The 72,089-nt window shown below is 48.3% G+C and overlaps 2 protein-coding genes across 2 annotated transcripts; one reads left to right on the top strand and one right to left on the bottom strand.

Moving 5' to 3' along the window:
• Window positions 1–21,350: 21,350 nt before the first annotated feature.
• Window positions 21,351–23,693, top strand: LOC123409920 (histone-lysine N-methyltransferase ASHR2). The gene is made up of 2 exons (XM_045102792.1): window positions 21,351–22,613; window positions 23,365–23,693. The coding sequence occupies exon 1, from the start codon at window positions 21,421–21,423 to the stop codon at window positions 22,588–22,590; it is 1,170 nt and encodes a 389-aa protein (XP_044958727.1). The 5' UTR covers window positions 21,351–21,420; the 3' UTR covers window positions 22,591–22,613; window positions 23,365–23,693.
• Window positions 23,694–24,279: 586 nt separating this feature from the next.
• On the bottom strand, window positions 24,280–25,297 carry LOC123409921 (cysteine-rich and transmembrane domain-containing protein WIH2-like). Its single transcript, XM_045102793.1, has 3 exons — window positions 25,027–25,297; window positions 24,717–24,897; window positions 24,280–24,589 (listed from the first exon to the last, which is right to left on the bottom strand). The coding sequence occupies exons 1-3, from the start codon at window positions 25,040–25,042 to the stop codon at window positions 24,544–24,546; spliced, it is 243 nt and encodes an 80-aa protein (XP_044958728.1). The 5' UTR covers window positions 25,043–25,297; the 3' UTR covers window positions 24,280–24,543.
• Between the last annotated feature and the right edge of the window lie 46,792 nt (window positions 25,298–72,089).

The raw sequence follows: 72,089 nt of genomic DNA, 5'->3' as shown, positions 1-72,089 counted from the left end.
AGATTAAAGCTGGTCCGGCAAGGCCCAACATTGGTTCTACATTTGCCCAACATAATAATTTTGTTAATATTGAAATGCATAGGGCGTCATGAACCCGAGGAGTAATTTTTCATAAACAGGGGGGCCAGTGCTGATGGTGTTGGTCCCAAAAGGACAGACTGCGGGGCCACCACGAGGAAACTCGAGGTTTGGTACCTGTAGGCTTTTCCATCGTTCGTGTCCTGAGAACGAGACACGCGGCTCCTATCGGGATCGTCGACACGCCGGGCGGCCTTGCTGGATTAGTTTTACCTTTGACGAGATATCTTGTGCATCGGGATTCCGGTGATGCTTTGGGTAATCTCAGAGTTGAGGTTTTCCACTGGGGAATCCGACGAGATCGCGAGCTTCGTGATTGAGGCTTTCTATGCGGCTTGTGGTAATTTGTGATGGACTAGTTGGAGCACCCCTGCAGGGTTAAATCTTTCGGAAAGCCATGCCGGCGGTTATGTGGCAACGTGGAAACTTTGTTTAACACTGGTTCTAGATAACTTGAAGTAATTTAATTAAAATATGCCAACTGTGTGCGTAACCGTGACTGTCTCTTTCGTGAGTTCTTTCTCCGATCGAGGACACGGTGGGGTTATGTCTGACGTAGGTAGGTGTTCAGGATCATTCATTTGATCATCAGTAGTCCACGTCCGCTATGCGTAGATCTTCCCCCTCTTATTTCTAGTACTCGTAAGTTAGCCACCAAATAATGCTTAGCCGCTGCTGCAACCTCACCACTTAACCATACCTCACCCATTAAGCTTTTCTAGTCTTGATACCTTTGGGAATGAGATTGCTGAGTCCCCTGTGGCTCATAGATTACTACAACACCAGTTGCAGGTACAGGTAAAGGTTACTTGACGCGAGCGCGTTGATTGCACATTTGGAGTTGCTTCTTCTTCTTCTTCTTCTTCATCGATCTAGGATGGGTTCCAGGGCGGCAGCCTGGGATAGCAAGGATGGACGTTGTTCTTCTTTTGTCGTTTGTTTTCGTCCGTAGTCGGACCCTGCTCTTCTTCATGATGTTTATGTAATGTACTGATGTGACTCTGATGTAGCTTGTGGCGAGTGTAAGCCAATTCTATTATATATCTCTTCTTTTCAGTACATGTACTTGTGACCATATCCATTCTTGCGACACGACGAGATGCGCTTCTATCCCTGACGAAGCCTTCGTGCCTAATTGAGGATAGGGTCGCATCTTGGGCGTGACACTAACCCAGACTAACACTGTTTTCAGCAGAATTGCCATGGTGTTGTTTTTGTGCAGAAATGAAAGTTCTCGGAACGTCCTGAAAATTTACGGAGAATTTTTCTGGAAAATATGAAAAAATACCTGCGCAAAGATCCACCAGAGAGGGTGGGCGAGTGGGCCACAAGCCCTGTTGCCGCGGCCACCCCCCTGGCCGCGGCAACCAAGCTTGTGGGGCCCACGTGGCTCTGCCGCCCCCAATCTCAGCTCTATAAATTCACTTTTGCCCAGAAAAAAATCAGAAGAGAAGATTTCGTCGCGTTTGCAATACGGAGGCGGCGCCACATCATGTTCTTCATCTGGAGGACAGATCTGGGGTCCGTTTTGGGCTCCGGAGAGGGGAAATCGTCGCCATTTTTGCGAAGACTTTCTTGGCGGTGTAGTGCTTTTGCACTACCACGGGCCCAACGGTAGTACCGCTGGGGCTAGCGGTAGTACCGCTGCATCCAGCGGTAGTACCGCTAGGTGGCGGTAGTACCGCCCCTGGTCAGCGGTAGTACCGCTGGAGTGCCAGCGGTAGTACCGCTGCAGACAGTGGTAGTACCGCTGGAGCTCGGGGCAGAGAGTGGGAAAACGGTCTGATTTTTTCCCCCACTATATAAAGGGTTCTTCTAGCTGTGGAACCTCATCTCTTACCCTCTCAAGCTCCATTGTTGCTCCCTAAGCTCAAAAGTTCCCGATCTCTCTCCCTAGCCAATCAAACTTGTTGATTCTTTAGGGATTGGTTGAGAAGGCCTAGATCCACACTTCCACCAAGAGAAAAGTTGATTCCCCCACCAATCCCTTGCGGATCTTGTTACTCTTGGGTGTTTGAGCATCCTAGACGGTTGAGGTCACCTCGAAGCCATATTCCATTGTGGTGAAGCTTCGTGGTCTAGTTGGGAGCCTCCAAGCTTTGTGTGGAGTTGCCCCAACCTTGTTTGTAAAGGTTCGGTCGCCGCCTTCAAGGGAACCTATAGTGGAATCACGGTACCTTGCATCGTGCGAGGGCGTGAGGAGAATATGGTGGCCTTAGTGGATTTTTGGGGAGCATTGTAACTCCACACCGCTCCAACGGAGATGTACTTCCTGTCAAAGGGAAGGAACTTCGGTAACACATCCTCGTCTCCATCGGTTCCACTTGTGGTTATCTCTATCCTTTACTTTGTATTTGCTTATGCTTGTGACTATATCTTACTTGTCTTAATAGCTCTCGTTGTTAGCTTCTTTAGGGTTCACCTCATTGTCGTATTATTTGTGAACCCGTATGTTGTTTACCTTAACTTGCTAAGATTAATTAAAAAGTGGTCGTTGTCTATTCACCCCCCCCCCCCCCCCCGCTCTAGCCAACCATATCGATCCTTTCAATTGGTATCGGAGCCACGTCTCTTTATTAAGGGTTTAACCACCCGAAGAGTATGGAAGGCAAAGAGGGAATTGACCATGGGCAACCCGAGGCCATGGACTTGACTTCGGTCACAAGGGACGACTTGAATACGGCTATGGCCGCTCTCAAGACGTCCTTGACGAACGAGTTCAAGACCATGCTTAAAGAGTTAATTGAGGGATTTAAAAGTTCACCCGAACCAGCTATAGTGGTTAAACCCACCGTTTCCGATTCGGAGGCCAACTCCTCTAAGGAAGCGGCTAAAGGTATGCAACCTCCCTCATCTCACGAAAAGGATGGGACTGGAACATATGCCTCAGTTCCACCCCCATGGTCTATGGAGGATCCGTTCCCGCACCACGTCTTAATCCTGTTGGTCCTCCTCCTAAGCTTGTGAAAGGTGACTTTGCTAACTGGGTATTTTCTATTAAGTCTCATTTGAATCACAGCTCAACAAACTTGTGGAGAATCATTGAGCAAGGATATTATCCCCATGATCCAAGCAACCTCACTCCAAGAGAAGATGCGGACAATCAATACAATCACTCTGCTTTGTTTATTCTCCAGTCTGCAGTGCCACCTGAAGATCTTCCTCACTTGCGTCCCTTCACTTTGGCCAAGGATTGTTGGGAGCATATTATGGTGTTGTACAAGGGAAGCTCAAGCATTCAACGATGCAACTATGAAGTGATACTTGATAAGGCCGATGAGTTTGTGATGAAGGAAGACGAGGACCCTCGTGATCTCTATCGGAGGGTGACTGCTATTGCTGTGGCACTCAAGGATCATGGGAGCAAGGATGTGGATGACACATGGGTAAAACGCAAGTTCCTTAAAGCCATCATGCCTTTCAACAAAGCTATGCCATCAGTCATTCGTCAGCGACCAGACTTTCACTCCTTGTCTTCCAGTGACGTGTTGGATGAATTCATTGCAATGTCAATCATGAACGAAACAGCCGACAATGCACTTGCTCGTGTTCGATCAAAGACAACTTCACCCAACCTTGCGTTGAAAGCAAAAGCAATGCTTGAAGAAGAAGAAGATGATGAGGAAGAGGAGGGCTGCCCTGAGGACACAAAGTATGCCTATCATGAGCACATGGCTCTTGCATCAAGGCAATTCTGGGGCAACAAGAGGAACTCAAGACCCACCTTCACCAAGAACAACTCGAGTGGATTCAAACCCAAACAACGGGTAAGGACATGCTATAACTGTGGTAACGTGAGTCACTTCGTGGCCGAATGTCCCTATGAGAAAAGGGAAGGCAACGGAGGCAAGCTCATTCGCAAAGACAAAACCAAATCATTTCCAATCAAGAACAACTTTATGAAGAAACCTCACCCAAAAGGGATGGTGGCCCTTGAAGAGTATCCTTCAGATGATGATGATGATGATGATACAGTGGCAACGGCAACTGTTGCTATTGCCACTACCTCTCCCCAGAAGGTGTCTCTCTTCAACGCCCCCAACGAGAACCACATCACCAAGTGCCTCATGGCAAAAGGTATCAATCCGGTAACTCCCATCATTAAGACCAACATTGCTTCTGCTCCTTCATTGTTAAATTGTGTTGAAGATAGTGATGTTGGGGAACTTAATAAGCATGATCTTGACAAGTTTCTGTGCACTATTAAGGGAGAATCCAAGAAGCACTTTGTTGCTCTCTTGGAACAACTGGGTGAGGCCACTGACCTCATTGAGTCTCATGAGGAGACCATCTCCGAGCTTCAGGGACACAGTCGTGACTATGCCAATGAAATTGCCGAATTATCTAATGCTCTAGAAGAGGAGCGCACTCTTCGTTTGGCTCTTGAGGAGTCATATAACAATGACTGCGCTAAAATGCAAAAGAAACTAGATCATGATGTTGTTCTTATTCGTATGCTTAAGTCTGAACAGTATGCTCTTGGGGTTGGCCATGACAGACTCAAAGAGGAGTTTGACACACTTGACAAGGCCCACAAGGTCTTGAAAGGTGCTCATTTCTCTCTGAAAGAGTCTCATGATCAACTCCAAGCAAAACTTACCAAGGAGATCTCTACGTGCCCTCCCTTTGTGTTAATTGATAATGCTTGTGCAACTAACCCCTGTTGTGAGCATGTACATCTTGTGGAGGAAAATGCCAAGTTAAAGGAGAAACTTGAGAAGGGCCTTGTGGCATGCATACAAGGTGAGAAGAGTCTGAACGACCTCTTGAGCACTCAAAAGGGTGTTGTAGGAAAGGAGGGACTTGGACTTACCTCCAAGTCAAAAGGTAAAAGAAGGAACAGGAACAAACGATCTCCCACCCTCATGGACATCTTTGTCAAAGAGGGTGAGGGGACTCAGAAGGTGAACAGGAACAAGGTGGACTATGGAAACCTCAAGAAGGGCAAAACCATTCCTACTAACACAACCGGCAAATTCAATTCTTCTTATGACTTATGTTGTGCTAGTGATGGGCATGTTTATGCCAGATTTGTCGGTTCCTACGATGAGGATATTGAATGGGCTATCTGGGTTCCTAAGACCCTTGTCTCTAACATGAAAGGACCCATTAAAAAATGGGTACCTAAAACCAAGCCTTGATCTATTGCAGGAGTTTGCTTCCGATGGGGTGTCATGGTTGCTCGATAGTGGAGCAACAAATCATATGACCGGAAGCAAGGACTTAGTGGTGGATGTGCATCCTTCTCCATCTATGCCCACCCATGTCCAATTCGCCGATGCATCCTCTTCAAAGGTATTGGGATTTGGTAAGGTGGTCGTCTCTCAAGATTTATCTATTGAGAAGGTCATGCTTGTTGAGTCACTTGCCTACAATTTACTTTCGGTTCGTCAACTCGCAATTATGGGTTTTTCCACATTCTTTAATATTGACACTGTGGTCCTCCTGAGAAACAAGACTCTTAAAGTAGCCTATGTTGGACATGTCGAAAATGGTCTTTACGTGGTGAACTTCTCAAAGCGACCCACTAAGACTGCGACATGTTTAATGGCTAAAGTTGACGTGGGCTGGCTTTGGCATCGCCGTTTAGCTCATGTCAATATGAGATCTTTGCAAAGCCTTCTGACAGGGGACCATGTTCGTGGACTAACAAATGTGAGCTTTGCTAAAGATCGTGTTTGCAGTGCCTGCATTGAAGGAAAGATTCATGAAACTGCTCATCGTCCAACGACTATTATCTACACTAAGAGGCCATTGGAACTTCTCCATATGGATCTGTTTGGTCCTCCATCATTTGATAGTCTTGGAGGCAGAAAGTATTGCTTAGTGATTGTTGACGACTACTCAAGATATACCTGGGTATATTTCTTTAAAAATAAGAGTGAAACTCAACAAACGGTCATCAACTTTGCTAATGAAGCGCAACATCAACATGAAGCAAAGATCTTGATGATTAGGAGTGACAACGGCACCGAGTTCAAGAACTACACCTTAGATGAGTTTCTAGGTGATGAGGGAATAAACCACCAATATTCTGCACCATATACCCCTCAGCAAAACGGCGTGGCAGAAAGGAAGAACCAGACCTTGATAGACGCTGCAAGGACAATGATGGCAGAATTCAAATCTCGATATAACTTCTGGGCAGAGGCCATCAACACAGCATGTCATGCATCCAATCGGCTCTACATCCGCAAAGGCTTGAACAAGACTCCGTATGAGATTCTAACTAGAAACAAACCCAATCTCAAGTACTTTCGGGTATTCGGTTGTAAGTGTTTCATTCTCAAGAAAGGAGCACGGTTAGCTAAATTTGATTCTAGAGCACATGAGGGTATCTTTGTTGGTTATGCTACAAACTCTCATGCTTACCGTGTCCTCAACAAGTCCACCGGACTAATTGAGTAGACGTGTAACGTAGAGTTTGATGAAAACAATGGCTCCCAAGTGGAGCAAAGTGGTCTTTGTGATGTAGGTGATGAAATTCCTCCCCAAGCCATAAGAAGAATGGGGATTGGTCAAATACTCCCCATTGAGGAACCCCTTGTGGCCGAAGGAGAAGGACAATGCTCTACTCAAGTGGAGCCATCACCTTCACAAGCCCCACATGCTTCCGATGAACAAAGAGAAGACTCTCAACAAAAAAACAAGCTCAAGGTCAAGAAAAATTGCCCAACAACGATGATGTGTCTCAGGATATTCAAGCACTACCCCAAGACACCGAACCGGCTCATGATCAAGATCAAGTGCAACCCCGAGATCCAGACCAAGAAGAAGCACAAGATCAAGATCAAGAGCAACCACAAATACAAGAACAACCTAGTGAACCTGCTCAAGTCGAAGGACAAGATGATCAGGAGACTGTCTCACAATTCCCTTCTGGAGCACCAACAGCCGGCTCAAGACGCAAGGGCAAGCAAAGGAAACAAGTTGATGCTCCCCCGTTATCTAATGAAGAACTCTTGGAGCGTCGAGCAGCCAAGATTGCGAACAAGCTGAGAGTCAAGTCACATCTTATGAAGAATGTACTTGGCAGTATAAACAGGGGAGTATCCACCTGACAACAAATTTGGAATTATTGTGAGCATCACGCGTTTGTTTCGTATTGTGAACCTCAACAGGTACAGGAAGCGCTCGATGATGAGGATTGGCTTATGGCCATGCACGAAGAACTTAACAACTTCGAGCGCAACCAAGTCTGGGATTTAGTGCCTAGGCCAACGGAGGAACATAATGTCATCGGGACCAAATGGATATTCAAGAACAAGCAAGATGCCAATGGAATTGTGATTCGAAACAAGGCAAGATTGGTGGCTCAAGTCTACTCCCAAGTCGAGGGTATCGACTACGGTGAAACCTTTGCCCCTGTTGCTCGTCTAGAATCTATTCGCATGTTGCTTGCATTTGCTTATCATCATAACTTCAAGTTACAACAAATGGATGTGAAAAGTGCCTTTCTTAATGGTCCTTTGAATGAGTTGGTCTATGTCAAACAATCCCCGGGATTCGAACATCCCAAGCTCCCCAATCATGTGTACAAACTCAATAAGGCACTCTATGGCCTTAAACAAGCCCCACGCATGTGGTATGAGTATCTTACTGAGTTGTTACAAGATCGTGGGTTTGAAATTGGGAAGATAGAACCCACTCTTTTTACTAAGAGGGTTAAAGGGGATTTGTTCATATGCCAACTATATGTTGATGATATTATCTTTGGATCTCCTAACATTTCCTTCAATGAAGAATTTGCTGCACTATTGACTGAGAAGTTCGAGATGTCCATGATGGGAGAGTTGAAGTTCTTCCTCGGGTTCGAGATTGCACAAGGTCTAGAAGGGACATTCATAAAACAAGCCAAGTACACTCAAGACATGCTCAAACGGTTCGAGCTCGAAGATGTCAAACCGGTCAAGTTCCCCATGCCAACAAGATGCAAGCTTGACAGTGATCCCAATGGTAAAGCAGTGGATCAAAAGGTATATCGCTCCATGATTGGATCCCTCCTTTACCTTTGTGCATCTAGACCGGATATTATGTTGAGTGTAGGGATATGTGCACGGTTTCAATCCGCACCAAAAGAAAGCCATTAGATGGTTGTTAAGAGAATCTTTCGATATTTGGCTCATACCCCAAACTTTGGCCTCTGGTATCCCAAAGGAGAAAACTTCAATCTAGTTGGCTATTCTGACTCAGATTGGGCAGGAGATTGTGTGGAGAGGAAGTCAACGTCTGGAGGATGCCAATTCCTTGGTCGCTCATTGGTAAGTTGGTCGTCTAAGAAGCAGAATTGCGTCTCCTTATCATCCACCGAAGCTGAGTATGTGGCAGCTGCAAATTGTTGTGCACAATTGCTATGGATGAGGCAAACTTTAAAGGATTCCGGTGTCACTTGTGACAAAGTGCCTCTTCTATGTGACAATCAAAGTGCTATCAAGATTTCCCTCAACCCAATGCAACATAGAAAAACCAAACATATTGATATTCGTCATCACTTCATTCGTGAACATATCAAGCTAGGTGATATTGAGGTTCACTTCATCCACACTGAAGAGCAACTTGCAGATATTTTCACTAAGCCTCTAGATGAAGCAAGGTTCCGGGAGTTAAGGCATGAGCTAAATATCATTGATTCAAGTAATGTGGATTGAAACTAGGCATGTTGCACCTCACTTCGCATTCCATTTTGGTCTAGATGTAGGCATGGACATAGGGGGAGTGTTGTTCTCTCAATGAACTGTCCCTCCCCCCATTATGCATAAATCAATCTAGTCTTTCACTTTAGCCATTGTCAAATGGCACTTGTGCTTCAAAGACGAGCATTGGTCATGAACCCAAGGATAATTCTTCGCGGTGTCATACCATTGTCTCAAACATAGGTGGCCTCGGCCACCGCCCCTCTCACCTTTCTTTTGTATAGAAGAAAGGATATACAATGACAAGTCAGTACATTTTTCTAGGTGTTATCTCGTTTTTACTTACTTGTCATTTGCCCAAGTTCTTCTCTTATCCTAGGCCGCGTTGTGACATTTGCAGCGGTACTACCGCCAGGGGTAGCGGTACTACCGCCAGGACCCCAGTGGTACTACCGCCAGGGGTAGCGGTACTACCGCCAGGACCCCAGTGGTACTACCGCCAGGGGTAGCGGTACTACCGCCAGGACCCCAGCGGTACTACCGCTAGGTATGGCGGTACTACCGCCATGATTCCCATCTAACACGACCGGCTAGGAAATTTTTAGGGCTGTCTCAAGGGGGAGCGGTACTACCACCAGGACCCCAGCGGTACTACCGCTGCATCCAGCGGTACTACCACCAGTCAGTGGTACTACCGCTAGGTCCTCAGCGGTACTACCGCTGGCCCGTACCTCTTGGGTTATATAAAGGAGGGGGAACCCGTTTTTTCTGAGGCTCTTTCTTCTTTCTCGCGGCTCCTCCCTCCCCTAGCCCGAAATCCCCCTGTTTTGATCTCGTTTCGTGGAGCTCCTTCTCTCCGTTGGATTGGAAGGGTTGCTCCACCTCTCCTTCCTCCTCCAAGGGCCATGAATCCCGGTAAAGCTCCTCCCCTTCTTCTATTTGGTTGATGTTCTTGTTCTAGGGTTAGGAGCATTGGGGGATTGGATCCATGTATTTGATCTTGTGCCTTGTTCTTGGATGGCATGAAGGAGATATTTGAGGGGAGTGTAGGTCCTACGAATCATTGTTGATTATTTTGCCATGCCCTAGGATTTACTTGTTTTAGAGCTAGCACTTGAACTTTGTTTGGATTAGATCTAAAACTTGCTCTCTCTTGCCTAGGCATGTACTTATTTCGGTGATTCCTGTGATCCTCATGTGAGTAGGGCTGGGGTGGAGTTCTTAGTGTTCATATATAGCCCATGCCCCTCGTAAAAATCGTGTAGCCCTATGCATGAGGTCTATTTTTATCTGTCAGATCTGAAAGTCAAACCCCAGCGGTACTACCGGCAGGGGTAGCGGTACTATCGCCAGGACCCCCAGCGGTACTACCGCCGGGGGTAGCGGTACTACCGCTAGGCCCCAGCGGTACTACCGCCAGGGGTAGCGGTACTACCGTCAGGAGGACTCTCTGTGCATTCTTTTCATGTGCTTGGCAATGAGTGTTTTTTTTTTCTGCTTTTTCTAGTTCATTGCCTTGACTCTTTTTGTCGCTTCTTTTCGCTGTGTGTTTTGTGTCACAGGTAGTTCTCGCCGTTCGAACCCCCCACGGGACACGCAGTCAAAGCAGTTTCGCAACCAAGAAGCTCCCGAGGGGTCTGCCACCTCAGGTCTGCAACCCAAAAAGCAGTCCTTCAAGAAGTTCGCGCACAAGGATAAGGGGATCAATGTCCGAACAATGCCCCCCAAGGACTTTCTGCAGTTTCGCACTCAGAACCATTATCTCAAAGAGAAGGCTGTGATCAAGAATGTTGACCATGTTTGGGCAAAGGATCAGTGCAGGATGTACCGTGATATTGTCGCGCAGTTCAAGAAGAACTGTGTCCCCATTCAGTGGATTGACCTAGCTCATCTTTAGCGGAACCTGGACTATTTTGGTGATGCCCTCTCTCTGATTGACAAACTGGGCATCAAGGACATCATCACTTTCAAGACAGATTTTGACCCCACTGCTGTTGCTCAGTTCTATGTCACGGTCCACTTCTCTCCTGATGAAGAGCGCTCTATGGTGTGGATGACAGGGTCTCAGAAGATGACCGGTTCCTGGCATGAATTCATGCAACTCCTCAAGGTTGACTTCCAGGGAGCTGACACTCCACTTGGGTTGCGTCCTCATGCTGCAGCCCCCACCGATAGGCCCCCCGCAAAGGACAGATTGCAGAGACTCTATGTGAGGAAGGGTGTGCTCCCCAAACATCTGGACATCATGCATCGGATCCTTCGCAACACCCTCTTCCCTCGCATTGGTAACTTTGACGAGGTTCATGGCTCTTTGGCTGAGATGTTGCTGCTTTGTGAGGAGGCTATGACTAAGGAGTCTGCCCCTCTTGATATTTCTGATGTGATGTTCACGGAGCTCTGGAACTGCATCATCATGCGTAAGGTTCCCATCTACGGGCCCTATCTGTTCGCTTATATTTGTCAGAAGTGGCAAGAAACTTTTCCAGAGGAGGTGCTCTACGCTCAGTCTGACTACATTGTGCACGACCCGATCAAGCTTCGCGTCAAGGAGAAATGGGCCAACCCATCAACTTCCTCTCAGCACATGGATACTGACACAGAGACTGCTGTTGACAGAGGAACCGCCTCTCAGTACCGCCCTTCTGCCATGCCATCTTGGGCCATCAAACTGCAGGATAAGATGAAGACTCTATTCTGTATGCAGGCTAAGGGTCAGTACCAGATGCACGTGGCTCAGAAGGAGAGCCGCCAGAGGCACAAGCGCGTTCTCAGGACTCTTGATGTGGACATCTCCAGCGGATCAGAGGACGATATCACTCCAACGGCTACTTGGATGCAGGCTCAAGGTTACCAGTGGTCTGGCGATGAGGAGGAAGAGGAGGAGCAGGATGATCAGGAGGGTACCGACGAGTCTGGCGATGCTGAGGATGAGGAGTAACTACCTGTGGCGTCAGGTGTGCCCCTTTTTGGTGTCTTATGCCAAAGGGGGAGAGAGTCTAGGAGCTGGATTTGCTTTCATAGTCAAACTTTGCTTTGCTTTCCTTTCTTTCGTGGTTTGCTTCGAACTTGGTTTGCTTGTAGTTTGCTATCGTTTGTGAGACATGAACTTATGTGAGATTTATTTCCATCATATGTTGTGAGTCATATGCCCCGTATTGTCATATATCTCTATCTTTTTGTTCTCATATTATTCTCTGTGCAAATCCGGTATTGTCATCAATCCACCAAAAAGGGGGAGATTGTTGGGGCATAGTTTATGCCTAAGTAATTTTGGTGATTGATGACAGTACCGTAAAGAACTAACCGTGTGTGTTAAGGTTTCAGATAACACACGTCAACGGCACAAGACGACTCGTCTCCTCATTCATGGAACGGAAGCACGACGCTCTCTACGATTCTCTTTATTTGAGTCATAGGAAAGCCGTACTATTAAGAGGGGATCCGTAGTGGAAAGGTTTGGGTGGAATCTATCTTTGCACGCGCACACTTCACATATTCTCCCTTACCTTCATCTTTGGAGCGGCCCCCGCCACTGTGTTTCTTTCCTCCTTGCAAATTGGTCCCCAACAATCGACCCTAGCGGTAGTACCGCTGGAAGGCTAGCGGTAGTACCGCTGCAGCCAGCGGTAGTACCGCTGGCTGGCGGTAGTACCGCCCCTGGTCGGCGGTAGTACCGCTCCAGGAGCTTAGTGTTAGAGCATATATCTCCATATGTGGTTTTGGTAATTGATGACAATTCCTATGGACTAATGGTTGCCTTAAGTTATATTTATAGGATTTGTCCATAGGCACTTCTTGAAGTCCATCTGTTGGGTTCAAGGAGTTTATATGATGACCAAGGTGGTATTCAAGGTATTATCCAAAGAATGGTCATAGATACACAAGGTTGATCAAGATCTCAAACAAAGAGTAAATCAAGATGATCAACATACAAAGCGTACAAGATGTACCGAGAGGGATCAAGTGATCCCATGGTATGGTAAGCATTGTCCATTACGTATTTGTGTACTAACCCATGGTCTTCGTGAGAGTTCTATGTGGGGGTTAGGTGTGTTTCCATGGGCTTGAGTATTATCCAAAGAATGGTCATAGAGACACAAGGTTGATCAAGATCTCAGACAAAGAGTAAATCAAGATGATCAACACACAAAGCATACAAGATGTACCGAGAGGGATCAAGTGATCCCATGGTATGGTAAGCATTGTCCATTACGTATTTGTGTACTAACCCATGGTCTTCGTGAGAGTTCTATGTGGGGGTTAGGTGTGTTTCCATGGGCTTGAGTATTATCCAAAGAATGGTCATAGAGACACAAGGTTGATCAAGATCTCAGACAAAGAGTAAATCAAGATGATCAACACACAAAGCGTACAAGATGTACCGAGAGGGATCAAGTGATCCCATGGTATGGTAAGCATTGTCCATTACGTGTTTGTGTACTAACCCATGGTCTTCGTGAGAGTTCTATGTGGGGGTTAGGTGTGTTTCCATGGGCTTGCGTCAAAGAGAAGATCTCATACAACCCATGAAGTATGACGTCAAGTTGTGATTGTCATCAAGATTGCGATGTGCAAGTTCAAGTGGATCAGCACGAAGATATCATGCTTGAAGCTTGCCGTCCATTGTGGTGGCAATGGACTTGTGAAGATATGCTGAAGAGTGGCTCACCCATAGTGAGTATGGGGGAGCAATCAACTAGTCTTCATCAAGCCAACGCAATCAAGAAAGGTGGTCCATCTTGAGGAAGTCAAGATCATCATCATCTAGCTCAAGAGGACGAGGTGCAAGGTATAGGTTTGCCCTTGATAGGTTTTCTGGTTAGGATATATTGCTGTACTATCAAGGGGGGCTCTCAAGTGAGTAGCTTGATCGTATCGTTCGTTGAGAGCTCAAACCATTTGCATCCTTGCATCATACTTCTTGGTTCTTGTTTGGTGTTTCTCTTTGTGAGTTTTAGAGCTTATGGTCATCTTCGTGACAAGCTCGAGTTCATCGAAAACGGAGTCCACATGCATCTACTATGATGTTTTCAATGTTGGAGTTTTTGCCGGTTCTTCATTCATAGAGGACTCACATCTCTATATCATTGGCATTTTCATATCTGCATGGTCTTAAGATTCTCTGTTTGGATAGCTCTTGTCGTCCTGAATCCAACAAGCTTGGGTTTGCTCGATTCGGAGCTCGTATGCGAAAGTTATGGTTGTTTCCGTGGCGAGCGGTAGTACCGCTGGACCTAGCGGTAGTACCGCTAGAGTTGGCGGTAGTACCGCTGGCCCTAGCGGTAGTACCGCTGGCTGGCGGTAGTACCGCCCCTCGTCAGCGGTAGTACCGCTCCAGGAGCTTAGTACCGCATGCCTAGCGGTTGTTCGTGGACGGACCTTTTTGCGAAGACTTTCTTGGCGGTGGTAGTGCCTTTGCACTACCAGGGGCCCAGCGGTAGTACCGCTGGGGTACCAGCGGTAGTACCGCTGCAGCTGGCGGTAGTACCGCTAGCTGGCGGTAGTACCGCCCCTGGTCAGCGGTAGTACCGCTGGAGCTCGGGCAGAGAGTGGGGGTAACGGTCTGATTCCTTCCCCCACTATATAAAGGGGGTATTCTTCCCCCTTGGCTTTATCCATCTGTTGAGCTCTTTTTCTACCTCCATTGTTGACATTCTTAGAGCTTGCTTACTCTCAATCCCTCCAATGATTCTTGCTTGTTCTTGAGGGAGAAGAGAGAGGAGATCTAGATCCACATCTCCACCAATCACTTTCTCCTCTATGTGAGGGGAACCCCTTGGATCTTGATCTTGGAGTTCTTTGTGAGCTCCTTGTTCTTCCTCTCATATTTCTCCATAGCTTTTGTTGTTGTGGAGGGATTTGAGTGTGAGGGACTTGACCACTTCGTGTGTTCTTGCCATTGCATTAGTTGCATCGGTTTGAGTTCTCCACGGTGATACGTGGAAGTGAGAAGTTGAGAAGCTTACTACCTTTGGTACTTAGTACCCTAGATATTGTTCTTCGTGGATGCTTTGGCATCCTAGAAGCTTGGTGGTGTCTCGGAGCTCAATCATTGTGGTGTGAAGCTCCGGGCAAGCGTCGGGGCCTCCAATTAGGTTGTGGAGATAGCCCCGAGCAATTTGTACGGGTACCGGTAACCGCCCCCAAGGGTTGCCACGTGTACGGGTTCGGTGACCGCCCCCAAGGTTTGCCATTTGTACGGGTTCGGTGACCGCCCTCAAGGGTCCCTTAGTGGAATCACGGCATCTTGCATTGTGCGAGGGCGTGAGGAGATTATGGTGGCCTTAGTGGCATCTTGGGGAGCATTGTGCCTCCACACCGCTCTAACGGAGATTAGCATCCGCAAGGGTGTGAACTTCGGGATACATCATCGTCTCCCCGTGCCTCGGTTATCTCTTACCCGAACCCTTTACTTATGCACTTTACTTTGTGATAGACATATTGTTTCTGGTAATATATCTTGCTATCACTTAGTTGTTTATCTTGCTTAGCATAAGTTGTTGGTGCACATAGGTGAGCCTAGTTGTTTGTAGGTTTTGTGCTTGACATATTAAACGTTAGTTTTATTCCGCATTTGTTCAAGCCTAAACCTTAATTATTTTAAAGCGCCTATTCACCCCCCCTCTAGGCGACATCCACGTCCTTTCACTTAGTACCGCCTGCCTAGCGGTAGTTCATGGACGGACCTTTTTGCGAAGACTTTCTTGGTGGTGGTAGTGCTTTTGCACTACCAGGGCCCCAGCGGTAGTACCGCTGGGGCCAGCGGTAGCGGTAGTACCGCTAGGCGGCGGTAGTACCGCCCCTGGTCAGCGGTAGTACCGCTGGAGTGCGAGCGGTAGTACCGCTGCAGACAGCGGTAGTACCGCTGGAGCTCGGGCAGAGAGTGGGAAAACGGTCTGATTTTTTCCCCCACTATATAAAGGGTTCTTCTAGCTGTGGAACCTCATCTCTTACCCTCTCAAGCTCCATTGTTGCTCCCTAAGCTCAAAAGTGCCCGATCTCTCTCCCTAGCCAATCAAACTTGTTGATTCTTTAGGAATTGGTTGAGAAGGCCTAGATCCACACTTCCACCAAGAGAAAAGTTGATTCCCCCACCAATCCCTTGTGGATCTTGTTACTCTTGGGTGTTTGAGCATCCTAGACGGTTGAGGTCACCTCGAAGCCATATTCCATTGTGGTGAAGCTTTGTGGTCTAGTTGGGAGCCTCCAAGCTTTGTGTGGAGTTGCCCCAACCTTGTTTGTAAAGGTCCGGTCGCCGCCTTCAAGGGCACCTATAGTGGAATCACGGTACCTTGCATCGTGCGAGGGCGTGAGGAGAATACGGTGGCCTTAGTGGCTTTTTGGGGAGCATTGTGCCTCCACACCGCTCCAACGAGACGTACTTCCTGTCAAAGGGAAGGAACTTCGGTAACACATCCTCGTCTCCATCGGTTCCACTTGTGGTTATCTCTATCCTTTACTTTGTATTTGCTTATTCTTGTGACTATATCTTACTTGTCTTAATAGCTCTCGTTGTTAGCTTCTTTAGGGTTCACCTCATTGTCGTATTATTTGTGAACCCGTATGTTGTTTACCTTAACTTGCTAAGATTAATTAAAAAGTGGTCGTTGTCTATTCACCCCCCCCCCCTCTAGCAAACCATATCGATCCTTTCAAAGGAGAACCTTAATATCCCGTAGTATCCTTTTGGACCCCGCTGCCACGGGAGGGATGAACAATAGATGTCATGCAAGTTCTTTTCCCTAAGCATGTATGACTACACACGGAATGCATGCCTACAATACATTGACGAACGGGAGCTAGCCACATATCTCTCCATGTTATAACTGTTGCATGATGAATATCATCCAAACGAATCACCGACCCATTGCCTACGAGTTTGTCCCACTGCTGCTGTTACTTGTCTTGCTCTGCTGCTACTTCTGTTACTACTGTCGCTTGCTACTTTTGCTACTTGCTACTGCTGTCACTACTGTTGTTCCTTGCCACTGCCGTTACTCGTTACACTGCTGCTACCTGCTATAATTTTGGTTCGCTGGTCGTTGACGGGAACAGACAATTTCCGTCAACGGGCAACTTCTGGCGCCATTGATACGACCATTAGAAATAGTTTGCCGTGTCAACAGATCGTTTCTGACACCGTTGTAATCATATTACTTTGCTGCTACTACTTTGCTTGCAGATAATAATCTTTCAGGTGCGGTTGAATCAGACAAATTCAGCTGCTAATACTCGAGAGTATTCTCTCACCTCCTGGCGAATCAACAAATTTGGGTCGAATACTCTACCCTCGAAAACTGGTGCGAACCCACGGGCTGGTGGGCCATCAACAACATTCTTCTAGTTTCGTTGCCGGGGAGTGCTAGCAGCATTATTCTGGTGCCGTTGCAGGGGAAGGTCTGTTGTCACAGAATCAACATTCGTCTAGCTATTGCAGAGAGTTCCAATCAATGTGTAGGTGTATTCTTGGTAGATGTGCATGTGTAGGTGGATTTGCATATATGCATGTGTAGATTCATGTGTGTGTGTGCACCTTGTGGGTGTATGGCACTAAGGTGGTGTATCCATGTTGAGCAAGTGATATATGTGTGAGTGTGTGTGTCCATGGGCATGGTGATGAACTCACGCACCATGGTGTGATGTGAGTGTGTGTGTGGGTTTCCCCCCTCACCTACCTTGTGTTTATGTAGGTGCTCTTGTCATGAGTGTGTGGTAAGTGTGTGGTGACCCACACATGCCTAGGGCTTGGTGAGCCTTGGATGAGCACTTGAGCATGTTTATATGTGTAGGGGTATAGAGGATGTGGTGTCATCTAGTGTGTGTGTCCTCATTAGCTTATGTAGGTGTTGTGATGCTTGTGCTTGTTGTATAGTGTGGGAATGGTGTTGAGATATGGCACACATACATGAGGTCTAAACCCTCATGTCACCATTGGACTTGTGAGAGTGTGCAAGAGCTTGTGTAGGTGTTGTTCTAGTGAATAGCACATGTGATGATGCACTATTCACTACATGTGATTCCATGTAGATTTCCTTTTCTAGTTTGTGCCCATTTGTTCTATGCAAGTACATAGGTTTTATATATGTTTTTGGGGTAGAATCATCCCAGGAATCCATTGGTGAAGTCAGTTTTGCCTTTGGAACACTTTCTAAGAATGTCATATTTCAGATTTGTTCTACGTTTGGAGCTTGGTTCCATGAGATGTGGTGAGCCCAAGAGGTTGATTCCTTGTTGTGGAATTAGAGGGTGACCCGCTCTATGGCATGTTGGTTTTGTTCCATGCTTAGGAATTCATATGTGCAAGATGATATGACCTTGATTCCCTCTCTAGACTTGTTATGCTAGATTATGTTTCTTCCGTCATATGCTCGCTGCCTACCACTGAAATAATTGCCTCCTGATATTGCCATGAAACCCAAACACTTATCCCTTCCTAGCAAATCTTGAATGGCTAAGTAGGCTTTGCTCAGCTACTAATGTTAGCGTTGCTAGTTGCAGGTGCTTTATCTCATGTGATAACATGAGCTTGATATCATTATATTAAATCTGTTATTTAATTAATGTGCCTATATACTTGGTAAATAACGGAAGGCCTAGCCTTTTGCCGGGTGTTTTGTTCCGTTATTGCCGCCATAGTTACTGGCTACCGGTGTTTGATTCCATAATGATCGCTCCTAACACTTTCGGGGTTGTTATGGGGACCCCCTTGATAAATCGCGTAGTGTTAAGACTTGTCCGGCAGGACCCAACCTTGGTGTTAATTTGCTAATCACTTAATAATAATCTGCATAGGGAATGGCCTCCCTGAGGAATTTAATCAACAACCCGGGCCAGTGCTCCTCATTAGTGTTGGTCCAAACTAGAGTCGTGTGCGGGGCCAACCCGGGGCAACTCGGGAGATGTCTATCAGGCCACAGTATGCTGTGCTCATCCAGCGTGTCTTGAGACTGAGATACGCGGCTCTTATCAGGGTCATCGACACGTCGTGAGGTCCTGCTAGTCTTGTCTTACCTTAGCGATATATCTTGCGTATAGGAATCCCGGTGAAGCTTTGTTTCTCCCCAGAGTTGAGGTTTTCCTCTAAGGTATCCGACAAGATCACGAGATTCGTGATAGAGGATTACTTTGCGGCCCGTGACCGTTTGTGATGGACTAGTTAGAGAACCCCTGCAGGGTTTAATCTTTCGGAAAGCCATGCCCGCGATTATGTGGCAACTTGGAATTTTTGTTAACATCCGGTTATAGTTAACTTGAACATGATCTAATAAAATTGCCAACTGTGTGCTTAACCGTGAGTGTCCCCTCGAAGATCTCTCTTCGATTGGGAACACGGTGGGGTTATGATTGACGTAAGTAGGTGTTCATGATCACTTAGTGATCAGCTAATCATCAATCGCTAGTATAGACCACCTTCAATACATGTTCTACGTAATTTAGCCACCATATATGCTTAGGATGCTGCAACCTATATACTTCACCTTCCTTACCTAATAACTTGAATAGTTCTGGCACCGAGGTCATAGATTGCTGAGTCCCCATGGCTCACAGATTCCTTCACAACACCAACAGGTTCAGGTACCCCCGAGACAGGTGATCCCGACGGCACGCAGCTGGCGTGGAAGTACGATGAGGAGAACGACCACCTGTACGTGAACTATCCAGAAGACTTAGGCTTGGTCGTGATCGTGGGCAGGCATGCAGGGTAGCATAGTCATTTCTCATGTTTTGTAGTCCGTAGCGGAACTACCTTATTTGGATGCGTGATGTAACTCTAATATATTTATGAGATGACAGTTGAATTCCTTATTGCCATTCTACTATTATTATGTATGTGCTATGTTACCGTGCTTGCGAAACGCTTAGATGCGCTTCTTTCTAATTCGGGGCCTCGTTCCCTAAATCAGAAAGGACCGCATCTTAGTCGTTACACGGACGCTATCGTGGATGCAAAACAAAAAGTTTGGATCTCACGAGAATCTACTACAAGCTTCAACAATCCCACTAGAGCGACTGCCATAGATTATGTCAATCTCGCGTACTTATAGCAAGGCCGCTGACTGTAACCGTCGTGAACGAGGCGTCCTTAACGAAAACAACATCAGTTCACCGCTGGCTTTGCCGCATGGCCTAGAGAGCACGTGAGGTCCCCATAGCGACCAACTAGGAAAGGAATTCTCTTATCAATGGCATCAAATCAAGCATGTGGGGAGGTAGATCCCGCTGGGAAAGATTCATGCCAGGAAATGAAGAGGGGAGAAGAGGTTGTGCGGGCGGCATCCGATGGCGCTGGGTATCAACGTCGGAGGCGAGCCACGAGCTGCAGAGAGAAGGGAGGGGGGGGGGGGCGTAATGATGGAACAGAGAGAGACAAAGCTCGACCAAACATTTGTTAAGGTGTTTATTGGCCTTTGCATTGTGCACATGAGCGCTTGTATGCTAAGCTAATTTTTCAAAAAAATAATAATCTCCAACGCTCTAGCAAGCGTGTGAGAATTGGAGCTGCCTTAAATGGACTTTCAATAGGATTCATTTTATTGAAGGATGTATCACTACTTGAGCTAGTTTAGCAGCTTGGCCAATTACACGAATTCACGATTTGTTTATTTTGTGATGCTCATAAAGTACTCCCTCCATACTAAAATAAGCAACTCAACTTTGTACTAAAGTTAGTGCAAAGTTAAGTCATTTTTGAATCACTTATTTTAAAACGGAGGAAGTATATATAAGATTTTTTGGTGAGACTTTTTTTCTATCATGTGCGAGCCCAGATGAGATAGCCGATACGATCTAATATCGGCCTAAATGATGTCTAAGGGGACCAGTTGAAGCTGCACTCTTGCTCTGCCTGGTCTAGCCGCGTTTCGATTTTGGGGCAGTGCTCTGCGTCGGCCCGCCGGTCGAATCGTTCGGCCGGCCAAGCGCCGGCCGTCCGATCCGTCAGATGTACGCTAACCGCACCGTTAGATCTTCATGCAGGATTATTCTTTCGATGCAACAATTTTCGTTCATGGTTGCAACAAAAATATAGTTGTAGCAAAAAATATATCAACGTGGTCGTAACAAAAAAACGAAGCTGATGATGCGTGATAGCAAAACAAAAAAAGGATTGTAGGAAAATAATCCGGTGAACTCGGGTTGCAACTCTGACGAACGTGTATGAAACTTTTTTAATGAACGGTTGCAGCAAAAAATGATGTCGGTTGTAGCAAAAGTAAAAAACACCGATTATAACAAAAGATCCGAGAAACTAGAGTTGCAACCAAACGTATATGCAGCTTTTTTACTGGACAAATGTTACAAATAAAAAACGTTTGTAGCAAATATGAACGCTGGTTATAATAAATTTAGACGAAAAAAAAGTTATATGCCTAATCAGCTGCATGCGTGGGTCACGTGTGTCCGGCCGGCGCACGGGCCACAAACGTTTACCAATGTGAAATTGGAAAGAGATAAGCTTTTTGTCAAGCCTTGGAAGCCTAAATGGGCTGGCGCACTCCGTCGCAAGCTCTCTTGGTGTGTGCGTTTGGCGACTACTTGACGTAGTGAGCGTCGTATAGGAAATGCGGGATCAGAAACCCTAATACCGCGAAATGGACTGCCAAATACTCCACTCCGGCCCACGGAGCAGCCGAAAAGAGCACCGCCCGTTCTGCCAGCGGTTTGTTGCTCTTCCTATTCCTCAGCCGCCGCCGGAATAGCACCGCCAAGCATGTCCGGCGACACGCTCAGAGTAGCCGAGCTCCCGGGCCGCGGCCGCGCGCTCCTCGCCGCCCGCGACATCCTCGAGGGCGAGGTGCTCCTGTCGGAATCGCCCATCCTCCTCTACCCGTCCTCGCTCGCCTCCCTCTCCTCCTACTGCTCCGCCTGCTTCCGCTCGCTCCCGCCGCCGCCCCACACCCCCTGCCCATCCTGCCGCGCCGCCGCCTTCTGCTCCCCTGCCTGCGCCGCCGCCTCCCACCCGCGCCTCCTCTGCGCCGCGCTCTCCAGCGGCCTCGCCGCCGCCCCCGAGGCGCACCAGGAGCCCCTCCTCTTCCTCCTCTCGGCCTACTCGCTCCAGGAGCCCTCTCTCAGCGCCATACTCTCTCTCTCCTCGGCTCCGCAGGGTCCCTCCCCGAGCCAGCAGCAGGAAGCCGCGAGCCTCCACGCCGCGGTGGCGTCGGTGGCGCCGCCGCACATGCTGCCCGCTGGCTTCTCTCTGGACCTCACGGCGGCCCTCCTCTCCAAGGACCGGACCAACAGCTTCTCCATCCTGGAGCCGTACCGCCCCGACGTGCCGCTGGAGCTCCGCAAGGCGCGGTGCTGCGCGGTGTACCCGCGCGCCTCACTGCTCAACCACGACTGCCTGCCCAATGCTTGCCACTTCGATTATGCCGACAGGCCGGGGCCAGGGAACACGGACATGGTCGTGCGCGCTCTCCATGGCATAACAGAGGGGAATGAGGTTTGCATCAGCTACTTCGCGGCCAATTGGAGGTACGCTGACCGGCAACGCAGGCTGCTGGAGGATTATGGGTTCCGGTGTGAGTGTGATCGGTGCCAGATTGAGAGCAAGTGGAAGTTGGATGACGATAATGATGGCGCTGATGGGGATGACACCATGGAAGATGAGGAGCATGGGAAGGAGGATGCTGAAGACGGTGGTGATGAGGGGATGGAGCAGGAAGAAGGGAGTGATGACGACGACGATGATTTCCCGCATGCCTTCTTCTTTGTGAGGTATCTGTGTGATCGGGATGACTGCTACGGCATGCTTGCGCCGCTGCCACCCTTACCAAACGGTGAGCTGTCCCATGTATTTGAGTGCAATGCCTGTGGGCAACTGAAGAAGGAAGAAGACGAGGATGAGCCTGATGCTGGTGATTGCAGCATGGACCAGTAGGATGTTTGGTGCTGTTTTGGGGGGTAAGTATTTGCCACTTACACTTCTATCTGCTGCATTGGTGATACTGCTTCATGGATGTTCTGAATTGATACCGAAGTACTTAGTATCTTAGTTAGTTCAAGATAAAATTTTCAATCTGCGCATTTGGGTTAGTTGTAGAGCAGAAAGTGTATGATTTGATTAGACCAGTGTAGTATGCAAGTGAAAACAACCTTAATCGGTCTTAATTTCCTATAGTTTGTTTTTCCATAGTTTGGTGTGAGAGATTTTTGTTATGGTTTCTCTGAATTCTTTGGTTAAAGTCAAAAGAACAGGTGAAATGTCAGGTCACGCACTACTTAACTAGCAAAGCTTACCATTTGGAAGTTTTACTATGTAAAAGGAACACAGAAATCTTACTGAATTTTATTATGTTCGACTTGGCTTCTTGACTTGAGAAACACGGAAAGCTGACCAGTCAAAATGGTGCCTCATTATATTACTGTATACACGTTTCCAATTATCCCGAGCATCATGTTTGAAAACATGTAGGCAATGGGTAGGCACTATATGTTGGTTTTCTCTTGGTTTCTACGCTTTTGAAACATAGTCATACATAATTTAGTGGTTAATTAGCAGAAAATCACATGGGAAGTTGGGAACAAACAAGGGTTCCTATTGTAGTTATATTGTGATAACTCTAGTGGGCACTACATTGGTATCAGATGGTTTGGGTGTGCACAAGTGTTTCTTTGTCTTTGATGATCTAACATGTGAATTGTCATATCGCAGATTACTTGGTGGATGGTGATGAAATGGATGCACTGCTCGGCCTTCTCCGTACTTTGGGGTTGTTTGCCTTAAAGGAATTGTCTAATGCGCTCCGTGCTTTGGGGTTGTTTGCCTTAAAGAACTGGTCTAATGCGCCTGAAGTCAGGAAGATGTATGTTGTACTAAGTACATGATTTCGTTCACTGAATGAGATTTGTAGGCAGCCTTGCTTGGACCTGTACAATTTTCAGTATGCCTGTATCTTTGGCGATGTGAACCTGCTGCGGTGTGAGAAACTGATTGTGCAAAGTCTACTGGTCGGTGTATGAATTATGCCCCCTTTTTGTTTATCTTGCCTGCTGACCTGCATCACTTGCTCTTCGTTTTAGTTATAAAACCGATCTTTGCGATTGTTGTCTTTTATTTGATTGTGGCGGAGATCAAACTTCTCGAGCATGGTGCATTTTTTGTGTTGTGAGCAAATGAATGGGTTTAGCTACCTCCTGTACATATTCAGGAAATTTGATATGGCAGCCTGTGTGATGGAGAAGATTGCTTTGCCCTTACTACGAAACAACAAATGCTGTCAAGGTGTATGCTTTATTTGCCTGGCTGCTAGGGTTTGAAACCAGAGCTCGTGCCTATTTTATACTCCCTCCGTTCCTAAATACAAGTCTTTCTAGAGATTCAACTAGTACAAGTCTTTCTAGAGATTCAACCAGTAGACTACATACGGATGTATATAGACATATTTTAGAGTGTAGATTTATTCATTTTGCTCCCTATATAGACTCTTAGTGAAATCTATTAAAAGACTTATATTTAGGAACGGAGGGAGTTCTGCGTAGTACTTTTACGGTTCAGGTTTCGGTTGTCCGCGACACTGAAACCCGGCACCCATTTTCGTAGATTTGTGAAATCAGTGTACGATTCAAATGGATCAACAACATTGCAACTTCAGGTTCACTGTACCAAGTTCACTACAATTATTGTGAAATTATGCACTATACTAATTCATTCATCATTCCAACAAGGTACAACACCAAGAGTATATGCATTCAACAAGGCCACTAGAAAAATCTCACAGGTCTAACTATCTGAATCATACGAATGGAAGCAAAACAACGCACATGCTCTGGGACTAGTACTTGAACTCGATCATGCCGATCATGCCGGTGGAACAACATGGGACGAACTCGATCAGAAACAGGCGTCGAGGAGGCAGCAACAGCAGAGCGCCGCGCAGCTGCAACAATGCAAGCAGATAAACATTATTAGTAGTAGTTCACCACAACAGGGCCACGGAGACGACGAAGACGTATGTCTCAATTGTCTGGGCCGAGTGAGAATTCGGAACAAGGGAGAGGAATTACCATCCTTTCAAGAAGCCATCGCCGCCGTGGCCGTGCCCGCCGCGGCTGGTGGTGTCGGCGCCGGCGCCGGCGGGAGCGTACTGCTGGTCCTGCGGGTAGGTGGACGGCGGCGGCGCGACGTAGGCCTGCTGCTGCTGGCCCGGCGGAGGGTACGCCGCTGTAGTGCCCGGCGGCGGGTAGCCTGCGCAACCGGAAGAAAACAGAACGATATAAACTCAGGGTTCAAGAACCAAACATGCTCGCCGGCGATTGCTACGAACCGTAGCGGAATCTGACGGCCCCAGAAGAAAATTGAGTTGGTACTACGTACCCTGCTGGTAGCTCATGGTCGAGTCGCGGGAAGAGCTAGCAAACACCCTGCGAACGATGCTCTGTTCCTGTGACTGTGAGTTCTCACGCGATTAACGGATGCCAATCGAGAACAGGAGAGGACGAGGAGGAGGAGGATCTAGCCAGGGACTGGAGAGAACGGGATGGAGTGGAGACGGCGCCATCGAGCTTCTACTTATAGGGAGATGCACGCGCGTAGGCGGCGTCCGGTAGGTTTGCTTAGCCGCGTCGATCGCCGCCGTCTTGAGACGGGGACTGGTTTACTTAGATTAGAGGAAGAAATCCACGCGGCAATGGCTGCAAAGTCGCTGTCGTCCGTCGGTGGGTGGGTGACTAAAGGTGACGGTTCCGTCCTTCATTCCTGGCAGTGCTTATCCGCGGCGAACCTTCGTCGTTTACGAGGGCCGGCGTGCTGACTGCTGACTGGGTTGGCGTTGGTCAGTTCGCGGATTCGTAGCTGGTCAACAGAGATTCAGAGTGCTACTGGAGGAAATGCCACGCGCGGACGAAACATCGGTTCGAGCATGCCACGACGGCAAGTATCTCGTGCCCTTCCTGCACGGCCCGTGTTAGAAAAGCAAACGCTTTTCCATCATTAACCTTTTTCCAGTTGGGCGCTGCTACGCGTCCGCCTCGCTAGCCTTTCGATCAGATGGATTATACAGCCGGATCATCTTCTATTACTGCAACACATGTCATGTTGTAGAAATTTTCTGTAACATGGATTATATTGTGGATTTTTTTATAAAATAGGTCAATTTACAGATTATTTTTGCAACAATTATTTTGTTGCAGCTTTTTTGCAGCGGAAGTTTTGTTGTATTTTTTTGCAACAAAGATATTACTATAATTTACATTTTTTGAAAGTAAAGAATTGTACAATTATTTTCCGCAACACAAACCGTGTTGCAAAAACTCAATGTAGCAGATATCGAGCAACAACCATGTTGATGAAAGAAAGGTCGATGCTCTCTCGGAACGGCGAGGCAACGGTGGCTGCAGCTCCACACGATGGGCACGGACACTGGTGACCCGATCCTCCACACGACAGGATGCACCTTGAGTTTGGACGCATTGGGACAACCGTGAAGCTGGGAGGCAACAGCGGCACCAACGCCGGTGACCTCGTCGACATGCGGTCGATAACGAGTGTCAACGACGTCGGTCGAAGCAGCTCGAGACAAGGAGCTTGGAAGGACCACGAATGGTGGCTCCTCTCGTGGAATCCAGATCCAGATTCCGCAACACACCTGTTGTTGCGGAGAGAGAGATTGTAACAACCACTTAGTTGTAAAAACTAGTATAGATAATGTGTTGCTTCTAACCAATCTGATTAAAATTTGATCTAACGGCCACGGAAGCAATCCGTCGACTGATCCTAATCATTTCCCTTTCCAGTTTCTAAAACCTTTGACTCAGAATGTGTCGGATCCACATTACTTTGAGAAGAGAAAGCACCACAAACAATAAGCGCTATCAACGTGAACTAGCGATGTCACCTGCGCATTTGCGCGGCTAGATTTCGCTCAAGTTGTTGGACATGTGTCTAGATTGTTCAAGTACATGCCTCCGTTAAAAGTGAATTGTTGTGTTATATATAACCATAAAAATAAATTGTATTTTTTAAGTATTGTTGCTGGTGCCTAAATTGGAATCCCTTTGATATTTGTTTTCTCTTGGACTATGTTTGTATCTTATTTAAATGTAAAATTTAATATATAAAAAATACTTAGCATAGCCATACTGTTTTCATCTAAAAAATAAAAAAGTAATGATATCCAATTGGTGCAATCACATAGATTCGAATTTGCCCACATATTGAACATACTCTAATGCCCGCTAATGACACCTATCTAATACATTGTAACCTATGATGCTTACGCACAAAAAGTTGCTAAAACAGTCTTTACGCATCACTCTCATTAATTGTTGATTTTTTAGGGTCTTGCTTGTATATATTGTTTTCATTTTTCTTATATTATAAATAGAGTTGTATTCTATAGGGCTAGCTGCTAAATTTTTCTATAGAAGATATTGCAAAATGTCATTACTTTTGGACTCTGCAATGATTCATATTAAAAGTTTGCAATTAATTATGTTTGATTTCTTTGTCGATTCAATTTCAAGGTGGATAATGTGTTCGTAGTAATATTTTCCTACATAAATTAATGATTTTTCATTTGAATATGCTTATATGAATGTGTTGTTGTCCATAGTCATGCAATACTGCAGAGTCGCATACTACTTATTTTTTTCTCAACGCCAGTTGGAATATGACCCTCAAAACATTCGTGGCTTCTATTTAATCCTTTTATTATCATCCCATTCCAACCTCAAGAAGTGTTTTAAGTATAAAATAGTTAGACACATTTTTGAACTTATTGTTAGTTTATTACAAAGGTCCATCTTAGGACGTGTTTTTCATCCCTTGGCTATTTTGGTTAAAGCTTGTTTGTTAGCACTATGTAGATATTGTTCTACAAAGCTGATTTTTACATTTGATAGATTTTATTGCTTCCAACGTTAACTTTTGAATCGTCAACATTGTTTTGCCCACTTCATTTCTTTAAGCTTCTTGTGAACATAGCACATAGGCTTTGACCATCTAATTTTTTTTGGGGGGCAAGTGGATCGATGCAAAGTAGGCATTCTTTATAAGTTTTAATCATCTTAATCACCGACTTCTATGCTGCTTACATCCAAGTAATAAATACATGTCGAGAAAGATATGTCCACTTTGTTTGTGTGTTCAGAATTGTATTATGTTATAACTAATTAATTGCATGAGAAAATTGGCCAAACCAAACAAATAAACACTATGATCTTCACATTTATAATTTTTAAATATTATCCATCTTTCATAAGTAAGGTACATCCACGTGATGCATCATGGTGGAAAATTTGTGACAATTATGTATTATGAAAGTTTGTATTTCACATCCTAGTATGTAGCCGTTCAGTTCACTTTCGTTGCTTCTCATCCTTGTCCGTCTCACATAACATTGAGTATTAAACATGTTGCATGAGTATATCATGCGCATGGTGATCCAATGGACATATGTGCATACTCCGTACAGCTGTACTGTCTTAGCACCCATCTTCTAATTAATGCACTCTCGCTGAAAAGAAGAAAATGTGTTTGAAAATAAAAAAGTTTTTGTAAAAACTATTGGTATGTTATGTAAAAAAAACTACTGGTACATTTTCTATAAAAAACTATTGGTATGTGACATGTGACATGTTAAATTATTCCACGTGATCATATTTGTATGTAATGCTTCATCTATAAATCTTAACCATTTTTTTTCTAATATTGACTATCGAGATTATTCAATCTATGTGGATCAATGTAATGGCTTATTTGTCTTCTAGTTTTAAACATATAATAGATAGATAGATGAATTGGATCCTATCAGCCACTAACGTGATCTGCCGCTAGAGGTCGCCGGCGGCAGCCGTGGGCTTGGGAACGTCTAGCCACAACCTCTTGGATGTGTACGTGCATCAAATCTTCACTTCTAACCCTAAAACAAATCAAGTCTTCACTTGTTCGTAAAATTGCATGCAGGGATTAGATCCCATCAACCACTGAACGTCATCTGCCACTCGAGGTGGCCGAAAGCTGATGTGCGTTTGTGACCGGAACGTCTAGCTCCAGTCTTCGAATGTTTATGTGCATCGTATTTCCATCCTACTTAATCAACATGGGGGGATTGTGTCCACCGGCCATTAACCTGATCTGCGTCCATAGACGTGGGCCGACGGCTGCTTGTGATCCAACGGGAGGATCCGCAAGATGATACCATATATTGATAATCAAATTCAACCATTACATAATACTCCCAGCCGGCCTATTAATTCCAATCATAGGGGCTACTTGAACGTGTCCTAGTATTTTCTCTCGAGGGAAAACGAGTCCTAGTAGGACATGGTTTTTTTAACACATGACATGACTTATTTGTTACTGTGTGTAGATACATGATGGGTTAGTCCTCTATATATGAGTTTCGTTGTTGTACAATTGAACGTGTCCAATAAAATAGTATAATCTGATTTTACATGGGACCTGGCTGTGTCATGTTTTTCTATTGAGAATTCCGTGTCATGAGTTTTTATTTAAAAAATCTCAACCGTTCAATACCTTAACTATCTGTACAGATTAATCTTAACCGTTCGTTTTCTATCGTTTTAAGTATATAATAGATAGAAGATTGAATACTCAAGCTGTCGTGCGTATAAGCCTGACAGTAGATGTGTAGGGTACGAAAAGGATGGGCAGAGTCCTAGCTACGGCGATGATGTATGAGTTCAGGCTCCTCTGCGGTGGAGGTAATAGCCCTACGTCTCAGTGCTCAGGGAGCTTGTTGTCGAGTGGAATAGGGAATACAATGAGTTGCTAACCCCTTTACCAGCGGGGGAGGGTGGCTTATATAGAGTGCCTGCCCTCCACAACGGTTCCGGTACAGGGGTGGAGTAGTGGCGATTGAATGTGTACGTTACAGGTAACGTACGCCCTAAATGCTAATAAATGCACCTGGAAACGTATGACCGTTTCCCTCCAGGGGGGTTACGATGTACCGAGTGGTGGCCAGTCGGTTAGCTTGATATCCTCTGAATGCTAGTCTCCGACTGGATGATCGAGGGTACGTTACCGACTGGATGACAGGGACTCCTTAATTCAGTCGGAGCTGACTAAAGGCCTAGCCCTTTGCGAGGGGTAGTCCTTGGGTAGGACCTACAGGGCAGGCCTATGACCCTACCCTAGGACTATAACCCCATCATTAGTCCCCGAATGGATTGGGGTTGGAACGACGAAGCGATGTTTGAAGTTTGGATCCGACTGGAACGGACTTGGCTTGGGCGTTGTTTGCCTCGGTCCATTTTGACTTTTCTGATCGACGATCCGAGTGGAAGTACTCGCGAAACAGACTGTCGGGAGCCTAGTGCTTCTGCGGCATCTTCTGACGCGACCGGTCAACTGACAGCGGCGGATTTTCCGGGATCCTCAAATTTCGGTTCCCGCGCGCTCAGCGGGGATGACGCCATCGCGCTCGAGTAGCGCCTGACTCCTCGATTCTCGCGCCTTCAACCTCTCCACTAATATCGCTGCGGTGGGTCGGGAGGATAAGGTTTCGGGGCCACCTGCGAGTGACCCAGTTGGAACCCTATTTAAATCTCGGTGGCGAGGCTTCTTCGTTACGCCCGCCGAATCACTCGCTCTTGCCTGCTCCGTCCTTCTCGCCTCCTCCAGCACTTCTACACTTCTTCCTTCTCCTTCCTCCCGAGGGCTCGCAGTTGCCGCCATGACCAAGGGTCAGACCGGCAAGATGGAGGCGAGGAAGAAGAAGGGGAAGACGGCGGCGCCTGCTCAGCGGCGGCAGCGGCCGCTGCCGGCGGGGTGGATTCAGGGCGACTTCCTCCCCTCCACGGTGATGGAGGGGGATCTGCTGCAGCTGGTGGAGCACGGGATGATCGTGCACAAGTCCTGGAGGCTGCCGACGGAGAACGAGGTCGAGCTGGCACCTCGGGAGGGGGAGCGCGTCTTGCTGCTCAGCCACGTCCACTAAGGTTTCTCCTTGCCCCCGCATCCTTTCTTCAAGGGCATCATGAATCATTTCGGGGCACAACTTCACCACTTTCCTCCGAATGCCATTGCCCATATCTCTGCCTTTATAGTTCTGTGCGAGTGTTTCATCGGCTGCCCTCCCCATTGGGGTTTGTTCAAGCACATCTTTTCCGCTAGATCCCAAACCATCAAACGACTCAGCCAGTCGGATGATAAGACACATCTCCTCCAGCTCTGCGGGGGCTTAGGTTTCCAGAAAAAGAGTCGGAGTAGTTATCCTGCTCTTCAGTTAAGTGAGTCGGTCAGGAACTGGCAGTCGATGTGGTTCTACTGCCAGGATATTGCCTGTCCGAATGCGTCGACTGGGCTGCCTCCTTTTAGTTTAGATCGGCCCGCCCTGCCTAAGCAGCTCGCGCTCACGAAGGCGGAGAAGAACGACATCCAGCCTTTGGTTGAGGCACTCGTAGATGTCGTCAGGAGGGGGGTCACTGGCATAGACTTGCTGGAGGTCTTCCTCGGTCGGCGTATCCAGCCTCTGCAGGCTCGCGACCATGCCATGTGGCATTACACGGGGCCCGAAGACTCCACTCGGACCAACGTGGTGGGCGTGACTGAGGAGAAGGTGACCTCGTGGGTGCTCCAGATCACAGGCCCCTGCGAGAATCCCAAAGGATCTCGACGAGTGAAGCCTTACTGTGCGGATCATCCTCCTCCGAATCAGGTGAGTAACACTTGTCGAGTGCACTTAACTGTCTTAATTCCTGTCGTTTGTTTGAATCTCTGCGTGATGTCTGATGTTGCCGACTAAAATTTATGCAGAAGTGGACCAACTGGTTCTCCCCCGTCTCGAACGGGAATCCGGCCGAGGAGGAGGAGGAAGGCAGCCAGGAGGGCAGCGTGGAGAGCGCTGAGTATGTCTCCGACAGCGGGGAATCGGAGGAGGAGACTAGCGAGGAGGAGGAGGAAGACGAAGAGCAGGACTCGCCGCCTCCGCAATTAGAGCATCGGACCAAGCGCCGACACGAGCCCGCCGTTCCCTCGGCTCCTCCTACGTCTTCGAGTGCTCCGCCCACTGTCCCGGTAGTCCCGAGTGTTCGAAGTGCCAAGAGGGCCAGGGATGCCGCTGCTGAGCCTGCGGGTCAGTCTTCTAAGGCGGCCAAACCGAGTGGGCCTAAGCCTCGGAAGGCTCTGCCGCGAATGAGGGTTGCTGTCCCTGTCACCTCCATGTAAGTGTATCCATCTTCCAATTCCTTCTGATATCCGAGTGAACTCCTGTTTACTGGTCGAATGGATTTTACTCGACAGAGTCGCTACTTCTGCCACCTCTCCGGCGCGCCAGGAAGATGATCCCATGGACACGGACAACGTCGTCTCGTCCTAGCCAGGTGCGTAGTAGTGACGCCGAGTGTTTTATACTATCGCGTCTCGAATTCTATCATAGGTCCTGCTTCTTTCTTTTTCTGAGACCTCGCGTCATTCGGCCTGTCAGGGGCGATTTGCCTGGACGAGGGCGACCTGGGGAGAGCCGAACCAGCTGCGGAGCCTGTTCTTGAGGCTGCTCCACCTGCTGCTGCTCTCGCCGCCGACGTGCTGCCGACTGAGGCGCTGCCACAGAATGAACCGGTGCTGGTGAATGAGGAGCCGACTGGAGCGGACCTTGGGATGCCTCGGGAACTTCCGACGCTGCCAGGCTCGTCGAATGTCAAGTTCAACATCCAGCATCTCCCGGAGGAGCAGGTGGGAGCGGCCAAGGGAGCTATGGTGCAGGCGGAGCTGATGGCTGGAGAAGCCAAGAGGGCCTACGACTCCGTTGCGTCCTTATACCAACGGAGCTTGGAGCTGTGGGATGATATCCGAGTAAGTGGGCTAGTAAGTATTTACTTTTCTCTTGTAACCCACTGGGTGTTCTTTGATAGCATCTGTTGTTTGCAATGGGTTCACTCTGAGTGAACCCAGTGGGTCTAGTCCCCGAGACTTCTGTCGAGTGCTTGCACCGACAGTTGTCTTTATACATATTGTCTTTACTTTGGTCGTGTCTGTAAATAATATAACCGACTGCGAGCAGTTGTGGCACTCGGAGTGCACTTACTGTAAGAGTCCCCAAGAGTAAGTTGTACTCAGGTCGGGTAGTATTGGCCTCGTAGGCGTAGGTGAAAACATGCATCTCAATAGGGCGGGCCTGCTTGAGTTGCATGCCAGTGGGGTCACTCTTAGTGAACCCACTGGGTGTAGTCCCCGAGACCGCTGTCGACTGCTTGCGTTGGCAGGGGTCTGAAGAACTTAGACTTTTATTTGTTGAACTTTCTGATTGTCCCTTGGTGTTTGTTGGCAGAAAACCTGTGAAATAGGGACGGCCTATGAGACTCTTAGGGCGGAGAGGAATCAGTTCGCTGGTGAGCTTGATGCGGCCATGCTCGCAATGGCTGGCATGAAGGATGCTCTGGAGGGACGAGAGAAGTCATTGGAGCAGGCTCGTGAAGCGAACAAGGTGTTGACTGAGGAAGTGGAAAATATGAGGAAACAGAGGACTGCTCTCTTGGGTCAGATGGTCGTGCTGAATAAACGATGCATAGCTCAGGAGAAGTATGTCAGCGACTGGGCTCGGCAGATGATGACGCGTCTGGCTGGTAAGTCCTGTTTTTTGCCGAGTGTTTGTCCTATGTACGTCACACTCGGCGCTTATTGCTTGCTTGTCCTTCTGTTGCAGATTTTTGCGTTGATGCTGAAGTTGAAGCAGCGGACGTGGAGCGATCGATTTGCGACAACGTGCCACTCGGCGAGGACGCCAATCGGGATTTGCTCCGGGCGCACATCCGCGTGGGCAAAGTTGGCCCTTTAATCGGTCGACTGAGAGAAGTCGTCGGCCGAATCGACAAGGAGCTTTGGCCAGAAGATGAGTCGCGACAGGAGATGGAGAACCTGATGGCGCGACTGGAGGAGATTCCGAACCGAGTGCAGTCGTGGAAGAAATCTGCAGCTCGTTGTGGTGCAGATGTTGCTCTGTCCTTGGTCCGAGTCCATTGCAAGGAGGTGCGCGAGGAGAAGCTGAAGACATTGAAGCTCGCCAATACGAAGAAACTTTGATTCGAAGACTTCATGGAATCTTTCCTTGAGAGCGCTACCCGCATCGCCGACGGTATTGATCTGGACACGTTCGTAGAGCCCTCGAGTCCCGGCGTTAATCCGGATGATGCGTAAGAACACTTTTATCCTCGGTATGCCGAGTGTTTATCTGTAAGGTACTTTGGCCACTGCTGTTGGACGTCACATTCTTAGATCGGTGCGGGTAAGCTTGATCTGCACCGAGTGAGCTATCTTTGCTAGAACTTTTGAATCTGAATCAAAGCGTTTGCTCTTGTGTTGCAATGTTGTTTCGAGTGCGACGTTTAGTGCACACTCTGAGAAAACGATTACTTAGGTGATCCTTGATCATAGCGAAGTCCCCAAGTGCGACGTCTATTGCACACTCGGAGGAAGTTATTACTTAGGTGATTCTTGATCACAGCTAAGTCCCCGAGTCACACGCTTAGTGCACACTCGGAGGAAGTTATTACTTAGGTGATTCTTGATCACAGCTAAGTCCCCGAGTGCGATGTTTAGCGCACACTCGGAGAAAGTTATTACTTAGGTGATTCTTGATCACAGCTAAGTCCCCGAGTGCGGCGTTTAGCGCACACTCGGAGAAAGTTATTACTTAGGTGATTCTTGATCACAGCTAAGTCCCCGAGTGCGATGTTTAGTGCACACTCGGAGAAAGTTATTACTTAGGTGATTCTTGATCACAGCTAAGTCCCCGAGCACTCGGAGAAATTTAGAACTTAGGTGATTCTTGATCACAGCTAAGTCCCCGAGTGCGACGTTAGTGCACACTCGGAGAAAGTTATTACTTAGGTGATTCTTGATCATAGCTAAGTCCCCGAGTGCGACGTTTAGTGCACACTCGGAGGAAGTTATTACTTAGGTGATTCTTGATCACACCTAAGTCTCCTAGTGCGACGTTTAGTGCACACTCGGAGAAAGTTATTACTTAGGTGATTCTTGATCACAGCTAAGTCCCCGAGTGCGACGTTTAGTGCACACTCGGAGAAAGTTATTACTTAGGTGATTCTTGATCACAACTAAGTCCCCGAGTGCGACGCTTAGTGCACACTCGGAGGAGGTTATTACTTAGGTGATTCTTGATCACAGCTAAGTCCCCGAGTGCGACGTTTAGTGCACACTCGGAGAAAGTTATTACTTAGGTGATTCTTGATCACAGCTAAGTCCCCGAGTGCGACGTTTAGTGCACACTCGGAGATAGTTATTACTTAGGTGATTCTTGATCACAGCTAAGTCCCCGAGTGCGACGTTTAGTGCACACTCGGAGAAATTTAGAACTTAGGTGATTCTTGATCACAGCTAAGTCCCCGAGTGCGACGCTTAGTGCACACTCGGAGGCGGTTATTACTTAGGTGATTCTTGATCACAGCTAAGTCCCCGAGTGCGACGTTTAGTGCACAGTCGGAGAAATTTAGAACTTAGGTGATTCTTGATCACAGCTAAGTCCCCGAGTGCGACGTTTAGTGCACACTCGAAGAAAGTTAGAACTTAGGCGATTCTGGATCGCAACTAAGTTTTTTTTTGTGTGACCGGAGTCTGCGACCGCGGAAGAACTCTGAATCTGCAAAACTGAATCTGCTTTATATTATTTCATCATTACTTGTTCTTTACACTGCTTCAGTCCACGATCACGTGTAGAAGCGCTTCAGGAGGTCTCCATTCCATGCACGCGGCTCGTCCGTCTCCCTCTCGATGTTGTAGAGTCTGTATGCTCCGTTGTTCAACACCTTGGAGATGATGAAGGGTCCTTCCCAGGCCAGGGCTAACTTGTGAGGTCTTTGCTGATCCACCCGGAGCACCAGGTCGCCTGCTTGGAACGTGCGACTCCTGACGTGGCGTGCGTGAAAATGCCGCAGATCTTGTTGATAAATGGTTGAGCGAGTCAGTGCCATCTCGCGCTCCTCCTCCAGAAGGTCCACTCCATCTTGCCTTGCTTGTTCCGCTTCAGCTTCGGAGAAGAGTTCGACTCGTGGCACATTATGAAGCAAGTCACTCGGAAGGACCGCTTCTGCTCCATAAACGAGGAAGAACGGTGATCGCCCTGTAGATCTGTTCGGGGTTGTGCGAAGACCCCAAAGTACTGAAGGTAACTCGGTGACCCATGCGCCAGCGGCGTGTCCCACATCTCGCAGGAGTCGGGGCTTCAAACCTTGAAGAATAAGCCCATTCGCCCGCTCTGCTTGTCCATTGGATTGAGGATGTGCTATGGAAGCAAAATCTACTCGGATACCTTGGCTTGCACAGAAACCTTTGAATCTGTCTGAGTCGAAGTTTGTCCCGTTATCCGTGATTATGCTATGAGGTACACCGAATCTGGAGATGATGTCCTGACAAACTTGACGGCTGTTGAGGCGTCGAGTTTCTTGATGGGCTTAGCTTCGATCCATTTCGTGAACTTGTCGACTGCCACCAACAGATGTGTGTATCCCCCTGGCCTGTCTTGAATGGTCCGACTGTGTCTAATCCCCAAACCGCAAACGGCCACACGAGCGGGATTGTCTTCAACGCAGATGTCGGCTTGTGGGACTTGTTGGAGTAGAACTGACAGCCCTCACATCGGTCGACCATATCTTTAGCCATCTCGTTCGCGTGCAGCCAGAAAAAACCAGCCCTGAATGCCTTGGCGACGATTGCTCTCGAAGAGGCGTGATGACCGCAGGTCCCCGAGTGAATATCTTCCAGGATCAACTGCCCCTCCTCTGGGGAGATGCAACGTTGGAGAACGCCTGAAACACTCTCCTTGTACAATTGGCCATCAATGACAGTGAACAACTTCGATCTGCGGACTATCTGCCTGGCCTAGACTTCGTCTTCTGGTAGTTCCTGTCTCAGGATATATGCAATGATCGGCACAGTCCAATCGGGGATGACAGTAAGAATCTCCACGACCAGATCAACCATAGCAGGTACGTCGACTTCAGTCGGATCTGTTGAACTCTTGGGTTGTACTGGTTCTTCTGTAAAAGGATCTTCTTTGACCGAAGGGAGGTGAAGGTGCTCGAGGCAGACGTCACTCGGGACTGGTCTCCGAGTGGATCCGAGTTTCGCCAATTCATCAGCTGCTTGGTTTTTCAGTCGCGGAACATGGTAGAGTTCCAGACCTTCAAACTTTTTCTCGAGCTTCCTCACTGCATTGCAGTATGTGGTCATGGTGGGGTTCCTGACATCCCACTCTTTCATCACTTGATTGACCACCAAATCCGAATCGCCGTAGACCATCAGGCGACAGACGCCGAGTGAGATGGCCATGCGCAATCCGTAGAGGAGAGCTTCATACTCTGCCTCGTTGTTGGAGGAACGAAGTGTATCTGCAGCACGTACTTGAGTTTGTCGCCCTTTGGTGATATGATCACAACGCCAGCGCCGGAGCCATTCAACATCTTGGAACCATCAAAGAACATTGTCCAATGGGCCAAGTAGATGTGGGTCGGTTGCTGTTGTTCTACCCATTCTGCTATGAAGTCATCCAGGGCTTGAGACTTAATAGCTTTCTTGGCCTCGAACTTGATATCGCAGTACAACATCTCCATTGCCCACTTCGCCACTCAGCCTGACGCGTCTCGATTGTGGAGAATTTCTGACAACGGAGCATCAGAAACGACAGACACCGAGTGGTCTTGGAAATAATGAGCCACCTTCTTCGCAGTCATGTAAATCCCGTAGATAAGTTTTTGATAGTGGGGATACCTCTGCTTGGAAGGAGTCAGGACCTCGGAGACGTAGTACACTGGCCGCTGAACTTTGTATGCTTTGCCTTCTTCTTCTCGTTCGACTGTAAGAACAGTACTGACGACTTGATTTGTAGCAGCGATATACAGAAGAAGGGGCTCTTTACTGAGCGGAGCAGTAAGAACCAGTTGGGTGGAAAGTAGGACTTTGAGGTTGTTGAATGCGACTTGGGCTTCGTCTGTCCACTCGAAAGTATCTGATTTCTTCATGAGTCGGTACAGAGGAAGTGCTTTCTCGCTGAGTCGACCGATGAACCTTCTCAAAGCCGCTAGGCAACCTATGAGCCGTTGAACATCGTGTATTCTGACCGACCTCTCCATTCGAACGATGGTCCCGATCTTTTCGGGGTTGACATCGATCCCTTGTTCGGAAACGAAGAAACCGAGTAACTTTCCGCTGGGAATGCCGAATGAACATTTGGCGGGGTTGAGCTTGATATCGTACCTACGAAGGTTGGCGGATGTTTCTGCCAAGTCAGTCAACAGGTCGGAACCTTTGCGTGACTTGACTACGATATCATCCATATATGGCTCCACATTCCGACCGATCTGGTCGAGAAGGCATTTTTGGATCATGCGCATAAAGGTAGCTCCTGCATTCTTCAAACCAAATGGCATAGTGATGTAGCAGAAGCACCCGAATGGGGTGATAAAGGCTGTCTTTAATTCATCGGGACCATACAGACGGATCTGATGATAGACCGAGTAGGCATCAAGAAATGACAAACGCTCGCACCCCGCAGTCGAATCGACAATTTGATCTATGCGGGGGAGCGGAAAATGGTCCTTCGGGCAGACCTTATTGAGGTGCTTGAAGTCGATGCACATTCGGAGTGACTTGTCCTTCTTGGGCACCATGACGACATTGGCGAGCCACTCGGAGTGGTGAACCTCACGAATGAAATTGGCCGCCAGCACCTTGGCCACCTCCTCTCCAATTGCTTTCCTCTTGTGCGCGGCGGACTGGTGCAAGCGCTCTCGGACGGGCTGAGCGACGGGGTCCACATGCAGTCGGTGCTCAGCCAACTCCCTGGGTACACCTGGCATGTCAGAGGGTTTCCATGTGAAGATGACCCAGTTCTCACGGAGGAATTGGGTGAGCTCGGCTTCCTATTTAGGATCGAGGGTGGTGGAGATGTTCGTCGGGGCAGCAGTGTCGTCCGTCGGGTGGATGCTGACCTTCTTTGTCTCTCCCGCCGACTGGAATGCGGATTCTGAAGCTGGCTTCTTCGAGCGCATCAGGTCGGCAGGGTCGACTGTTTTCTTGTACTCGTCGAGCTCGAGGACGGCCATCTGCTGATCGGCGATTCGTGATCCTTGCTGCAAGCACTCTTCGGCTCGCTGCCGATTTCCTGTGATAGTGATCACGCCTTTTGGGCCTGGCATCTTCAGCTTCAAGTATACGTAGCATGGACGGGCCATGAAACTCACATACGCTGGGCGGCCCAGGATTGCGTGGTAAGTGCTCTGGAAATCCACCACCTCAAATGTGAGCTTTTCCTTACGAAAGTTCTTGTCGGAGCCGAAAACGACGTCCAACGCGATCTGGCCGAGTGACTTGGCCTTCCGTCCAGGGACGACTCCATGGAACTGCATACTGCTCTCGCTGAGTTTGGACATCGGAATGCCCATCCCCTTGAGAGTGTCAGCGTACATGATGTTCAAACCGCTACCGCCGTCCATGAGGACTTTGCGCAGTCGGACTCCTTCCACCACCGGGTCGACGACCAGAGCTTGTCTTCCTGGGGTGGGAACATGCGCTGGATGATCCGACTGGTCAAAGGTGATCGCAGTCTGAGACCATTTAAGGAACTTGGGGCTCGTTGGAGTGGCCATGTTAACCTCTCTGTTCACCAGCTTCAGTCGACTCTTGCTTTCGACGTCAGCAAAATTCATGAGTGTCGCATGGACTTGGGGGAACGGATCCTCCTTATCCTCCTCATCTTGTTCATTGACCTTCTCACTCGGTTGCCCTTCGCCGAACCCCTGGATCAGGAGGCGGCACTGCCGAGTGGTATGCTTTGGATATATGGGGTTGCCCTCTTCGTCCATCTTCGTATGAACCAGGCATGGTTGGTCCAGGATGGGATTATTGAACGGCTTCTTCTTGGGGGTAAACTGCACCTTCCCTTTGCCCTTGAACTTGGCATTGGTCACGACTGCTGCTTCTGCCTGCGGAGTGGATGGAGCTTTTTGCTTTTGCTTCCGAGTGTTGCTTCCATCTCCGTCGCCGACTGTCTTGTGCTTGCCGCTTCGGATGCGGTCCTCTTCTTCGCCATTTGCATAGCGAGCTGCTATCTCCGTCATCTTGCTCATGGAGATGTCACCTGTTCGACCGAACTTCAGGTACAGCTCTCTGTACCGCACGCCTGCCTTGAAGGCGCAGACTGCTTGATGCTCGGTGACGTTCTCCACCGTGTGGTAGAGAGTTGTCCAACGCTGAATGAAGTCGCGCAGGGGCTCATTCGGCTTCTGGACGCAATGCTGGAGCTCCACGAGGCCCGCAGGGCGCTTGCACGTCCCTTCGAAGGTCCTGATGAACACTCGGGCCAGATCCGCCCAACTGTAGATGCTCGAGGGGGCCAACTGATTCAGCCACGCTCGCGCCGAGCCGTCGAGCATCAGAGGGAGGTGCTTCATGGCGACATGGTCGTCCCCTCCTCCGATATGGACTGCCACTCGGTAGTCATCTAGCCATGTTTCCGGCTTGGACTCTCCTGTAAACTTACTGATTCCCGCTGCCAATCGGAAGTTGGGCGGGATGTCAGCCGAGCGGATGGCTCGACTAAAACACTCGGGACCAGACACGATGGTCCTGCTTCCACTTGGACGGTCCATATCGTGACCATCACGGTGGGCTCGGCCCCTGTCGACTCTTCGCTGGGCGATACGCCCTCTTGCGTCGGGTCTTGGGTCGTAAGTGTCGCCGACTGAACGCCGATCATCATGATGTCGGGACCCATAGGGCCCACCCCGCGGAGGGGTGCGTGAGCGGCGGCGATCTTCGTGATTCGTGGAACGGCTGCCTCCCTGCGATGCTGATGGGAACCAGGGCTATGAACCGACCGATGCGTATTCGCATGAACGGAACTGTTATGGATCCTGTTGTGCGACTGGGAGACCGCCGAATTCTGCTGCTGCGCCGTGTGCAACAGGGCTCGGATCTGCTCGATCCCTCTTCCTACCTCTGAATCAGTCGGCTGGAGGGAATTGGCTATCTTGGCAGCCGCAGCCAAGTTGAGGAGAGGTGTGCGGAACAACTCTACGTTGCTCCGCCGAGTGTGCCGACTGGCAGAACGGTGAGGTGGACGGCGCGCGCCGGACGTTTCGCCGACCTCGCGCTCGCTTCGGCCAGCTTGACGGGGATCTTCATGGGAGTTGGCCATGTATACTTCTGCTGCGGGCCCGCGACCCGCATACTCGGAAGGAAACTCAGTCAGAACCGAGTCCGAGTGCTGGGACAGCGGGGCAACCACAACGGACTCTAGAACCGCCACTTGTGAAGATGCGTTCTGGCGCGCCTGGGCGTGTTGCACCCAACGCTGGAGCCGCGGACGGCGAGACCACTTGCTGCGGCGCGTGACGGCGGTGCAGGTCGACACCGGAGTCGACTGTTGGAGAAGAAGAATGCCGCGGGCGCCGGCACGGAAGTGCGTAGCCCCACGACGGGGAAGCGCCTCGACGTCGAGAGGAGCATCTCGAAGCCACGCCGAATCATCGACGATGAAGGAGAGAGCGTCGAAGAAGATCTGGTGACCCATGCTCGAACGTCCACCGGACGACATGACGAAAGGAAGTAGTCGCAAACTCGCCGGAAGTCGCTTAGACGTCTGCCCCATGGTGGGCGCCAACTGTCGTGGGTATAAGCCTGACAGTAGATGTGTAGGGTACGAAAAGGATGGGCAGAGTCCTAGTTACGGCGAGGATGTATGAGTTCAGGCCCCTCTGTGGTGGAGGTAATAGCCCTACGTCTCAGTGCTCAGGGAGCTTGTTGTCGAGTGGAATAGGGAATACAATGAGTTGCTAACCCCTTTACCAGCGGGGGAGGGTGGCTTATATAGAGTGCGCTGCCCTCCACAACGGTTCCGGTACAGGGGTGGAGTAGTGGCGATTGAATGTGTACGTTACAGGTAACGTACGCCCTAAATGCTAATAAATGCACCTGGAAACGTATGACCGTTTCCCTTCAGGGGGGTTATGATGTACCGAGTGGTGGCCAGTCGGTTAGCTTGATATCCTCTGAATGCTAGTCTCCGACTGGATGATCGAGGGTACGTTACCGACTGGATGACAGGGACTCCTTAATTCAGTCGGAGCTGACTAAAGGCCTAGTCCTTTGCGAGGGGTAGTCCTTGGGTAGGACCTACAGGGCAGGCCTATGACCCTACCCTAGGACTATAACCCCATCACAAGCCATCAGAAATTTGTATACCAATCTTTTTAAAATTGACGACGGTGTTTAGACTTTTCAGCAAATGGGTATTGTTCTACCTGTGGTCGATATGCTCCCTTGGATATATAAAAATGCCGAGCATCATCTTGCTTGTCCGATTGGATCTCCTAAATTTGACAACGTTTACCAGGTTCTTTCTGATAAGGAGTGGTTACAATTTCTGCTTGTTCTGCAGTATTTATCATGTCCGGCATATCCTGATAAGAACCATCAACTGAACTTGAATCCACCTCATTAACTGAACTTGGATCTGCCTCAGGCTGCTCATAGTGAGGAGTAACATATAGTAGTATCATGCATATGTTATTATTGTATGATACTACCTTCATAGTGCATAGTATCATAAACTAGTATCATAGGTGTTCTCATTTATTAACATGCATGACACATAGTAGCATAACATTTAACATGATACGGTATCTATCTATGTTAATATAACTCTCTCTCTCTTCTTTAATTACTTGCCACATCATCATGTTTGCTAGTCCCAAGACTATGTTACTAGCTATGATACCCCACTATTGCCAGCCTCACTAACTGAACTTGAATCAACAGGCTTAAAAAACATTAATCTTAATTATGTTTGGCCCTACTTTTCTTTTCGTAGTTGCTGCCTGAAGTTTGACATAATCACATAAAATAATTGCAGTGATGAGCTAAAAAATTACAGAAATTGCAGCCAGTAGTGGGTGCAGCCATATATCTGAATATGTGAATACAGTTATATAGACAGAATCGACACTTCGGTAGCTGGCCAGGCGGCCAGCCGAGTAGAGTTCGGGGGTGTTTGGTTGGGCTTCCAGCCAGCTTCCGGCTTCGAAGCCAAAAGCTCCTATTTAGGGGCTTCCGGCTGCAGCTGTGGCTTTCGGCTATGGCTGTGACATAGCCGAAAGCCACAGCTGCAGCCGGAAGCCCCTAAATAGGAGCTTTTGGCTTCGAAGCCGGAAGCCGGAAGTTGGCTGGAAGCCCAACCAAACACCCTCGAGTCTTCGAGAGCAGCAGGCCAGCAGAAGAGGGGCAGCCGAGGCGCCAAGCAAAGCAGACGGAGCGGCGAGCAGAACGCAGACGGAGCGCCGAGCAGACTGGAGACGGAGCGGCAAGCTGCAAGCATATGAGGCGCCGAGGCAGTAAGCCAGCCTAGCCAGGCAGTGCATCTATTAAACTGGAACGACGGGCGGCGCGGCGACTAATCCTATATGTACGTTAATTATGCAATTATGGAAGCTAGGGAACAGTGCGGCAATGCATGTGTACCTCAGTAACTGTCATTTTCACACATTTTTTCCTTTATGTTAATATTTTACGTTGGGGTAACCTTGATGTGGGGGGGGGGTGGGGGGGGGGAGTACATGTATACTTAGGTTTGATCACGTATATGTATACCGGGGGCAGCCCCCTATCTCCGCCGCTGTGCACGTGAGGATAGTGCGATCCTCGACAAATGTGGATTTGATTGGCTTAAAATAGAGAATCACAAATATATAAACACAAAGGGCATACGTCCGATATCTGTCATAGGATGCACATAGCTAAAACTAACACACGCATATAAAAGCATGTCGATAAATAATAAAGTCATAACTCTTTTTAATTAATATGACGAAGCAAAACTTTTGCCTTGGCTTAAAAAAGACCAATGTTGTGCTAAAGCAAGGAAAAAAATAAAAGAAAATGATCGAATGCATGATCAGCAAACTACAACCACGGCCATATCCACACCAATAATCTCACAACACCACATGGTTGATGATAAGTTTTTACAACAACACCTTCACGAAGGAACCTAGGTTTCACCCTCAAGAACTAGTATGAACATATCTGATCAATGTCTTCAACAAGGTAATGACGTAAAAACATCACCACTTCTAGGTATAAACAGAGCTAGACTTTCACCCCCCGAGCTCGAGACCGGGTGCTCGAGTGGCACTACCATTGATGACATTTTTGTGTTGCCGCCACCACTTTTCCACCATCTTAGTAGCTAAATACGATGTGTGACAACTGCCACTACACACCCATCCATCTGTATCAAGCCGTCGTTGTTGGTGAACGTCGCATGGGAAAGAATTTTTTTTCTACGCACACACAAGACCTATCCATGGTGATGATCATCTATGAGAGGGGAGTTCGGATCCACATATCCTTATAGATCGCTAAGTGGAAGCTTATATAATGCGGTTGATGTAGTCGAACATCTTCAAGATCCAAATCGCAGTCCGTCCCGTGATCTCATCACGAACCGTCCCGCGATCTCATCACGATCAATCCCGATCTAGTGCCGAACGAACGACACCTCCGCGTTCAGCACACGTACAACTCGATGACGATCTCCGTCTTATTGATCCAGCAAGAGGGGCAAAGAGGTAGCTGAATTCTCCGGCAGCATGACAGCGTGGCGGCGATGATGGTGGATCTACTCCGGTAGGGCTTCACCATATCATACCGAACTAGCTACGGGGTGTCACGAAGGGGTGGAGGGAGAGAGGGCTGCGCCTTGGCTTTAGGTGGTAAAAGCCTCTCCCAGCTCCACTATGTATAGGAGGAAGGGGAGGTGTGGCACCCTAGGGCAAGGCCCTAGGGTTCATACGAGCCAAGAGGTGGAGGAGGAGTCCTCCTCCAATACAATTTGGAAGGAGTCCTCCTTCCCAATTCGGTTTTGGCCCTTCCTCCTTTACTTTTTCTCCCTTGGCCGGAATAGCGTCTTTGGACTGGCCACCAGCCCACTAAGGGCTGGTGCACCACCCTTGGACTTCTTTGGTTCTCTCCCGGGTGGGTGGCCCCTTCCGGTAGAACTTCGGAACCCATTCGTCACTTCCGGTACTTCACCAGTAATGCCCGAAAACCTTCCGGAAGCCAAATGGATACTTCTCATATGTCAATCTTCATCCCCGAACTATTCCGGAAACCCTAGGGCCTCCGAAGAACCTTCGGTTACCAATATCAATAATTCAACTATACCGAAACGTCACCGGACATTAAGTGTGCAGACCCTGTGGGTTCGAGAACTATGGAGACATGACGTGAGACACTCTCTGGTCAATAACCAATAGCGGGACCTGGATGCCCATATTGGCTCCTACATATTCTACGAATATATTCATCGGTTGAACCTCTATGTCAAGGATTTAGTTAATCCTGTATGATATTCCCTTTGTCCATCGGTACGTTACTTGCCGGAGATTCGATCGTCGGTATCTCCATACCTAGTTCAATCTCGTTACCGGCAAGTCTCTTTACTCGTTCCGTAATACAAGATCCCGTGACTAACTCCTTAGTCACATTGCTTGCAAGGCTTATTGTGATGTTGTATTACCGAGTGGGCCCCGAGATACCTCTCTGTCATATGGAGTGACAAATCCCAGTCGGATTCATGCCAATCCAACAGACACCTTTGGATATACCTGTAGAGCACCTTTATAGTCACCCAGTTAAGTTGCGACGTTTGATACACATAAGGTATTCCTCCGGTGTCCGGGAGTTGCATGATCTCATGGTCATAGGAACAGATACATTGAAATGCAGAAAACACTAGCAACAAACTGACACGATCATATGCTACGTTCGTAGTTTGGGTCTTGTCCATCAGATCATTCTCCTAATGATGTGGTCTCGTTACCAAGTGACAACACTTGTGTATGGCCAGGAAACCTTGACCATCTTTGATCAATGATCTAGCCAACTAGAGGCTCACTAGGGACAGTGTGTTGTCTATGTATCCACACATGTATTTGAGTTTCCAATCAATACAATTCTAGCATGGACAATAAACAATTATCATCAACAAGGAAATATAATAATAACCAATCTATTATTGCCTCTAGGGCATATTTTCAACAGTCTCCCACTTGTAGTAGAGTCAATAATCTAGTTCACATCACTATGTGATTGTAATGAATCTAACACCCATGGGGTTTGATCATATCTTGCTTGTGAGAGAGGTTTTTAGTTAACGGGTCTGAACCTTTCAGATCCGTGTGTGCTTTACAACTCTCTATGTCATCCTGTAGATGTTGGTACCATGCGCCATTTGGAACTATTCCAAATGACCGCTCCACTATACCAATCCGGGTTACTACCCAAAGTTATCCAGATTAGTGTCAAAGCTTGCATCAATGTAACCCTTTACGACGAAGTCTTTTATCACCTCCATAATCGAGAAAAATTCCTTAGTCCACTAGTTACTAAGGGTAGCTTTTGACCGTTGTCCAGTAATCCAATCCTGGATCACTTTTGTACCCCTTGAAAGATTCATGGCAAGGCACACATCAGGTGCGGTACCCAACATAGCATACTATAGAGCCTATGTCTAATTCATAGGGGACGACCTTCGTCCTTTCTCTTTCTTCTGCCGTGGTTGGGTTTTGAGTCTTACTCAATACTCACACCTTATAACACATCCAAGAACTCTTCTTTGACTGATCTATTTTGAACTACTTCGAAATCTTGTCATGGTATGCATCCATTTGAAAGTTCTATTAAGCGTTTTGATCCATCTCTATAGATCTTGATGCTCACTGTTTAAGTAGCTCAATCCAAGTTTTTCTTTGAAAAAGTCCTTTCAAACAACCCTTTATGCTTTCTAGAAATTCTACATTATTTCCGATCAACAATATGTCAACCACATATACTTATCAAAATTTCTATAGTGCTCTCACTCACTTTCTTGGAAATACAATTTTCTCATAAACCTTGTATAAACCTAGAAACTCTCATCATCTCATCAAAGCGTATATTCCAACTCCGAGATGCTTGCTCCAGTCCATAGAAGGATTGCCGGAGCTTGCATACTTGTTAGCATCCTTCATGATTGACAAAACCTTCTAGTTGTATCACATACAACCTTTCCTCAAGAAAACCGTAGAGGAAAGAATGTTTTGACATCCTATGTGCAAGATTTCATAAATAGTGCAGCAACTGCTAACCTAATTCCAACAGACTTTTAGCATCACTACGAGTGAGAAAGTCTCATCATAGTGAACTCTTTGAACTTGTCGAAAACATATTTGCGACAAGTCGAGCTTTCTTAATGGTGACATTTACCATCATAGTCCGTCTTCCTTTCAAAGATCCATCTGTACCTAACAACCTTATGACCATCAAGTAGTTCTTCCAAAGTCTACACTTTGCTTTCATACATGGATCCTACCTCGGATTTCATGGCGTCCAACCATTCATCGAAATCCAGGCCCACCATCACTTCTCCATAGCTCGTAGGTTCATTGTTGTCCAGCAACATGACCTCCGAGACAGGATTACCGTAACACTCTGGAACAGTACGTTTCCTTGTTGACCTACGATGTTTGGTAGTAACTTGATCCGAAGCTTCATGATCACCATCATCAGCTTTCCACTTCAACTAGTGTAGGCGCCACAGGAACATCTTCCTGCGCCGTGCTACTCATTGCTTGAAGTGACGGTTCAATAACCTCATCAAGTTTCCACCATCCTCCCACTCAATTCTTTTGAGAGAAATTTTTCCTCGAGAAATGACCCATTTCTCGAAACAAACACTTTGCTTCCGGATCTGAGATAGGAGGTATACCCAACTGTTTTGGGTGTCCTATGAAGATGCATTTATCCGCTTTGGGTTCGAGCTTATCAGGCTGAATTTTTTTCACATAAGCGTCGTAGCCCCAAACTTTTACAGTTAGGTTTCTCCAAACCATAGTTCATACGGTGTCATATCAACGGAATTACGTGGTGTCCTATTTAAAGTGAATGTGGTCGTCTCTAATGCCTAATCCCAAAATGATAGTGGTAATTTGATAAGAGACATCATAGTATGCACCATATCCAATAGGGCGCTACTATGATGTTCAGACACACCATCACACTATGGTTTTCCACGTGGCATGAGTTGTGAAACAATTTTCACATTGGCTTAGATGTTTACCAAACTCGCAACTCAGATATATATTTACCTCCACGATCACATCATAGACATATTATCCTCTTGTCATGATGGTCTTCAACTTCACTCTGAAATTGCTTGAATTTTTCAATATTTCAGACTTGTGATTCATCAAGCAAATACTCCTCTATCTACTCAAATCATGAGTGAAGTAAGAACATAACGATATCCACTGCGTGCTTGAGCACTCATTGGACTGCATACATCAAAATGTATCATTTCCAATAAGTTACTTGCTCGTTCCATCACAGGAAGACGATGTCTTTAGTCATCTTGCCCATGTGGCAAGATTTGCATCTCTCAAGTGATTCAAAATCAAGTGAGTCCTAATGATCCATATGCATGGAGTTTCTTCATGCGTTTACACCAATAGACATGGTTCGCATGTCTCAAATGATTATAAAATGAGTGAGTCCAAAGATCCATCAGCATGGAGCTTCTTCATGCGTTTTATACCAATATGACTTAAGCGACAGTGCGACAAGCAAGTGGTACTATCATTACTACTCTGTATCTTTTGACATCAATATTATGAACATGTGTATCACTACGATCAAAATTCAGTAAACCATTCATATTAGGTCCATGGCCATTGAAGGTATTATTCAAGTAAACAGAGTAACCTTTATTCTCTTTAAATGAATAATCGTATTGCAATAAACATGATCCAATCATGTTCACGCTCAACGCAAACACCAATCAATATTTAGGTTTAACACTAATCCCGAAGGTAGAGGGAGCGTGCGATGTTGATCACATCAACCTTGGAATTACTTCCAACACACATCGTCACCTCACCCTTGCTAGTATATGTTTAATCTGTAGCTATAATTTCGAGTTACTAACACTTAGCAACTAAACCGGTATCTGATACCCCGGTGCTACTAGGAGTACCAGTAAGGTACACATCAATATCACGTATATTCAATATACTTTTGTCGACTTTGCCAACCTTCTTATCTACCAAGTATCTAGGGTAGTGCTGCTTCAGTGATCATTCCCCTCATATTAGAAGCACTTAGTGTCACATTTGGTTCAACCTTGGGTTTCTTCACTAGAGCGGGAACTGGTTTGCCATTCATGAAGTATCCCTTCTTCCCCTTGCCCTTCTCGAAACTAGTGGTTTCACTAACCATCAACAATTGATGCTCCTAGTTGGTTTCTACTTTCGCGGTGTCAAACATCGCGAATAACTCAAGGATCATCTTGTGCATCCCTGATATGCTATAGTTCATCACGAAGCTGCAGTATCTTGGTGGCAGTGACTTTGGAGAACTATGTCAATCACTTTCTTATATGGAAGATCAACTCCCACTTGATTCAAGCGATTGTAGTACCCAGACAATCTGAGCACATGCTCAACGATTGAGCTTTTCTCCCTTACTTTGTATACAAAGAATCTTGTCGGAGGTCTCATACCTCTAAACACGGGCACGAGCCTGAAATCGAAATCTCAGCTCTTGGAACATCTCATATGTTCCGTGATTTTCAAAATGTCTTGAGCGCCTTAATTCTAAGATGTTAAGTATTATTCACTAAACTATCACGTAGTCATCAAAAACATGTATGTTAGATGTTCGCAACATCCACAGACGACGCTTGGGAGGTAGCACACTGATACGTCTCCAACGTATCTATAATTTTTGATGGTTCCATGCTATTATCTTGTCAACTTTGGATGTTCTGTATGCATGAATATGCTATTTTACAACTTTTTTGGGACTAACCTATTAACTCAGTGTCAAGTGTCAGTTTCTGTTTTTTCCGTGTTTTTGACCGTTTCCAGAGAAGAATATTAAACGGAGTCCAAACGGAATAAAACCTGCGGGGTGATTTTTTCCATAACAGAAGATACACACGGGACTTGAGAACAAAGGCAGAAGACCTCGGGGGGCATCACAAGCCCCCTAGCCGCGGCCTGGGGGGCGCGTGGCAGGGTTGTAGGCCTCACGTGGCTCCTTTGCCCTACCTCTTTCGCCTATAAATTCTCTAAAATTCCAAAACCACCACAGAGAGCCACGAAAATACTTTTCCGCCGCCGCAAGCTTCTGTCTCTGCAAGATCCCATCTGGGGACCATTCTGGTGCCCTGTCGGAGGGGATTCGGACACGGAGGGCTTCTTCATCAACACCATTGCCTCTCCGATGAAGCGCGAGTAGTTCACCACAGACCTTCGGGTCCATAGCTAGTAGCTAGATGGCTTCTTCTCTCTCTTGGATCTTCAATACAAAGTTCTCTATGATCTTCATGGAGATCTATCCGATGTAACTTTCTTTTGCGGTGTGTTTGTCGATATCTGATGAATTGTGGATTTATGATCAGATTATCTATGAATATTATTTGAGTCTCCTCTGATCTCTTATATGCATGATTTCGTATCCTTGTAATTCTCTTCGAGTTGTGGGTTTCGTTTGGCCAACTTGATCTATAATTCTTGCAATGGGAGAAGTGCTTGGTTTTGGGTTCATACCGTGCGGTGTCCTCACCTAGTGACAGAAGGGGTAGCGAGGCACGCATCGTGTTGTTGCCATCAAGGGTAAAAAGATGGGGTTTGTATCATATTGCATGAATTTATCCCTCTACATCATGTCATATTGCTTAAGGCGTTACTCTATTTGTTATGAAATCCATACACTAGATGCATGCTGGATAGCGGTCGATGTGTGGAGTAATAGTAGTAGATGCAGAAAGTATCGGTCTACTTGTCTCAGACATGATGCCTATATGTATGATCATTGCCTTAGATATCATCATGACTTTGCGCGATTCTATCAATTGCTCGACAGTAATTCGTTCACCCACCGTAATACTTGCTATCATGAGAGAAGCCTCTAGTGAACACTATGGCCCTCGGGTCTACTTCACATCATATTTTCAGATCCACAAAATTACTTTGTTGCACTTTTCACCTTCAGATCTCACCTTGCAAATAATCGTGAAGGGATTGACAACCCCTTTATAGCATTGGGTGCAAGTTTGTTTGTTTTTGCGCAGGTACATTGGTGCCTCATCTTGATACTCCTACTGGATTGATACCTTGGTTCTCAAACTGAGGGAAATACTTAGTGCTACTGTGCTGCATCACCCTTTCCTCTTCAAGGGAAAAACCAACGCAAGCTCAAGAGGTAGCAAGAAGGATTTATGGCGCCGTTGCCGGGGAGTATTCAAGTGAAGCATATCTACCAGGTACCTATCGCAAACTCATCTCTTGCATTTACAGTATTTGCCTTTTCCTCTCGTTTTCCTCTCCCCCATTTCTAAAACTATTTTCCGAAAATACCAAAAATATTTTCCTTTTTATTCGCTCTTCTTCCGTTCGCCTTTTTGTTGCTATGTTTGCTTGTGTTGCCATGTGCCTTCTATTTGCTTGCATCTTCGCTTGCTAAAAATCTATTGATATGGATCCTCACCCACTTGCTAATCTCTTTAAGAGATCCAATTATGTTGAACCAATTGCTAGTGAGTTTTGTACACTAGATTATCTTTATGAAGTTTTGCTTGAGATGTGTGAATCTGAAAATTGTGATGAAGAAATTTATGAAGTGATTCACGAGGGCTCCTTGAATGAAAAGCATGATTGCAATGGTTTCACTATAAATTCTATTAATGACAATCATGCTAAAAATATGCGAAACCCTAAGCTTGGGGATGCTAGTTTTGCTATGTCCACTACTTGTTGCAATGATCATGATTGGAGTAATGATTTTTCTTATGATTTTGAAAATTTGTTTAAGCCTCATGATGAATATGATATTGATAATAATGTTTGCAATAAGATTGAAAGTGGGTTTGGAGAAGTCATGACTTTAGTTGATGATAATCCCACTATTTTTGAAGAGCGTCAACTTTGCATGCATGTGGATCATGAAAAGAATATCCTATGTGATAGTTATATTGTTGAATTTGAATATGATCCCACATGTAATTATTATGAGAGAGGAAAATATGGTTGTAGAAATTTTCATATCACTAAATTACCTCTCGTTATGTTGAGATTGTTATTGTCTCTTTCTTCTTCCTTGCATATGGTAACTATTGGTTGTCTTGACAATTTGTTTTCCTATAAAATTCCTATGCATAGGAAGTATGTTAAACTTAGATGTGATTTTCACATGCTTTATGATGCTCTCGTTGTGCTTCAGTTCTTGTCTTTTGTGTGAGCATCATTGAATTATCAATGCCTAGCTAAGGGCGTTAAATAATAGCGCTTGTTGGGAGGCAACCCAATGAATTTATTTTTGCTTTTTACTTTCTGTTTTGTTGTGTCCACACCATAATAATTCTGTTATGTTTGTGTTTTTTATGTTTTAGTTAGTGTTTCTGCCAAGTAGAACCTTTATGATTAGTTTTGGTGATAGTTGTTTGATCATGCTGAAAAAGACAGAAACTTTGCGCTCACAAAATTATTTTTAATTCCTATCCATAAAGAGCTTTTGAGTTGATTCTTTTTGCTGCTGATTGATATGTGAATTGCCCTAATTGTCTTAATTATTCAGAATTTTTGGGATACCATAGGTATACGAAGTATACATATTGCTACAGACTGGTCTATTTTTGACAGATTCTGTTTTTGTTGTGTTGATTGCTTATTTTGATGAAACTATGGATAGTATCGGGGGGGTACTAGCCATGGAAAAGTGAGAATACAGTAATATAACATCAAGCTAAATATAAATCAAGTTTACTACAGTACCCAAAGAGTGGTGGTTTGTTTTCTTATACTAATGATATCACGAGTTTCTATTTAAGTTTTGTGTTGTGAAGTTTTCAAGTTTTGGGTGATGTTCTCATGGACAATGGGATAAAGAGTGGAAAGAGCTTAAGCTTGGGGATTCCCAAGGCATCCCAAGCCAAATTCAAGGACACCAAAAAGCCTAAGCTTGGGGATGCCCCGGGAAGGCATCCCCTCTTTCGTCTTCAATCCATCGGTAACGTTACTTGGAGCTATATTTTTATTCACCACATAATATGTGTTTTTCTTGGAGCGTCGTGTATTATAGGAGTCTTTTCTTTTTGTTTTGTCACAATCATCCTTGCTGCACACCTTTTGAGAGGGACATGCACTCATCGTGAATTTGCTAGAATACTCATTGAGCTTCACTTATATCTTTTGAGTTAGGCAATTTAGCTCGCATGTGCTTCATTTATATCTTTTGAGATAGATAATTTTGCTCTAGTGCTTCACTTAGATCTTTTTAGAGCACGGTGATGTCATATTTTGAAGAAATAAGAACTCTCGATCTTCACTTATATCTTTTTGAGACTGCTCTCTCTAAATAACTTGGTAATTAGCGTGTGCTATGAAAGTAGTCCTAAAGATGATAGGCATCCAAAGAGGATATAATAAAAACTTCCATATTCAAGTCCATGGATTAGTAAAGAGAAGTTTGATTCCTCACAATTAGTTTTGAGATATGGATATGGTAATATTAGAGTTATGTTAGTAGGGTGTTGTGAATCTAGAAATACTTGTGTTGAAGTTAGTGATTCCCGTGGCATGCACGTATGGTGAACCGCTATGTTAGGAAGTCGGAGCATAATTGATTTATTGATTTTCATCCTTTGTGTGGCGGTCGGGTCCGCGTGATGGTTAAACACCTACCAACCCTTCCCCTAGGAGTATGCGTTTAGCACTTTGTTTTGATACTAATAAAACTTTTGCAATAAGTATATGAGTTCTTCATGACTAATATGAGTCCATGGTATAGATGCACTTTCACCTTCCACCATTGCTAGCCTCTCTAGTGCCGCGCAACTTTCGTCGGTGCACAAACCCACCATATACCTTCCTCAAAACAGCCACCATACCTACCTATTATGTCATTTTCATAGCCATTCCGGGATTTATTGCCATGCAGCTCCCACCGTTCCATCTCATGACATGTGCCGTCACTTTCATATTGCCATTGCATGATCGTAAGATAGCCAACGGGATGTTTCAACGTCATACGCTAAGCTAGATCGTTGCACATCCCGGTACACTGCCGGAGGCATTTCATATAGAGTCATCATTGTTCTAAGTATTGAGTTGTAAGTAAATAAAAGTGTGATGGTCATCATTATTAGAGCATTGTCCCATGTGAGGAAATAATAAAAAACGCCAAAGATGCCCACAAAAAATGAAAACAAGAGGCCAAAGAGCCCAAGCAAAAAAATGAGAGAAAAAGAGAGAAGGGACAATGCTACTATCTTTTTCCACACTTGTGCTTCAAAATAACACCATGTTCTTCATGATAGAGAGTCTCTTGTTTTGTCACTCCATATACTAGTGGGAATTTTCATTATATAACTTGGCTTGTATATTCCAATGATGGGCTTCCTAAAAATTGCCCTAGGTCCTCGTGAGCAATCAAGTTGGGTGCACACCCACTAGTTTTCTTTTTGAGCTTTCACACACTTTTAGCTCTAGTGCATCCGTTGCATGGCAATCCCTACTCATTCACATTGATATCTATTGATGGGCATCTCCATAGCCCATTGATACGCCAAGTCAATGTGACCATCTCCTCCTTTTTGCCTCACAACCTCCACCACACTCTATTCCACCTATAGTGCTATATCCATGGCTCACGCTCATGTATTGCGTGAGAGTTGAAAAAGTTTGAGAAAGTAAGAGGGCAAAAACAATTACTTGGCCAATACCGGGGTTGTGCATGATTTAAATTCGTTGTGTCGGTGATACGTCTCCGTTGTATCTACTTTTCCGAACTCTTTTGCCCTTGTTTTTCACTCTTAATTGCATGATTTGAATGGAACTAACCCGGACTGCCGCTGTTTTCAGCAGAATTGCCATGGTGTTGTTTTTGTGCAGAAATAAAAGTTCTCGGAATGTCCTGAAAATATACGGAGTATTTTTCTAGAATAAAAGAAAAATACCTGCCCAAAGATCCACCGGAGGGGGCGTGCCAGTGGCCCACAAGCCCGTGGGCCGCGGCCACCCCCTAGGCCGCGTCGTGAGGGCTTGTGGGGTCCACGTGGCACCACCACCCCCAAACTCAGCTCTATTTATTCCGTGTCGCCCGGAAAAAAATCAGAGAGAAGGTTTCATCGCGTTTTACGATACAGAGGCGCCGCCACCCCGTGTTCTTCATCTCGAGGGCAGATCTGGAGTTCGTTTTGGGCTCCGGAGAGGGGAAATCGTCGCCATCGTCATCATCAACCTTCCTCCATCGACAATTCCATGATGCTCTTCATCGTTCGCGAGTAATCTCATCGTAGGCTTGCTGGACAGTGAGGAGTTGGATGAGATCTATCATGTAATCGAGTTAGTTTTTGACGGGGATTGATCCCTAGTATCCACTATGTTCTGAGATTGATGTTGCTACTACTTTGCCATGCTTAATGCTTGTCACTAGGGCCCGAGTGCCATGATTTCAGATCTGAACCTATTATGTTGTCGCCAATATATGTGTGTTTTAGATCCTATCTTGCAAGTTGTAGTCACCTACTATGTGTTATGACCCGACAACCCCGGAGTGACAATAGCCGGAACCACTCCCGGAGATGACCATAGTATGAGGAGTTCATGTATTCACCGCATGTTAATGTGTTGGTCAGGTTGTTTATTAAAAGGAGAACCTTAATATCCCGTAGTTTACATTAAGACCCCGCTGCCACGGGAGGGATGGACAATAGATGTCATGCAAGTTCTTTTCCCTAAGCACATATGACTACATACGGAATACATGCCTACATTAGATTGACGAACGGGAGCTAGTTACTTATCTCTCCATGTTATAGCTGTTACATGATGAATCACATCCTTCATACTCATCCATTACCGATCCACTGCCTATGAGTCTTTTACTACTAGTCCTCGCTATGTTACTTTCTTTAGGCTTGTCCCTTGCTACAAAGGGATTGGGCCACTTTGCTGCTACTGTTGCTACTGATGTTACTTTGCTGCTGTTGCTACTGCTGTTCCTTGCTACTTAACTGTTACTTGTTGCAAGATCCTTTTCCGACACTGTTGTCGGGGAAGAATAGTTACTCGCCCACGTGCAACGTTTTGGCGCCATTGATACAACAGGTAGGAATAGTCTGCCGTCAACAGATCGTTTCTGACACCGTTGCTATCATACTACTTTGCTACTGATACTTTGCTTGTAGACACTAATCTTTCAGGTGTGGTTGAATCTGACAAACTCAGCTGCTAATACTTGAGAATATTCTTTCGCTTCTCCTTTGGCGAACCAACAAATTTGGGTTGAATACTCTACCCTCGAAAACTATTGCGATCCCCTATACTTGTGGGTTATCAAGACCTTTTTCTAGCGCTGTTGCCGGGGAGGCAGAACTATATTCTCTGAGTCACTTGGGATTGACGTCTGCTGATCATTATGAGGAATCCGAAAGATCCAAGAACTAAAATCTTGCCTTCCACTATGAGGAGAGGTAAGGAACTGCCATCTAGCTCTGCACTTGATTCACCTTCAGTTATGAGTAAGTTTGCGACATCACCTCTTGCTAGAAATCTTGATTTGTCGCATGTGCTTGATGATGCTACTTCTGCTGCCCATGATGCTTATGATGATGCTATGCTTGATACTATGCCTGATGATGCTATGCTTGATACTGCTTTGCCACTAGGTGCCCTTGATGCACATATTGCTAGAGTTGATGCTAGATGTGATGATACTTCTGAAACTGTTGATACTATTGAAGTAGAACCTGCTACTTTGCCTGTTATGCCTGATACGCGCTATGCTATGGAGGGAGAGATAGCTGAAGATTTCTTGCGTGTAAGGATAGCTATGATGTTGAGAAATTAATGCGCAAGTGGAAAGAAAAATCTCTGAACGCTAGGATGAAATACGACCCGAAGTTTGGTACTTCGCCTATCTTTGTGACTGATAAGGATTATGAATTCTCTATCGACCCTGAGTTAATCACTCTAGTCGAATCTGATCCTTTTCACAGTTATGATTCTGAAACGGTTGTAGCCCATCTTACCAAACTGCACAATATAGCCACCCTATTCACTAGTGAGGAAAAGATCCGCCACTACTATATCCTCAAGTTGTTTCCTTTCTTGCTAAAGGATGATGCTAAGACCTGGTTCACTGCTCTTGCTCCTGGTTGTGTGCGTAGCCCCCAGGATATGGTCTACTACTTCTCTGAAAAATATTTCCCTGCCCATAAGAAGCAAGCTGCCTTGCAGGAAATATACAACTTTGCTCAAGCTGAAGAAAAGAGTCTCCCACAAGCTTGGGGGATGCTCATCCAGCTAGTGAATGCTTTGCCTGATCACCCTCTTGAGAAGATTGAAATACTTGATATCTTCTATAATGGACTTACCGATGCTTCTAAAGACCACCTAGATAGTTGTGCTGCTAGTGTTTTTAGGGAACAAACTGTAGAACAAGCTGAGATTCTATTGAATAACATCTTGTGCAATGAGAATGCTTGGACTATTCCCGAACCACCTCCTAAGCCAACTCAGAAGAAAAGAGGTATTCTATTCCTCAGTCCTGAAGATATGCAAGAAGCCAAGAAATCTATGCGAGAGAAAGGCATTAAATCTGAAGATGTCAAAAATCTACCACCTATCGAAGAGATGCATGGTCTCGATAACCCGATACAGGTAGTAGAAGTAAATTCTCTGCGTAGGTTTGATGAGAGTGATATTCCTTTTGATAAACCTGCTAGCTTATGCATGGATGAATTTGATAACTTTGTTGCCAAACAACAGAGTTTCAATGAATATGTTAGCCGACAATTGGAAAAGAATGCTCGTATGCTTAGTCATTTAAGTGCTTGTGTGGACAGAAACGTCAATGATCTTAAGCTTCTGAGTAAACATGCCTATATGGTTACTACTCAGGTAGAACAAGTACTTAAAGCTCAAAATGACTTGCTCAATGAGTTGAATGAAAATTCCGCCAGAGTCGTCACTAGAGGCGGTAGAATGATCCAGGAACCTCTGCATCCTGAGGGTCATCCGAAGAGAATTGAACAAGATTCTCAAGGAGTTAGCACTGATGCACCTAGTCATCCTAGAAAGAAGAAGAAAGATGATAGGAACCTGCACGCTAGCAACCCTGTTGTTGCTACACCTCAGAGTCCAAAAGACACCTGTGTATCTGATGCTGAAACAGAATCTGGTGATGAACATGAGCCTAATGATAATATCAATAGTGATGTTCATGAAGATGCTCAACCTAGCAATGATAAGGATGTGGAGATTGAACCTATTGATCTTGATAACCCACAGCCTAAGAATAGAAGATACGATAAGAATGACTTCACTGCTAGGAAGCATGGTAAAGAAAGGGAACCATGGGTTTAGAAACCTATGCCCTTTCCTCCCAAAGCATCTAAGAAAAAGGATGATGAGGATTTTGAGCGATTCGTTGAAATGATCAGACCTGTCTTTCTGCAAATGTGTTTGATAGATATGCTCAAAATGTCTTCGTATGCTAAGTACATGAAAGATATTGTGACTAATAAGAGGAGGATACCTGAGGTTGATATTTCCAACATGCTTTCTAATTATACCTTCAAGGGTGGAACTCCTAAGAAACTAGGTGATCCCGGTGTGCCCACTATACCTTTCTCCATTAAAGGCAACTACGTTAGAACTGCGTTATGCGATCTTGGAGCCGGTGTTAGTGTTATGCCTCTCTCTCTTTATCGTAGACTTGAACTGGATAAGTTGACACCCACTGAAATCTCTGTGCAAATGGCCGACAAATCAACTGCTTTCCCTATCGGCATTTGCGAGGATGTGCCTGTTGTGGTTGCTAACACCACTATCTTAACAGACTTTGTTTTCTTGGATATTCCTGAAGACGATGCCATGGCTGTCATCCTCGGAAGACCCTTTTTAAACACTGCAGGGGCTTTTATAGATTGCAACAAAGGCAATGTCACTTTCCATGTGAACGGTAATGAGCATACGGTGCACTTTCCGAAGAAACAATATCGAATACTTTTTTGCCGCCGCAAGCTTATGTCTCCGCAAGATCCCATCTGGGGACCGTTCTGGTGCCCTGCCGGAGGGGGATTCAGACACGGAGGGCTTCTTCACCAACAATATTGCCTCTTCGATGATGCGTGAGTAGCTAGATGGCTTCTTCTCTCTCTTGGATCTTCAATACAAAGTTCTCCATGATCTTCATGGATATCTATCTGATGTAACTTTCTTTTGCGGTGTGTTTGTCGAGATCCGATGAATTGTGGATTTATGATCATATTATCTATGAATAGTATTTGAGTCTCCTCTGATCTCTTATATGCATGATTTCGTATCCTTGTAATTCTCTTCGAGTTGTGGGTTTCGTTTGGACAACTTGATATATAATTCTTGCAATGGGAGAAGTGCTTGGTTTTGAGTTCATACCGTGCGGTGTCCTCACCTAGTGATAGAAGGGGTAGCGAGGCACGCATCATGTTGTTGCCATCAAGGGTAAAAAGTTGGGTTTTATATCATATTGCATGAATTTATCCCTCTACATCATGTCATCTTGCTTAAGGTGTTACTGTGTTTGTTATGAACTCAATACACTAGATGCATGCTGGATAGCGGTCGATGTGTGGAGTAATAGTAGTAGATGCAGAAAGTATCGGTCTACTTGTCTCGGACGTGATGCCTATATGTATGATCATTGCCTTAGATATCATCATGACTTTGCGCGATTCTGTCAATTGCTCGACAGTAATTCGTTCACCCACCGTAATAGTTGCTATCATGAGAGAAGCTTCTAGTGAACACAATGGCTCTCGGGTCTACTTCACATCATAATTTCAGATCCACAAAATTACTTTGTTGCACTTTTCACCTTCAGATCTCACTTTGCAAATAATCGTGAAGGGATTGACAACCCCTTTATAGAGTTGGGTGCAAGTTTGTTTGTTTTTGCGCAGGTACATTGGTGCCTCATCTTGATACTCCTACTAGATTGATACCTTGGTTAACAAACCGAGGGAAATACTTATTGCTACTGTGCTGCATCACCCTTTCCTCTTCAAGGGAAAAACCAACGCAAGCTCAAGAGGTAGCACACACCGAGCGGTGCATTAAGAACATAAGACTTCTGTGTAGCATTGAGGACAATCCTTAGTTTACGGACCTAGTCCGGATAATTTCTACTATCATCTTTCAACTAAGTTTTCTCTAGGAACATATCAAAAACAGTAGAGCTACAATGCAAGCTACAACATAATTTGCAAAGACATTTTGACTATGTTCATGATAATAAGTTCAATTAATCATACCACTTAAGAACTCCCACTCAAATTGAAATCCCACTAGTCATTCGAGTGACAGATGATCCAAATTCACTAATTCAAGTCCGATCAACATGTGAGTTGACTTATCTTCAATTGTAAACATCTCTATGTTGATCATATCTACTATATTACTCATGTTCGACCTTTCAGTATCTCGTGTACCGAGGCCATGTCTGTACATGCTAGGCTCGTCAAGTTTAACCCGAGTGTTCCACATGTGCAACTGTTTTGCACCCGTTGTATGTGAACATAGAGTCTATCACACCCGATCATCACGTGGTGTCTTGAAATGATGAACTGTCGCAGTGGTGCACACTCGGGGACAACACAATTTTATCTTGACATTTTAGCGAGGGATCACCTTATAATGCTACCGTCGTCCTAAGGCAAATAAGGTGCATAAAAGGATTAACATCACATGCAAATCATAAGTGATATGATATGGCCATGAACTTGTGCTTCTTGATCTCCATCACCAAAGCACCGGCATGATCTCCATCGTCACCGGCGCCACACCATGATCTCCATAATTGTGCTAACTATGCTTTTGCTACTAAAGCTTCCGTTGTCATGCTAACTATGTTGTTACTACTAAAGCTATTGACTAGCGATAAAGCAAATCATCTTCAAGCGTAAAATAATTAAAGATAACCCTATGGCTCCTGTCGGTTGCCGTAGCATCAACGTGCAAGTCGGTATTTAACTTTTACAACAAGATCATCTCATACATCAAATATATCATATCATGTCTTTGGCCATATCACATCACAACATACCCTGCAAAAACAAGTTAGACGTCCTCTAATTTGTTGTTGCATGTTTTACGTGGCTGCTATGGGTATCTAGTATGATCGCATCTTACTTACGCAAAACCACAACGGTGATATGCAAGTTGCTATTTAACCTTCTCCAAGGACCGCCTCGGTCAAATCCGATTCAACTAAAGTTGGAGAAACACACACCCGCCAGTCATGTTTAGTCATATCTGCCTCGCAGCGGGTCAACACCTCTGAAAGAAAGGGAGGGAGGACTTCATTCAGTGACTCCACGATCGCCCTCTAAACGATCAAAATAAGATAAAGCTGCAACAAGTTGCATATTAGTCGATGAAACCGGTCTCTCGTAAGCGTACGAGTAATGTTGGTCCGGGCCGCTTCATTCAACAATACCGCCGAATCAAGAAAAGACTAAGGAGGGCAGCAATATGAATATCAACGCCCACAAACTCCTTTGTGTTCTACTCGCGATGTCATCTACACATAGACCTAGCTCATAATGCCACTGTTGGGGAACGTCGCATGGGAAACAAATATTTTCCTACGCTCACCAAGATCAATATATGGAGACTAACATCTATGAGAGGGGGAGTGCATTGATACGTCCATTTTGCATCATGTTTTCATGTTGATATTTATCGCTTCTTTGGCCGTTATTTCACTTCACGGTACAATTCTTATGCCTTTTGTCGGTGAATACTCACAACATATGCCATAGGTAGGCTAAAGCCGGTGAGAACCGAAGGGACAAAGGTGGGCCCTGGGAACGAGGTTGGTACACGCATGGGACGCACGATGTACCCAGGTTCAGGGATCTCCGTAGAGATAATACCCCTAATCCTGCTGGTGTGTTTGATGTATGGGAACAGAGTACAATGTTGCTCCTGGAGCTGTGTTGGGAGGAGGAAGAGGGAAGCAGCCGGCTCGTCTCTACCTCGCTCTCTGTTGGTTGGTGAGTGTGTGGTGTTGAATGACTGGTAAGTGATCGGCCCCTTTGCATGGGGGGCGGCCGGGGGGTTTTATAGACAAACCCGCTGGCCTACAATATGGATAAAGGGTACACGTGTGGGACCCGGCTGGCCGCTTCGCCGGCTGTCCAGGGGCCCACGAGGTCTTGTCTTGTCGATGAGGGGCCCGCCGGCTGCATGGTCTCGATTGCATGTGGGACCCGCCGGCTGGCCAATGGGGCTCTCGCGCAAGGCTGACGCTGAGCACGCGCTGTACGTCGAGCGTCGTCCCGCGAGATTCTTCATGGGCACGTACTACGACCGCCTCCACTGTTACCCACGCCGAGTGCAGTAATGGAGTGGGAGTGTGACGGTCTGACACTATGCTAGGTGATGGATCAGAGCCGGGGTAGGTCAGCGGCGTGGCCGCCGACGCTCGTACCTGCCGGGCGCCCTGATCCTGTACCTTTGCTGACGCGTAGCTACCTTCAATCGTGAGGTCTCTTCCTGACCTACGATCTGATGTGACTTGTGATCCCCAGCCGGCTAGCCTGCTTGGTCAGCCGGCTTGAGGGTGGCCGCCTCCTCCCCAGTCCGGCTGGCGGGACTAGGCCGGCTCTGAAGGGGAGGCCGCGTGCATTCTAGCCGGGAGGGGCTGCCTGGCCGGCCACAAAGGTGGCCGCCTCGTCTTCCAGCCGGCAGGTGATGCCTAGCCAATCAAAAGACTTGGGCCTTGGGAATCTCCATACCTTCATGTCCATTGGGCCGGAAATGAAGGAACAGGCTTGATGAGCCTACCCCGGGGTTATCCTCCCGACAGTAGTCCCCGAAGCTGGCGAGGTCTGCCGCCTGCGGGCGGGCGGCCTCACCGGCTTGTTGTCTTGATACTTCGGCTGTTGTTTGTGGCGAAGGGCGCCGGTTTCGGAGTCGGGTAGCTTCGAAGCGACGCCTCGGTCCAGTCGTAACTGGCCTGGAGAACGCCACGTGCCAGGCCCCGCCCGGCGTAATGATGGCGATTACTGCTTGAGGGGACCGGGCCTAGGCCCTGGGTCCCGCCACGACGCCCCCTTGGCCTCCGCGCGGGAGATCTTCTACGGATTTACTTCACGACGGTTGGGCTTAGGGGAGCGTTACCACCCGTAATACACGGAATTAATGGGGCCCGGCGCGCACCGGATCCCCTCCCCACGATGCTTCGTGGGGGTTTAAATGGGACGCGAGGGTTTCGAGGAGGCCATTCGCCCCCTCTTCTCGCCCTGCTCCGTGCTCTCTTCCTCCTTGCGTCCCGAGAAAGAAGAGCTCGTGCCCTTGGTCTCCTTCTTCTTCGTCGTCGAGACCTCCACCGACCGCTTCGAGCTCTCGCCACCCGCAGCCATGGCTGGTGGATCTTCTTCGAAGAAGTCATCGACGCAGCAGGCGTCCTTGCAGGGGGCCTGGCTGGGAAGCCATGTCGACGAGGAGCTCATCGATGCGCTCCGTCATCATCGACTCCTGCCCCCGGCCTCCCAAGTGTCGGTGCGCCTTCCTAGCTCCGAGGCCTCTCCCGCACCTGTCGCGGGAGAGGTTGTGGTCTTCGCCGAGCACTTCTACCGGGGCTTCGGGCTCCCGGCTAGCTCTTTCTTCGCCGAGTGGCTCTAGTTCTTCGGCCTGCAGCCGCATCATCTGGCGCCGAACTCCATACTGCAGCTGGCCGCCTTCGTGGTCCTGTGCGAGGGCTTCGTGGGGATCGAGCCTCGCATCGATCTGTGGCGCAACCTATTCTTCTTTAAGCAACAATCCATCGCCATGGAGAAATCCGAGGTGGAGAAGCTCAAGGGGCCGCGCCCCATGACGCCGTGCGGGGCCGCGTTGGTGCATCACCATCCGAAGTCCGGCTTCCCCCAGATGCCTTTGCAAGACTCCATCAAGAATTGGCAGAAGGGGTTCTTCTACCTGAGGAGCATCGACCCGGCCCAGGACGCCCTCAACATGCCCCCATTCACCATCGCCCCTCCGACGCGGCAGAACTGGGACGCGAAGACTCCCAAGCGACATCCTGAGGTGGCGCTTATTCACGCCCACCTTGATATCTTGAGGGAGAGCGGCGTCCTCGGCTGCGACCTTCTCGCCACCATGGTGGTCCGCCGGATTCTGCCTCTGCAGAGGCGGCCGCATCTGGTCTGCCAGATGAGCGGCCGGCTTGATCCATGCCGGCTGTCCACCAAGAGGTTCACCCCGGGCGCTGTAGCGCGAAGGGTGAACCTGATCTCCACCGCCCACATGGATGAGGGAAGGGAATGGACATGGGGGATGTCCCCGTTCAACCGGGCTCATCCGCCTCCGATGGTAGCCTTACTCCCTTCTTTTCTGTCGTTTTGTTTTGAAGCCGGTGGCGTTTGCTGAGCCTGGTTGAATTCCTTTCTTGTAGATGTTCAAGACCCTGCAGGGGTCCCTACGCTAGCCTGCTCCTGACGTGGAGGCGTCCGGCGCCTCCGAGATGGAGGATGAGGATGCGATGGAGCCCCGCTCAGACTCCTCCGCCGGCTCGGAAGAACCCCTGGAGTTGGAAGGGACCGAGCCGTCCGGTGAGTACCCGCGGCATGCCCTAGCGGACTGGACGGACGATGATGAGGAAGCCTCATTCTGTTCTGATGCAGCCTTCGAGGGAGACTCCGACGAGGTGGAGGAGGTCACCGGCCCACTACTGTCGCCCGGCGGCGTCAAGGTGGCGGAGCGACCGCTGCTGATGAGGCAGCCGGGAAGAAGGGCAAGGGTGCCACAGCTTCCCGGCCGGACTCTAAGCGACCGACGCCGGGTCCCCCAGCTGGGCAGCGAGCAGACGGCGCCAAGAGGCGCTGTGGCGATGGCCGGAGGCAGGTCCCGGTAGTTCCAGGGTATGGTTTCCGCCTCTTCTCCCTTCCATATCTTGAGATGAGCTTTGTTCCTGAGAAGCTTGGCTTGACAGGGAGGCGGAAGATGCGGATGAAGACACCGCCTCCGCAGCTGAGCGGGCCGGCTGGGCAGCAGCTGATGCTGCCGAGAGGGAGCTCGAGATAGAATCCCAGCGCCGTTGGGACACGGCTGCGGGGAAGACCGGCGTGGGTCAGCCTCGCCCCAGCCGGATCGAGAGGCTGGCGGAGAAGCGTGCGAAGGCTAGACAGGATCCCTCCGCACATGCCCGTGTGGAGGAGCCAGCTAGCGAGGCCGCCTCCAGGCCGGCCCCGAGGACCGAAGGGGCCCAGCCGCCTGAGCCGGCTACCCCGGAGCAGGTGGACCTGGAGACGATCCCGGCTTCTCCCCGGGCCGAAGCAGCTCCTGACGCGTCGCTGGTGGATCTGACTGCGCCGGACGCAGTCCCTGATGCCCAGGGGCGACCATGGATGCGCCGGACGCGGCTCATCCGCCTCCTGCGGAGGAGGTAGCGCCGGCTCGGAAGGCACCCGAGCCGGCCGTCGAGCCGGCACCAGGAGCCGACGCCATCGTCGTCCCCCAGCAGGGCCCTGTTGCGCCAAGGGCAAGGGGCCGGCCTGGGAGCCGGCGCATGAAGTCATGGCGGGCGGCGAACTTGGCCAGCGTGCGAATGCCCGCCGGGACCATTCTTTCCGGCGTGCCGGAGCTGGTGACGCTGTTTACCAGCGGCCGGTCGAAGGTGGAGCAGGCGGCCCGCGTGGTATGCGGCGACATGGAGCGCCTGGAAGCCCGCACCCAGGTAGGCCTTGCCTTTTTTGGTTTTTCTTTGCGTTCTTTTTCTCTTGACGTCAGTGGGGGTGCGATAGCGCACCCACTGGGTGTAGCCCCCGAGAATCGGGCGGGTTGATTGCCAACCGGTCCGAATCTCTTGGAGGCCTTTTTCTCTGCATATTTTTCTTCAGTGGGGGCGCGCAAGCGCACCCATTGGGTGTAGCCCCCGAGAATCGGGCTGGTTATACTTTTAACCAGGTCGAATCTTAATCATGTTCCCTTTCTCTCCCCTTTGGCAGGCGCTTTACGATGCTCAGGTACAGGCGTACAACGAGCTTCGGGACCAGCACCTGGGGGCTGATAGCCAGATCGCCGAGCTTGAAGCCCGGCTGGGCGAGGCTACCGCGGAGCGTGTTGCCTTGCGCGAAGCCGGCGGCCGGCTCCAAGAGCAGCTGGACCTTCTTCGGGCGGAGAAGAAGGAGCTCGAGGCGGCCGGCCGGGTTGAGTTGGAGCGGCTGCGGGCCACGCTGCAGGAGAAGGAGGCCTCCTACTCTGCCGACGTGGACCGCCTCGCGTTGCTTCATCTTGAGGAGGTGAACCTCAAGGACGCCGCCTTGAGGGCGAAGGACGAAGCCCTTACCCAGAAGCAAGTGCAGCTCGCTAAGGCGCTCGAGTCCGCTGCAACTCTCCACGAGGAAATCGCCCGCCTCACCCATGCGAGTGAGGTGCGGGAGCGCGAGGTCCTCGAGGTCTTTCATGAGACCGACGGCGCCTTCCAGCGTGGGTCTTTCTTCCTTGTTTTGGGTTTGGTCTTTTTGCCGTCTCCTCCTCTTGCTATGTTCTTACGTCCTAGTTGCCTTTTCCCCAGATCTCTTCCCCGAGACCCAGGTCGCAGCCGACACCGCCGTTGAGGTGTGCCGTGAGGAGCGCCGCGTGGCCGGGGAGGAGGTGGATACCACCTCCGGCTGGAGTGTGGAGGAGATCGGGGTGGGCCTTCGGTCCCGCCTGCACGTCCTGGGCGAGTCTGTGACTCGGCTCCAGGTTGCAGGTTCATCGATGGTGGCGGCCCTATGGCCGGAGGGTGTGGAGCCGACGACCATGAGCCGGCTTGCCCGCTGGCTCGCAGCGGGTGGAGAGCGCCTGGACGCCTGGCGTGCCTCCGCAGCGCAGTCTGGGGCTTATATGGCCCTGCGCTTGGCCAAGTCATGGTATCGCAACCTGAACTTGGGCAAGCTGGCTGCCCAACGCGACGGCTCAGAGGCGGAGCTGCAAGGCATGGAGGAGGAGCTCCGGGTGAGAGCCAGCGTCGTCGCCGAGTATGGAGCCTGGGATGACTTTGTCTTGGAGCGGGGTGAAGACGGTGGCGTGATCGCTGAAGATCTGCACGACCTTCAGCCCTATGACGCCGACGACAGCTCCGACGAGGCGGTCTGGGCTTCGGAATCTACAGCCGCCTCCAGCGGTGGGGCGTATGCCGACTCCGGGATCAGCGGAGCCGAGGGCTGCAACGGGGAGACGGCGCATCTACCTCGGGATGAGCCGGAGGCGGCGATGCTACCACGTCAGGAGCAACAGCCGAGACGACCCCTGAGGCCGTTGTCCCGTAACTGGCGTCATTTTGTGTTTTTGGTTCTACCCTCGGAGGGATGTAACGAACGTGGGCCGTGGGCCAATGCTTTTTATGAATGTATATATTCAGCATTATATTCGTCACCAAGCGTGTTGTCTTATGATCCCGTCTTTTGATTCCTGGTTGACTTCTCTTATCTGAAGCCATCAAGACGTAAAGAACAAGACATAAGCCAATCAGAGGCCGGCTTGAATGAACCAACTCGAGCCGGTCGTCACTAGTATAGCCAGACTGTGCATGTATTCGACCTGACCTGGCGTCACATTGCGAACCGAGTGACCGGAGCCAGCCCGCAGGTTCAAGCGAAGGACCGGGAGTCAGCCGGTACACTATGTGCCCGACTACTAGGATTGACCGTCCGAGCGGCTGGCGAACCCCCGAGCTTGTTTAAAGCTAGCAAGGGGCCGCGCTGCGTAGCCTCCGAGCTTGATTAAGCCAGCAAGAGGTGGTACGCGGTGTAGCCCGTACACTGAGTGAAAACTCTTTTAGCGAGAGGAAGCATGGAGCTTGCTTTTTTCATCATATTTGTTGTTCCCGGCAGTCAGAGGCCGTCTTGAGTCTCGGCAATCAGAGGCCATCTTGAGTCTTGAAGGAAATCGTATATACGACCGAGCCGGCCCGAGCGGTCGTCCCAAGTATAGCCGGACTTTGCATGTATTCGACCTTACCTGGCGTCATATCACGAACCGAGCGACCGAAGTCAGCCTACAGGCTCAAGCGACGGACCAGGGGTTAGCCTGTACACTATGTGTCCGTTACAAGGGTGGACCGTTCAGGTGGCTGGCGAGCCCCCGAGCTTGTTTTAAGCTAGCAAGGGGATGTGCTACGTAGCCTCCGAGCTTGGTTAAGCCGGCAAGAGGTGGTACGCTATGTAGCTCGTACACTTGAGTGAGAACTCTTGACAAAAAGAAACATGGAGCATGTCCTTTTTATTGCCTTCTTTGTTCCCTGAAGAGGGAGGAAGATACATGTGCATGTTCTTTCCTTTGCTTGTCTTATGCCTTTTAGCAATAGAACGGGCGAAGCAACGCCGCATTCCATGGGTGCTCCGTTTCTTGGTCGGAGTCGTCACTCTTGCGCTTCCTTGGCTTCTGGGCGTCAAACAGGTAGTAAGCGTTGTTGTGTAACGCCCTACTGATGATGAAGGGTCCCTCCCAGGGAGGTGAGAGCTTGTGCTGGCCGGCTGTGCGCTAGATTCTTCTGAGGACCAAGTCTCCCTCCCTGAAAGAGAGAGGCCTGATCCTTTTGCTGTGGTAGTATCTCAGCTTCTGTTGGTAGATGGCCGTCTGGCTCAAAGCCAAGTCCCTTGCTTCTTCGAGGAGATCCACACCGTCTTCTCTGGCCTCCTTCGCCTTCGTTTCTGTGTATAGGGTGACCTGAGGCGAGTCAAATTCGACATCCGTGGGGATAATAGCCTCCGAGCCATATACCAGAAAGAATGGAGTGAAGCCGGTCGATCGGTTGGGCGTGGTGCGGAGGCTCCATAGCACAGCCGGCAGTTCCTCAATCCAGCAGCCGACTGACCTGACCAGTGGTGCCACCAGCCTTGGCTTGATGCCGGCTAGGATCAAGTCGTTGGCCCTCTCCACTTGGCCATTTGACTGAGGGTGTGCCACTAAGGCCAGGTCGAGCCGGATGCCTACCTTGGAACAGTAGAGCGCCAGGGCGCCCTTGGCGAAGTTGGTGCCATTGTCGGTGATGATGCTGTGGGGAATGCCATATCAGACAGAGATGTCTGTGATAAACCTGACAGCAGTGGGGCCGTCAAGCTTCTTGATAGGCCTGGCTTCGATCCACTTGGTGAACTTGTCGACGGCTACCAAAAGACGTGTCATCCCTCCGCGAGCCGTCTTGAAGGGCCCAACCATGTCCAGTCCCCAGACGGCGAATGGCCATGATAAGGGAATGGTTTTCAATGCTGAAGGCGGCATATGGCTTTGTGCACTGAAGCGTTGGCAGCCTTCACATTTGTCCACCAGATCCACACCCTCCTCGAGGGCCGTGGGCCAGTAGAATCCATGGTGGAATGCTTTGGCCACCAGGGTTCTGGAGGCGGCATGATGCCCACACTCCCCCTGGTGGATGTCTCTGAGGATCTCCTGCCCTTTTTCTGATTCAACGCAGCGTTGGAACACGCCGGTCGTGCTGCGTCGCACCAGCTCGCGATTGATGATGGCATAGGCGGCGGACCTGCGCTGGGTCTGTCTCGCCTCCGCCTCGTTCTGAGGAAGTTCGCTACGAAGAAGGAAGGCCAGAATGGCCTGAGCCCATGATGGAGCCGACACAAGGGTCGCCTCCGCTTCGTCTTGACTGTTGGGGGCTTCTACAGCCCCCGAGCTTGATGGCGTCTCCGATGCTATTGCTGCAGCCGGCTCATCGTCTATCTCCATGACGTCCACCCACTTGGAGGATTCGAGCCCGGGCAGAGCCGGGGTTGTCGTTGTAGCTGGTGCCGTTGTTTGAGTCGGGTGGACCAATGCAGCCAGATTAGGATCCGAAGCCGGCGTAGTTGGTGGAGCCGACGGCGCTTGCACCATAGACTCAGTCGGTGCCGCATTTGGAGCCGGTGCCGTCAGTGCAGCCGGCGTGGGGTCCACAGCCGGCATAACTGGCGGAGCCGGCGGCGCTTGTATCATAGAGTTGGCCGGTACGAAGATTGATGCCGACTCAGGAGACGGTTTGATAGACGGCTTGTGGAGTTGCTCGAGGGAGACACCGGCTGGGATGGCCTGCCTCGTGGAGCCGATCTTTGCCAACGTATCGGCCGCCTCATTTTCCTCCGTGGGAACATGGTGGAACTCACAACCCTCGAAGGGGCCGCTGAGTTGCTGGATGAGGAAGCGGTAGCTTGCCATGTTGGCATCCCTGGCATCCCATTCGCCAGAGACCCGCTGCACCACCAAGTCTGAATCGCCGAAGCATCTGAGCCGCCGGATGCCAATCTCCTTTGCAAGTCGGAGGCCGTGGGCCAGTGCTTCGTACTCAGCGACGTTGTTGGAGGCGGCGAAATGGATCTGGAGAGCGTACTTGAGCTGGTTCCCTTTCGGAGACTTCAAGATGATGCCGGCTCCCAGTCCTGTCCGCATCTTCGAACCGTCGAAGTGCATCCGCCAATGCGTGGAGTCTGGAGGCGGTGGCTCGAACTGGGTCTCGGCCCAGTCGACTAAGAAGTCGGCCACCACCTATGATTTGATGGCGGTGCGAGGCTCGTACTGAATGTCATGGTCCGCCATGGCGATGGACCATTTGGCAATTCTGCCCGTGGCATCACGGTTGCCCATGATCTCTGAGAGCGGAGCCGTGCTCACCACAGTGATGGCATGCTCTTGGAAGTATTGTTTTAATTTCTTTGCAGCAAGGTAAACGCCATAACACATTTTCTGATAATGAGGGTAGTTATGCTTAGAGGCGGACAAGACCTCGCTAAGGTAGTAGACAGGGCGTTGTACTGGTAGGGCCTTGCCTTCCTCTTTGCGCTGAACTACCAACACTACGCTGACCACGCAAGTGGTCGCCGTGATGTATATGAGTATGGGTTCCCTTTCAGATGGGGCTGCCAAGATTGGCAGGCTCGAGATTACCCGCTTGAGGTCTCAGAAGGCTTCGTCCGCCTGGTCGTTCCACTCGAACTTCGTCGTCTTCTTCATGAGCTGGTAGAGTGGAAGGGCCTTCTCGCCAAGCCGGCTGACAAACCGGCTGAGGGATGCCAAGCAGCCGACGAACTTCTGGACGTCGAGGATCCGAGCCGGCCGCAGCATCCGCTCGATGGTGCTGATATTCTGAGGGTTCGCTTCGATGCCGCGGGCGGATACGAAGAACCCCAAGAGCTTGCCGCCTGGGACCCCGAAGACGCACTTCTCAGGGTTGAGCCGGATCTTGTATTCGCGTAGATTGGCGAATGTCTCTCGTAGGTTGTCGAGGAGGCTGAAGTGCTGCTTCGTCTTGACGACGATGTCATCCACATAGACGTGGATGTTTCTGCCAATCTGTGGTAGTAGGCACCGCTGCATGCAGCGTTGGAATGTCGCATCTGTGTTCTTCAGACCGAACGTCATGGTGGTGTAGCAGTAGGCCCCGAAGGGCGTGATGAAGGAGGTCTTCAGGCGATCAGCTGGATCCAGCTTGATTTGGTGGTAGCCCGAATAAGCATCCAGAAATGACAGCAGTTCGCAACCTGCAGTGGAGTCGATCACTTGATCTATCCTAGGCAACGCGAAAGGGTCTTTCGGACAGGCCTTATTCAGGCTAGTGTAGTCGATGCACATTCACCATGTGTTGTTCTTCTTTAGCACCAGGACTGGGTTCGCCCGCCAGTCCCGGTGGAAAACCTCCATGATGAAGCCGGCTCCAAAGAGCCGGGTGATCTCTTCTCTTATCGTGCGCCGCTTGCCCTCGGCGAATCGGCACAAAGGTTGTTTCACCGGCTTTGCATCCGGTCGCATGTGAAGTTTGTGCTCGGCGTACTTCCTCCAGTCGCCCGACATGTCTTTGGGGGACCATGCAAAGATGTCCCGATTCTCACGGAGGAAGTCAACGAGCTCGCCTTCCTATTTGGGGCTGAGGCCAGCCCCGATGGTGATGCATTGCTTTGGGTTGGCAGGGTCGAGTGGGACCTGCTTGGTCTCTTTAGCCGACTTGAAAGAGCCCTCGCCGGCCAATTGGGACGGAGGAGAAGGAATCACCGACTGCTCGGTAGCCTGGGCCACGAGCCGGTCGATCTGCCGCTTCTCCTCAGCAATCACCAAGGCGTCGGCGAGGCGGCTGCTATCTTGGGCACACTCGAGCGACTTCTTGTAGTCTCCAACAACAGTGATGATGCCCTTGGGACCCGGCATCTTCATTTTCAGGTAGGCGTAGTGTGGGATAGCCATGAATTTGGCCAGAGCCAGTCTCCCCAGCAGCGCGTGATACGGGCTACTGAGGTCCACCACCTCAAACCATATGGACTCTCGGCGGAAGTGGGCCTTGTCGCCGAAGAGGACGTCCAGCTGGATCTTGCCGATGGGCGAGCATGACTGCCCAGGCACGATGCCATGGAAGAC

Source organism: Hordeum vulgare, chromosome 7H (assembly GCF_904849725.1).
Source record: "Hordeum vulgare subsp. vulgare chromosome 7H, MorexV3_pseudomolecules_assembly, whole genome shotgun sequence".
Classification (NCBI taxonomy): Eukaryota; Viridiplantae; Streptophyta; class Magnoliopsida; order Poales; family Poaceae; genus Hordeum; species Hordeum vulgare.
Note: the sequence above shows the minus strand (reverse complement) of the source record. Positions and strands in the feature narration are given on the sequence as shown.

What these genes read in the sequence shown, in the direction of transcription:
- LOC123409920 (XM_045102792.1), top strand. Translation starts at nt 21,421, where the DNA reads ATGTCCGGCGACACGCTCAGAGTAGCCGAGCTCCCGGGCCGCGGCCGC.
- LOC123409921 (XM_045102793.1), bottom strand. An exon ending in GATGGCTTCTTGAAAGGATG is followed by an intron (nt 24,590 to 24,716) that starts GTAATTCCTCTC and finishes GCATTGTTGCAG; the next exon opens with CTGCGCGGCGCTCTGCTGTT.